The sequence below is a fragment of the Carya illinoinensis genome, chromosome 9 (assembly GCF_018687715.1).
Source record: "Carya illinoinensis cultivar Pawnee chromosome 9, C.illinoinensisPawnee_v1, whole genome shotgun sequence".
Classification (NCBI taxonomy): Eukaryota; Viridiplantae; Streptophyta; class Magnoliopsida; order Fagales; family Juglandaceae; genus Carya; species Carya illinoinensis.
Window position 1 is genome coordinate 36,369,065 of NC_056760.1, and position 70,087 is coordinate 36,439,151.

The 70,087-nt window shown below is 36.3% G+C and overlaps 2 long non-coding RNA genes and 1 pseudogene across 2 annotated transcripts; all 3 read left to right on the top strand.

Moving 5' to 3' along the window:
- Window positions 1-20,489: 20,489 nt before the first annotated feature.
- Window positions 20,490-40,221, top strand: LOC122277055 (annotated as a pseudogene).
- Window positions 40,222-42,789: 2,568 nt separating this feature from the next.
- Window positions 42,790-49,546, top strand: LOC122276214. The gene is made up of 3 exons (XR_006228798.1): window positions 42,790-48,017; window positions 48,094-48,284; window positions 48,535-49,546. It is a non-coding gene; the product is annotated as an uncharacterized LOC122276214 (long non-coding RNA).
- An 8,221-nt stretch (window positions 49,547-57,767) lies between these two features.
- LOC122276217 lies at window positions 57,768-60,479 on the top strand. The gene is made up of 2 exons (XR_006228805.1): window positions 57,768-57,938; window positions 60,142-60,479. It is a non-coding gene; the product is annotated as an uncharacterized LOC122276217 (long non-coding RNA).
- The last annotated feature ends 9,608 nt before the right edge of the window (window positions 60,480-70,087 follow it).

Genomic DNA, 70,087 nt, shown 5'->3' on the forward strand with positions numbered 1-70,087 from the left:
ATAGGTTATGATGAGGCACTTAATTACCTTGTGAACGTATGAGATGCTAGCCTTGCTAGGACCTACTACTATAATTCCACCTTGCAGCGTTAGAAACAACAAACTTATTGAAGGCAAACAACGCATATTTGACAAGCTTAGCCAAAATAGATTAAGATCATTAAACCAACTGTCTTATTGAATGTAGGCCTTATAATCTATACACTTCTATATTTTCGTTTTTCAATTCACCCATTAGTGTAGAGTCAATTGTATTTCTTTGGTGGCTCCCCTGGGATCTTGTTTAAGCCACCAAGGGGGTTTAGTTGTGATGGATCTAGGTTCTGTTGATAATACTGTTAAGTCAAGTCAGGATGCAGGGTTTTTGATAGTTGCTAGGAGTTCAAGAAAAGTACATTAATGGATACTTTGATCTCATCAATAAAAGAAATGGACACAATAGTTGCAACAAGATGTTTTGCGTACCAACCACCTCTAGTCATAGTGTCCTTTTCAAATGAAAGCTTCCAGTCTTGTCAATAACCTTCCATGTATAACTGTATTATTGTGAAACCTGCCTGCAGTGTCACAGAAACAACTAGACTAAGAATTCCTAGATGCAATCACAAAGTGCTAAATTTCACAAATACCTTATGTAAGCAACAGGTACTAGTAACAAAAAGGGATTTTCACATACTTTAGGAGTAAATGTAGTTGAAACCCCTAAGACAAATTGTAAAGCCTCATATAATGAGTGGGTCAGGTCCGCATAAACTTCTGAAACAAACAAGTTTTATTAGCTGGCTACAGAATTAAGACACATTGCAATTTTTGTTGTTGGGAAGTATAGACTCCACAGCATAAAATTGAAAAGATTTCTCTGTCATTCTTTTACACCCTTGCTTTGATGAGTAGTAAGGTCCTTTCCACAATGCAGGCTGGTTTACAACAACATGAATGACACCGTCATTGTTGCCATCACCGAACCTTCACCACCTCATCCTCATTATTATCACATTATTGTTGTTATCATCATCATCAATTGGCAATAGAAACAATCGTTCCATATCCACACGGATTTTTACACCATAAAATTGAACAGATTTCTCATTCATTCTTTTACACCCCTACTTTGATGGGTAGTAAGGTCTTTTCGCAATACATGCTACTTTGCAACAACGAGAATGACATCGTCGATGATGTCATCACCAAACCTTCACCATCTCATCCTTGTCATTACCACATTATTGCATTATCGCCATCATCAATTGCCAACAGAAACAATGGTTCCATATCCACACAGACCCCTTTATTATAGAGTAATTGAAATTTCAACATATAAAAACTGTGAGAACTTAATTAATATAAACAAGAAATTTCAAACATAAAACAAAATGGCACCAGAAGTGCACATGTAATTGACCCATAGACACCATTTAATCTCCATATTTCCATTTCACTCCATTGACAGTAAAACCAAAGTAGAACTAGACGTTCGACTACTGATACAATAGAATTCATGTAGCATACAAATTCTTCAAAAAATACCTCCTTTGAATTTTGTTTGCTCAGTAAATGCTCTTACCTGCATAAAAATACTGATACCAATTACTTCAAAATTTATGTAATTTCCTTGATAAACAATTGGGACAAAGGGTGAGAAATGATTTCAGTGAAGCATAACATTGCTAGTCACATATTTATCCTTAAAAAACACGTGAAGAGTGCCACTGTTTTCCTCATGAAACTCCCATACATATTACAATCACCCTTATTCCAAGGATGGCATATTGACACCGAACAAATACACGAGCACCTTAGTATTGTATTCTTAATTCATCTATTAAGTCTTACTGAAGCAAGTATCAACAGTTCAACTAATCATCAGTACATACCTGATCAATACTACCAAGTCTATTTACAACCAAAGCCACACCTTATGCATCCATTATATCCTGTCAACATATCATAAATAAAATAGTGTTGCAATATATTTTCTTAATATTATTTTTATTTTAAATTTTGAAAAAGTTGAATTATTTGTTTTATTTTGTGTAGAAATTTGAAAAAGTTATAATGATTAGATGAGATAAGATGAGAATAGTTGTAAAAACAAAAGAGTTTATAATTTACTATGAAGAAACGAAACAAGTTTCAGGACATATTATGCTTTCATGCATCTTTAATTTATAATTTGTTTGCAAAATGACATTCCCAAAACATACTGGAAGAAGCTGTGTTGACAGCAAGTTTCACTTTCATGATATTGTTGGGGTTTTTAGTGTTAGCTAAATTCGGTTTTAAAACAAAGGGTTCGTATGTTAATATTTGAGTTGGGTTTAGATTTGAAAATTACATGACATTTTATTTGCAACGATTAGGAATTTGTCACAAAAACTTTTTGCAGCGAAAATTATATCGCCGCAATTAATTTAGACAAAAAAAAACAATTTCCACATCTTTGGTATCTTTTACTGCGATATTATTTAGCCACTAATTATATTGGATGATATTTAGCTATTTGTGACGATTATTTAACTATTTATGGCAACCTTAAATCGTGATAAAAAGATCACAATTAAAAATCAGAACCGCACGTAAAGTTAGAATCTAAAAGCATTCATATCTGATTTTTTAGAATTTTCTTTAAATTTTAACTAGAAATCATACGTCCTATAAATTTCTATTAAATTTTATTTATTTTCAAAAAACTTCCTATATCCAATTTCATATGCTTTCTTTATTTTATTAAAAAAATATTTTTTTATTATTATTTTTACTATTTTATTCGTATATCTTTAACTATTTCCTATAATATATATATATATATATAAACTAATTTAGAGGATGAATAATGACTTCTCAAATATAGGAGTCAGTGATTAGGCCGTGATTATTGTAGAGTTTTTTGGTTTATTGTTTAATTGTTTAGTTGATTGTATAGGTGGATTTATTAAAGTTTTTCTTGATGCAAGGGATGATTTTATTTTGATTATTTGTAAATCCTAAGTGTCCTGCTTGTTACCACAATTTTCCTCTACCATAAGTGAGAGTAATCAATAAAATTAGGGTGCTGTCCTCTTCTAAAAAAAAAAAACAAACGAGGACGTTCAGATTTCTCATTTGTTATATGCTGATGATGTTTTGATTTTTGCAAATGGTGGGAAAGCTTCTATTCAGAATTTGATGCGAGCGATTCGTAAGTATGAAAGCTTACCGGGATAGCTTGTGAGTCCAAATAAGTCTTCTACTTTTTTCTACTCAAATATTTCTTTTTGATCGGAAGGCACAACTGAAGCATATTTCGGGTTTTGTGTTACGGGTAGGGAGCATGCAAGAATGGACAAGATCATGGATCGAGGCCAACATGAACAAGCTAAAGTAATTAGTATTGCAGAGGAAAGGATTAATACGCAGCGTTTTGTTTAAGTGTTGGTTGTTTTGAGTATAACTGATTGTGATTGTGTCGTTTAGTGTAAGTAAATGTAAATAGAATGGTACCGTTTCATGGCTGTCGTTTAAGTCATTAAATGAGTGAATTGTTGATAAGTCGGTTGTAGTTTTCATATACAATTAATCTAGCAGAGACAATCGTGAGTTGGGAAGGAGGCCAACTTTGGTATATAGTGTCATTCATCTCTCTCTCTCTCTCTCTCTCTCTCTCTCTCTCTCTCTCTCTCTCTAATTCTTGGAGACTTCTTAGAGGGTGATGTCCTCAAACTACATCCATTCCTTGTTACTGTGAAGGGGCTCATTACATTTTGGTATCAGTAGTCAGTAATGGTAGAAGGGACAAGATCATATGCACAGATTCTTGATTCTGTGAATAATTTGCGTGTACATCAGGAGCGTCAGCAAAAGCAGATTGAAGATGCTATTTTCGTTCTAGTTCAACAGCAAGAAATAGCTAGGGTGGAAAGGGAGAGTCAGGATAGGAGGTTTGAGGAATTATTACAGCAAATTTCAAAGACTTCTTGTAATAATCAGTCTGAGGTTAATGCACAAAATGTAAGAAATGTGCATAATCATCTTGGAGGTGATGGCAATGGCCAAGAAGGTATGGGAGAGGTTTATTGTAGAAATATGGGTGAAAGGCCCAATATGTGGGGAATAAAGTTAGATTTTCCAAGATTTGGTGGGAATGAGCCTTTGGCATGGATTTATAAAGTTAATCAGTATTTTTTGTATCATCAAGTGCCTCCTAGTCAGAGAATTTTCTTGGCTTCTTTTCATATGGATGATGTGGCTTTGGTATGGTTCTAGGATGCTAGTGAATATGGAATTTTTCATTCGTGGGAGGAATTTACTCAGGCGTTGCAAGTTAGATTTGGTTCAACAGCTTATGATGATCCTATGGAAGCATGACATGTCTTAAATAGGTTCATTCTGTTACTTCATATAAGACTAAGTTTGAATTGCTTTCCAACCTCATTAAAGGCTTTTCTGAAAAGAATAAATTGAGCTATTTTTTAAGTGGCTTGAAAGATGAGGTTAGGCTGCCAATAAAAATGTTGAATCCCTCTACTTTGAATGAGGCTTTTGGATTGGTAAAAATTCAAGAGCAATATGTTTGGAGTACAAAGAAGTTTTGGAGGAATAATTTTGTTGATTCACGCTAGTCAAATGGTGGTGGATCTATCTTAGGGACTCCTAAGGTGCCTTCTGTTAAGATGCCTTACTAGAAAATTAATAAGACACAGATGCAAGATAGAAGGAAGAAGGGCTTATGTTACTTCTATGATGAGAAGTGGCAGCCAGGCCATAAGTGCACTAAACCTAGAGTTTATGTGATGGAAGGAATGGACATGGAATCCACTAGTGAGCCTACAAAGGAGAAAGAATTGATTAAAGAGGAGATACATGAAGAGCCTGAGTCTGCAGACATAGCCTCTATCTCGTTGCAAGCTATGGTGGGAACCCCAAGTACAAAAACTATGATAGTAGGAGGGCAAATTAATAAAAGGAAGGTGGTCATATTGATTGATTCGAGCAGCACCCACAATTTTGTGGACACTGCACTAGTTGGAAGGTGTGGGTTGGTGGTACAGCAAGGGCAATCTATGCAAATAAAGGTTGCTAATGCATGGGGACATTTTGAGCAGTGGTGGCAGGACTACTGCAGTAGGCATACAAATACAAGGCAAGAGATTTGTTGTTAAATATTTTACTTTGACTTTAGGAGGGTGTGATATGGTGTTGGGGGTTAGTTGGCTTTCATCACTTGGGCCTATACTTTGGGCTTTGCAAACCTACAAATGTAGTTTGATTATAAAGGGAAGAAGGTTTCTCTCAAAGGCCTTAAATCACCTGCTTCTACCTTGGTAGATGACAAAGAAATTTCCATGATTTCTAAAGTGGGCTCCAAAGGAGTATGGTTACAGCTTATGTCTATGAAGCCTGTGAAGAATCAAGAAAGTTCTCCTTCGGAAGTTATTCAATTGTTGCATAAATTTGGAAAGGTTTTTGATGAACCTACCACCTTGCCTCCTCATAGAGCTCGAGATCACCAAATACTTCCTAAGAAGGATTCTGTACCTGTGAGTGTCAGACCATATAGGTATATATCCTTATTTTCAAAAAACAGAAATAGAAAAGATTGTTGCTGAATTACTTAAGTCTGGTGTAATTAGACCCAGTCAATCCCCATTTTCATCTCTTGTATTGTTAGTGAGAAAATTTGATGGGTCTTGGAGAATGTGTATCGACTATAGTGTGCTTAATAAGGCCACTATTAAAGACAAATATCCAATACCAGTTGTTGATGAGCTATTGGATGAGCTTTTTGGCTCAACAGTTTTTTCAAAGTTGGATTTGAGATATGGATATCACCAGATTCGAATGAGAGATGAAGATGTGCCTAAAACTGCATTCAAAACTCATGAGGGACATTATGAGTTCCTTGTCATGCCATTTGGCCTTACGAATGCTCCCTCAACATTTCAAGCACTTATGAATGAGGTTTTTAAACATTTTCTTAAACAGTTTGTCATAGTATTTTTTTCATGACATCCTCGTCTATAGTAAGGATCTGTCATCCCAATTAATTCATTTGGCCATTGTGTCGAATAAACTTGAGAAGAATCAGTTGTTTGCAAGGAGATCAAAGTGTCACTTTGCATGCTCAGAAATTGAGTATCTTGGTCATTTAATTTCAAAAGATGGTATAAGAGTTGACCCAAGGAAGTTGGATGCAATGATGTCTTGGCCAATTCCAAAAACTCTTAAGTCATTGAGGGGTTTCTTGGGATTGACAGGATACTATAGGAAGTTTATTTGAGGATATGGTCAAATAGCTACACATTTGACTGTTTTGTTGAAAAAGATGCATTTCAATGGTCTGAGACAGCAACTAAGGCTTTTGAAGAACTGAAAAAAACAGTAACCAGCCCTCCAGTTTTATGTTTGTCTAACTTTAATAAGCAGTTTGTGGTGGAATGTGATGCAAGTGGAGTGGGTGTAGGAGCTGTCTTGATGCAAGATCGTAGACCATTAGCATTTCTGAGTCAAGCTCTCAAGGGTAAGAATTTGATGCTTTCTACCTATGAGAAGGAGCTACTAGCACTTGTTATTGTTGTCAAGAAATAGAGGCCTTATCTATTAGGGGCTGCTTTTGTTGTGAGAACTGATCATCACAGCCTCAAGTACTTGTTAGAACAAAAGGTGGGGACATTTGCTCAACAGAGGTGGATTTCCAAGTTGCTAGGCTATGAATTCACTATTGAGTACAAAAAAGGTGTTGAAAACAAGGCAGCAAATGCTTTGTCAAGGAATGAAGTCTCGGATGCTAACACCTTGATGACTGCTATTTCATTTCCTACACCAATTTGGTTGGAGGAGTTGAAGTAAGCTTATGCTTCAGACACAAGAACAGTTGGCAGTTTTGCAGGGAGGTTCTTCTTCTACTTATGTATTTTCTATTAAACATAGTCTGTTGTTTAGAAAAAGGCAGAATTTACATTCCTACTAATCTTGAGTTGAAATTGAAAATTTTGAATTTTGTCCATGCTAATCCATCTGCTGGACACACTGGTTTTCACAAGTCCTTGCATAGAGCTTGACAAGATTTTTATTAGCCTGGTCTTAAACGTGAAGTGAAGCAGTACATCAGAGAGTGTGATTTGTGTCAAAGAAATAAGGTAGAACATGTCTACCCTGCTGGTCTTTTACAGCCCTTACATGTGCCTGCACATATATGGACAGATTTGTCCATGGATTTCATCGAAGGCTTGCCAATCTCAAAAGGATTTTTTGTCATCATGGTTGGTGTTGACAGATTATCAAAATATTCACGTTTTATGGCCTTAAAGCATCCATTTACAGCATCCAAAGTGGCAACATTATTTTTTGACAATGTTTTAAGTTGCATGGTATGCCTCAGAATATTGTTTCAGATAGAGGTGCAACTTTTACTAGTTCTTTTTGGAAAGAACTCTTTAAGTTGCAAGGTGTGACACTTTCTTAGTCATCTGCTTACCATCCTCAAAGTGATGGTCAAACTGAGGCAGTTAACAAGTGTATTGAGCATTTCTTGAGAAGTTTTACTGGGAATAGGCCAAAGTTGTGGTTTGATTGGTTGACTCTGGTTGAATGGTAGTATAATTCCACTCCTCACACTTCAACTAAGATGACTCCATATGAGGTAGTATATGGTAGACCTCCAACTAAGCTGCAGTCTTATATACCTGGTTTAACTGCTAATCAAGTAGTTGATGAGATCTTGAAGACTCGAGAACAAATTCTTTCTACTCTTAAGCTTAACTTGGTTGTTGCTTAGGAAAGAATGAAGTTTCAAGCAGACAAGAAGAGAACTAAGAGGGAGTTAGATGTTGGAGATTGGGTTTATTCGAGGTTGCAGCCTTATAGGCAACACTCATTGGTGGCCAGAAGAAATTTCAAGCTATCTCCTTGTTTCTTTGGACCTTTTCAAGTTGTTCAAAGAGTGGGACAAATTGCTTATAAGTTAGTGTTAACACCAAACAGCTCTATTCACCTAGTTTTCCACATTTCTTGTCTCAAGAAGAAATTGGGTCATCATCATTCTCCACTATCTTCTATACCTCCAGTGGATTTCAAGGTGAATTGACACCTGAGCCTGAAGCCATTTTGCAGCGTCAAAGTAGACAGGTTCACAATAGAGCAGTAGTCGATGTGTTGGTTCAATGGAAGGGGGCTAGTGTTGATGATGCGACTTGGGAGCCTTATTGGTCTTTGCATAATAGATTTCCTCACCTTGTGGACAAGGTGCTTTGATGGGGAAGAGTATGGTATGGGTTGGGAACATGCAAGGATGGACAAGATCATGGATCGAGGCCAACATGAACAAGCTGAAGTAATTATTTTTTTATTTTTTTATTTTTTTTATTTTTTATTTTTTAGAAAGAGACGAGGTCACCTGTCCATGAGTGACCCCTTCCCAATTTTATTAAAACAAACCCTCACTTATGGCGGAGGAAAAATGTGGTTACAACCCGATGCCTGGGGGGGTTACAAAAAAGCCCAAAACCCAGGAATCAAAAAACCAAAACCAACTAAAGAAACCAACAACTGACAAGACCAAAAAACAACCAAAATAAACCAACCTGCAAAAGAGCTCACACATAAGAATCAAAAGGGAAAACACAATTACAAGAACATACCTCATTTCGAAAGCCTCAGATATGGTAAGCCAATTCTATCCATTCGAAGGAGACCGCGCAACTAGCTAGGCAAGTCTTCCTTCTCATCAAACCAATCCCGAGTAAGGCCTCCAGCTCCCTGCTTAGCCAGAAAATCAGCCACAGCATTACCTTCACGAAAAACATGAGTTAGTCTATAATCCAAGCATGCAAGGCATGCACGAAGTTCATCCCAAAAATCCTCAAGATACCAAATATTACAAGCACCCTTAGTAACCCAGTTGACCAGAATTTGAGAATCAACCTCGATATAAACCTGTAAAAAACCATATCGACAGCACCTCCTCACACCTTCCAATAAACCTTTCAATTCAGCATAATTATTGGAACCCTGACCTAAATCCATGGAGTAAGCTATACACAAATGACCACTGGTATCTCGAATAACACCCCCAGCACCAGACTGACCCGGGTTACCCAAGTTACTACCATCAGTATTAAGCTTCACCCAACCCTGCTGAGGCTTAATCCATTTCACCATAGTCACCTTCTCAGGTGGAGAAGGAGGAAAGGATCAATACGCATCGTTTTGTTTAAGTGTTGGTTGTTTTGAGTATAACTGATTGTGATTGTGTCGTTCAGTGTAAGTAAATGTAAATAGAACGATACCGTTTCATGGCTGTCGTTTAAGTCATTAAATGGGTGAACTGTTGATAAGTCGGTTGTAGTTTTCATATACAATTCGTCTATAAGAGACAACCGTGAGTTCGGAAGGAGTGTTGGTGACCTCGGTCAAGTCCTCACACGCTAAGGGTTCTATCATCTTCTTGTTGCTCCTCAAGTGTGTGCTACCCTGTTTTTACATGTATTTTTATTGAATGAGTATTTTAATTTAATTAAAATATTGGTTCTTTTATTTTAAATTATCGAATTTTAATTGAATTTATTTAGTTGTGAAATTTATTTGTAGAGCTTTCTTAATATTAATTATTGTTTTAAGTTTAAATTGCTGTTTAATTTATTTTAATTTTTTTTTTGGATTTAAAATTTTAGTGTTAGTTTTTACTAGTTATTTATTATATTTTAGCTAGATATTGTGTTTAAATTATTTTATTCGATTTGTAGCTTTTAAAATTGCTTTCGTTGGATCAATTTTTGAATCTCATATGTGAAGATTGGACCTCATTTTTTCCTTCCTTTTTCTTTTTCCCTTTTTCTTTTCCTCCTCTCTTTCTTTTCTTCTTCTTCCCCTGCACTCCTCTCTTCCAGCGCGACCAGCCCCCCTCCCCCACCACGTCATTTTCCTTCATCGGCCCAGACCCGCCGCCGTGCGATGCACCACCCCCATCGTTCGACTCCCCTCCGCTGGTGATCACCTCCCTCAATTTTCAGACCACCTAGAGCCGCCATTAGCCATCGTGGGCTCCTCCAAGCCACACTGTTTTTCCCCATTTCACCATCGTCGTTCCACCTCCGGCCACTACCTTTTCACCACTTCATCACCGACCTCTTGCCATCTTAAACCACCAATTTCTGGCTCCGATCCATCGCTGGAGCAGCCCCCACGACCTCACTTTCTATTTTGAGATTTTTGGCCTTCTGCTGCCGTTTTCGCCATCACCCACGGCCAACCCTCACTTCCACTAGCTTCATACGCACCTCTAAGCTATTCTCTATCAATCTCAAGCCTTCGTTGGTCCCCATTCAAAAGTGGGTATTTTACAACCCACGGCCATAGTACTTTTGCACTGTTACGTTGCTTTTCTTCTGCCTTTTGCAGCTTGTTGATTTTTTCAAGCTTTCTTTTAGATAAAAATATATTTTTGCTTTAACAATAAATTGTGACTGGTTGATTATTCCGGATTGAGTCTGAGGAGTCGGGGTCGGATGAATTTGAGTATGAAGTTAATTATGTTTGGTTGATGTTGAGATTTATCGGATATTTTGTGTCTTGATGTTTGTATTGCATAGTGCATGCATGTTTATGTTTGAAAAGGAAAACTGAATTTTCGTGTAATTGCATGCATGCATGTGTTGGAACTTGAAAAATTGGGCTTTCAAGCGAGAAATGATTTTTTGTATATGTGAACAATTGGATTGATTGGTTTGAGTTAGAGGTACGTATAGGGATGGTAGTGAGCAGGGATGGTGGTAGAGTCTCGCTTGCGATTCTCGCCTACAGTGCACGCAGCGTAAGGATGGTGGTAAGCAGGGACGGTGGTAGAGTCTCGCCTGTGATTCCTGCCTACGATGCACCCGTAAGGATAGTGGTGAGCAGGGATGGGGGTAGAGTCCCTCCTGCGATTCCCGCATACAGTGCTCTGATGGTTTGGTTAATGGGCCATTTTCTGGAAAAATTGCGAGATTTGATTTTTGGGCCATTATCTGGGATAATGGCGAGTAATGTTTTAAAAGAAATGTTTTGGGCCAAAAATGGGATATTGGCGTGCATGGAAAATGTGGATTTTGGGACATATGCATATGGCATCATGTTCATGCATTTGGTTATGGCATAAATGTATTTTTATCTTGAGTTTTGTTTGGATTATTACTTACCTACGGTACCGTCTTGGGTACCGTAGACTTTGTTGTAGATTAGGAGGAGGAGGCTGAGCCTAAGGAGGCAGCTTTGCCAGAGTACTGACTTTGAAGTTGTTTTATTTTCAAAAATTATTTTACTTGCTTTTATGTTATGAAATTTTGATGTTAAACTTGTAATATTTTATTACACTTGATTTAAGCAAGTTTATATTTAAACAAAATTCTGGTACTTAGTTGAAGACTTTTATTATCTGCTGTGTGGTTTCTATGTACATGTGTTGCACGTACACACGCTTGGCACTTGGTGATAGGATGTGTGACCCATGTTGTCATCATCCCGACGCCTCAATTTCCTTGTGTCCTTACGTGAGAGTTGGGGGCGTCACAGGTGGTATTAGAGCGGTTTGACTCTGGGTAAAACTACATGCCCCGTAGGTGTAGTACCAGAAAGTTTTTAAAGTTGTGATTTAAAATTTATTTTATTTAAACTTTGCTATTTGAATTGTTTTATTTAATTTGAATTTATTTGAGTTAGCCTGATTTTAATTTATTTATTTACTTATTTTATTGTATGGTGTTTTATTTTATTGTTATTAGGTTTTGGTTTTATGTTGTTTATTTTGTCCGATATTTAAATGGGGTCGAAGGTTTTGTTATGATAGGAAGATGGTAAGACCAAGAAGGCTACCGAAGAGCTTCAGGATGCTTTGTCGAGAGACGATGGAAATTACACCATAGCTCGAGTGTTAAATCGAATGACAGAATTTCTACAGCAAAATTTTTGGCCACTGCAAGTGGAGCAAAGTAGAGCGGTGCAAGCTGGATGCACCTATAAGCGCTTTTTAGCATATAGAACCCCGACTTTCAAGGGAGAAGATGATCCACTTCGGGCTAGAAAGTGGATTAAAGATTTGGAAAGTACATTTGAAGTCTATGGTTGCACTAAGGCGCAACAAGTGTTGTATGCAAGTTATTTGTTGCAAGGTATTGCTGCTGAATGGTGGGAGACAAAAAGGGAAATGTTAGTGTCAGAGTTGGGGTCCTTTGCCACTGTGTCTTAGCAGTGCTTCAAAAAGGAATTTAATGATCATTTCTTTCCTGCTTCTGTGAGGTGGCAAAAGGCAAGAGAATTTAGTAGCTTGGTCCAAGGAAGCATGACCGTGGAACAGTATGCCTGGAGATTTATAGAGCTTGGGCGATTTGCTACTCATCTCATCGCCATTGAGGAGATGCAGGCCGAGGGTTTCCAGGAAGGTCTGCGACCAAATATACGCAGAATGGTAGTTTGCCACCGAATTACAACTTTTCAGGAATTAGTTGATTTGGCCACTCTGGCAGAGCGTGAGATTAGTTTGAGCGTGGGTACCCTTCCAGGTCAGAAGAGGCTGAACATTGATGGTGAAGGAAGTAGTTCTGAGTCACCACAAAATTTTATACAGAGGATAGGAATCCGATCGTTGGCAGCCCCCGGTGTGTGTATGGGAGGCTGAGTTCCAGTTTGTGGCAGATGTAATAGAGCTCACGGATGCGAGTGTTGTCTGGGTAGGAACCAATGTTTTGAATGAGGTCAGACGGGGCACTTTGCTCGTGTCGAGTTCAAGGAAGCCATGGAGCTCGTCGCGGTGGTAGAACTAACCAAAGGCAATTAGTTCGGGCTCGAATGTACGCAGTGACTCCTGGTACCATTGGAGGCGAGGTTCCAGAGACTCAGGATGCTGGAGTCATGGCAGGTATGGGTCTAATCTAATCTTTCGAGATGAATGCCTTGTGTGGTTTGTTTTAATATTATCGAGGCTTGAAGGGAATGGCATGATCTGGGTGATCTCTTAGGAAAGTAGGATAATTCAGTTCTTTGGTTTCGTGGAGTTTATGAAATGGTCTATAACGTAGTAGATTGTAAGTTCAACAAATTTCAAGGATAGATTTTATGGAATTTCAACAAAGTTTTTAGGTTTTGCAGATTGAGAAATGATTTGTGCAGTCGGCAAATGCAGTCGGCGTGCAGTCGGCTTGAAAAAAATGAATTAATATGGGACCTATATGAAAAAAAAAATTATTTTTATAACTTTTTTTTAATTCATTCTGTACAACTATTAAAAAAGAAATATTTTTATATATTTTTTTTATTTATTCCGTACAGCCGACTGCATTTGCCAACTGCGTCTAGCAAAGCCCTTGCAGATTTTAGGAAATGATTGGTTATTATTTAAGAATTTAGATTTTGAAAGTTTCGGGAGTCGATTGTTTTGTTATTAGATATAAGTTCATCGACCTAACGGATTTTGAAAAAGGAATTTTGCATAATTTAAGGTTATAGGATTGCAAATTTGAAGGACTGATTTATAATGAGATTGAAGTTTTTAGTTTCACAGGATTGGTGTACTAGTATGAATTATTTTGGAGATTGATTAGGCTGTAACCATTAAAGTGGGGTTGAACATAGTTGAATGATGGATATAGGAATTTTCAAGGAGAATATTTCTTTGAGGATTAAAGGTAATGACCTAGTTTGTGTATTTTTAGGATTGAAGATGTTGATCTAGTTCGTGTGTTTGTCTAAGGATTGAAAATATCGATCTATTTTGAAAAATAATTGTTGTAGCTCGAGGTTATAATGACAGGTTTTAGAATTGATCTATACCAAGTTTGAAGATATTAGATGGTGCGAATTTAAGATATGATTTTTTTTTGTTAATTTCGGAGATATAGATCTAGATGATGAATATGATATGAATGAATCACTTGTAAGTTGGAGAAGTATTGGCTTTGTCTAAGGACGTGTAATAGTTGTGAGTGTATGGACTTGGAAAATACAAGTCCTTGTTTTATTTTTGGCTTGGAAGAAGCGGTTTGATAGGTGTTAATTTATGAGGACATAGTCTTTTTGCATTTTGGCCAGTTATTAAAGTGCACGCGGAAGCATGATTTTTGGAGATAATTAGGTCTTCAATTTTTGTGCTAATTTTGAGGAATTAGTGGTGACTTGAAGTTTTAGTAAGAAATTAATCATTTGGTTATACAAATTATGCTTATTGATGGTTTATTTTGGAAGTGACTATTAGGTTACCAAGATATAGTATACAATGAAGGTTTTAATGATATAGCATAAGAGTTGATTGACGTTAATACAATTCATTCTAAGAAGTAATAATTATTGGAATTTACTTGGGTGTGGTATTGAGGTTCTTGTGGATACGGTGATTTCGGTTTATGTGGCCGCTTTAGGAGTTCTAGACATGATGTGTCGCTGGGAGACTAGTGCGAATATGATGGAATTGTCTATAGGAGTAGATTTGGAGAGAGCATTACTCATGCTTGTTTGGGAATGGTTGATGGTATGATTTTCTCAAGTATATTTTGAATTCACAAGTATATTTTGAATTGTATCTTGTATCTTGCTTGGCGCTGATGTTTAACCTTACAAATTTCGAAAACGAAATTTATTTTAAGGGGGGAGGATGTGATACCCCTTTTTACGTGTGTTTTTATTGAATGAGTGTTTTAATTTAATTAAAATATTAGTTTCTTTTATTTTAAATTATCGAATTTTAATTGAATTTATTAGTTGTGAAATTTATTTGTAGAGCTTTCTTAATATTAATTATTATTTTAAGTTTAAATTGCTGTTTAATTTTTTTTTTTTTGGATTTAAAATTTTAGTGTTAGTTTTTACTAGTTATTTATTATATTTTAGCTAGATATTGTGTTTAAATTATTTTATTCGATTTGTAGCTTTTAAAATTGTTTTCGTTGGATAAGTTTTTAGACCCCAGAGGTGAAGATTGGACCTCATTTCTTTTCCTTCTTTTTTCTTTTTCCCTCTTTCTTTTCTTTTTCTTCTTTCTTTTCTTTTTCTTCTTTCTTTTTCTTTTTCTTCTTCTTCCCTGGCACTCCTCTCTTCCCGCGCGACCATCCCCCCCTTCTCCAAGTCATTTTCCTTCATCGGCCCAGACCTTCTGCCGATTGCCGCCGTGCGGTGCACCACCCCCACCGTTCGACTCCCCTTCGGCAGGTGATCACCTCCCTCAATTTTCAGACCACCTAGAGCCACCGTTAGCCATCGTGGGCTCCTCCAAGCCGCACTGTTTTTTCCCAATTTCGTCGTCGTTATTCCACCTCCAGCCACCACCTCTTCACCACTTCATCACCGACCACTTGCCATCCTAAACCACCTATTTCTAGCTCCGATCTGTTGCTGGAGCAGCCCCCACGACCTCACTTTCTGTTTTGAAATTTTTGGCCTTCTACTGCCTTTTTTGCCGCCACCCACAGCCAACCCTCACTTTCACTAGTTTCATAAACACCTCTAAGCTATTCCCTACCAATCCCAAGCCTTCGTTCGTCCCCATTCAAAAGTGGGTATTTTACAACCCACGGCCACAGTGCTTTTGCACTGTTACGTTGCTTTTCTTCCGCCTTTTGCAGCTTGTTGATCCTCCAAAAATTATTATATAAACAAACTTCTGGTACTTAGTCGAAGACTTTTATTATCCGCTATGTGGTTTCTATGTACACACACTTGGCACTTGGCGATAGGATGTGTGACCCATGTTGTCATCATCCTGACGCCTCGATTTCCTCGTGTCCATATGTGGGAGTTGGTGGCATCACAAAGTGACCGATAGGACTCCTTTGCTTTGGTGTAGATCTTGTGTAGCCCAAAATGGAGCTTGGGTGAATTGAGGCTAGGGTTCAATGGTGGGAAGTATGGATGGTGTATGGGCTAGGTGATCTCGACCACAAGAGATAAATGCTTAACTCGCACATATTTTCCTCTGAAAAAGTCCGCCCATAAAGAGTTTCCCAAAAGTAATTTCCAGGCAAATTTCATATGTAGAGCTTTCTGAATATCCCCAAAATCACGGAGACCAATCCCACCTTCCTAAATGGGTTTACAAATATGTCTCCAAGCAACCCATTTACGCTTACCTTTACCGGCAGTATCACCCCAGAAGAAAGAACTCAGAAGTCTATTCAACGCCACCAAGACCACATTAGGAACATGTAGAACCGCAAGCAAATGAGTAGCCATACTCGACAAAACATGCCTCAAGAGAATAGTTCTACCACCAGCCGAAAGCAGTTTCATTTTCCACCCAGCAATTTTCCTTTTAACTTTCCCAAGTAAATCATCTAAGTCAAAAGCCTTCAACCTACCAGTCACAATAGGGACCCCCAAGTACTTAAAAGGAAAAAACCCTCTGAAAAACCAGTCATCTGAAGAATCCATCTCTTACGGGGAGCCGGAATGCGCTTAGAGAAATAGATCGCACTTTTTTCCTTACTAAGGGCTTGGCCCGACCAATTCTCATAAAGCTTTAACAGTTGAGTCAATCCTCTCATAGACCTTTTACCACCATTTGCAAATATAACAATATCATCAGCATACATGAGATGCGAAACAAGCGGAGTACCCCTAGCTTGAGAAAACTGCTCAATTTTACCATGATCAAAATAGCGTCTAAGAAGACGCGAAAGCACCTCCTTCATAATGATAAACAAATAAGGAGATAAAGGATCTCCTTGCCGAAGGCCACGAGAACCTTTAAAAAACCCCAAAGGAGCGCCATTCATCATGATCGAGTACCAAGGCAGAGAAATACAAGCCTTAATCAAATCACAAACCTGCGGAGAAAACCCAAAAGCATCCATAACATGAAGTAAGAAATTCCAATCCACTCTATCATATGCCTTGGACATATCCAATTTGATAACCACATTACCCCCGTTAATTTTTTTATTAATAGAATGGACCATCTCCTGGGTTAAATTAATATTATCAAAAATACTACGACCAGGAATAAAAGCCCCTTGCTCTTGAGAAATCATTTTTGTAAGAAGACTCGTCAAACGGGCCACAATAATTTTGGAGCAGACCTTATAAATAACCAAGCAGAGACTGATGGGCCAAAATTTATCAAAACCAGAAGGCTTATCCACCTTAGGAATGAGAACAATATATGAAGCCGTGTAAAACCTGGGAAAAGATTTAGTATGAAAGAACTCGGTAACAACTTCCAATAAATCATCCTTAATGAAGTCCCAACAAACACGATAAAAACCAGAACCAAAACCATCAGGGCTAGGACTACTATCAATAGGGATACTGAAGAGGGCATTTTTAATCTCCTCCAACGAGGGATCCTGACAAAGAGAAGAATTATCACCATCATCAATCACAGGAGAGATAAGATCACTCAAATCAGGTAAATCGATTCTGCAACTGTCGCCCAAAAATTTTTGGAAATAATCAACAGCAGCCTTATGGATCTCAAAGGGAGATTGTAAACGAGTACCATCCGCAAGACACATATCACTAATCCTCCTATGATAATTAGACTTTAAAATAGCATGAAAAAATTTAGAATTTTGGTCCCCATCTTTCAACCAGGTCTTTTTAGCCATATGAGCAAGCCTAATCCCCTCTCGCTTCTTCCAAGTCGAAAGTTCCAAATTAGAGACCAGGAGATCATAAGCATCCTCATCATTAAAACAATCTTGAAGACAGTTATCTAACCTCTCAATGCGAGATTCTAGATCTTTTATGATAACCGTAGTTCTCCTAAACACACGCTGATTCCACTCCCTTAAGGCCACCTTGACCCTTTTCAATTTATAAGAAAAATTTTGTAGCCCAAAACCAAACCCAACTTGATTCCAAACCCCTTTAATAAAACTCAGAAAATCCTCATGATCCGTCCACATATGTTGAAAACAAAAAGGATTCGGGCCATACTTAAAAGGGTCTTCCCCCATATCAATCACCAGAAGGGAATGATCTGAAGTGGAACAACCCAAAACATGATAATAAACATTCGAAAAAAGGTTCATAAAATTAGAATCAATGAAGCACCTATCTAATCTAGCCCAACTCCGAGCTAAGCCACCTTGGCCATTGCACCAAGTCATAAGAGGACCCTTAAAACACATATCCATCAGACCACAATTATGAAGACAAAGGTTAAAGTCCTCCATAGCAGAGAAATTTCGAGGATGCCCACCTCTCCTCTCCGAATCCTCTTTAATAATATTAAAGTCCCCACATAGAACCCACGGAAGAGTACCACTACTAGTAACCTCCAAATCCTCCCAAAGGATCTGCCTCTCAGCATGACTACATTTAGCATACACAACTGTAAGAACAAACTCATGATCATTATCCTTCACCTGCATAGACACATATTGACTGGAACCAACCAACAAGTTAACAGAAACAACAGAATTCCACAAAACCCAAATTTTTCCATCATACATAGCATTTGTAAGATAAGAATCACATCTAAACCTATTTAAAAAACTAGGAATTCTACTATCCGGCAAAAAAGGTTCAGCAAGAGCAATAATATTAGGCTTATAACTATGAATAATATTTTTTAAACGCATTTGAGAAGTACCAATACCCCTTATATTCCAAAAAAGAATATGACTAATCATAGATTAAATTTAGAGGGTCGTATTACCTGCCTGACGGAACTTCGTGTCTTAACCTTACCGACATTACCTCGAGGGATATCTGTATCAGTGCAATACTCTTTTTGCATATCCTCCCTCAACATGTCTCTATCATCTTCATTTTCCGATTGAGTGTCCTCCAACCTGAAATCCATCTCAGAATCCTTACCGTCGGCGACCCAAGAATTATTGGGTATATGTTGAACTTGCCGTAATTCCAGCGTCTCCTCCAAAGCATCAGTATCCTCAACCGAATGGCCTTCACCACTTTCAACATTAACACTATCCATTCCATAATTAACTTTCAACGTGGGACTCACTTCCAAGCCATTTATATTAGAAGTACATGTCATAGGATGCTCCAAATTAGCCCCATTGAGAGCCACGGTTGTCTCAACTGGATTCAAGCAGGACTCCATCTCATGCACGTTGCATGGGTCTTCAAATCCCAACTGCACATCAACCACAATCTCCACGTGAGGATCTTGATTCTCGGCCTCCACATTCTCAATGACTATGGCATTACGTTCTGGAGGTTCCAAAACAACCTCAACAATATCATTTAAATTATTGGTTCCCCTCTCCCGTCCAGCATTTTCTATCAAAGTTTTCGGCTCCTTCGGTACCACGGGCTCCCCTGTTTGAGTGTCCCCGACAACTTGCACGTCCATTTTCAATGTCTCAGACTTCGGAACCCAGACTTTGCCTCCATTAGTTTGTTTAGTCTTATTCTCAATACCCACACGGCAGTTTTTTTGGATATGGCCCTGTCTTCTATAGCTTCTACAATATGCCGGCAACGTTTCATATATTATACTCTGTTTTCGGCTACTTGGCATACCAGGTTTTCCGATCCAAAAATATGGGATGGGTTCCTTAGATGCATCTATTTCAACGCATACTCTAGCCCCATCGGTTCTTGTAGCACATCGGGTAGGATTGTCTCTACGAATCATTCTTCCAATCAGTGCCGTAAGAGACTTCAACACAGACGTATGATAAAGATTAGGAGGAAGCCCAGGCAAGAAGATCCATACCAATACGCATGAGGGCTCACTTTCTTCATCAAACTCAGGAGTCCAGGCAAAGTGCCTATAATATACCCCATTAATATCACAAGATTCTCTGGAAAGAGCCTTGAAAAAATCTGCTTCGTTAGACATACGGACGAAAATGTTCCGTGCTCGCTGCATGGACGACACTACAGGGACGTGATTCAACCCCCATCTGCTTCGGATATAACCTCGTATGATATCAAGAGAGGGTCTCTTCTTCAGGAATTTCATCACCAACGAGAAGCGAAATGGCTGTGTCGTGCGATCGATCTCTTCAGGTGAGAAAATAAAACAAAGCTCACCGTCTATAATCTTGGGAGGATGCACTGCAATGTCCATCTCCGGAAGAGGTTGCGGCACTGCTGAAACAGCCTCCAAGAACGACCGTTGATGGCCTGCCGGTGGAGGCAAGTCCTCCACGGCCGCCATGCAAAAAGGCCTGGCAAGAACCCTAGCAGAGTTTTTACGAAGTTTCCTTATCGAGCGTTAGTTTCCTTACGTCGTGAGCCTTTCTACAATATATATTTTTCATATATAGCAGGAGGTCCAAGGCACAGATCTCTTTCATGAAAATAACTAAACTTCATCACTTGAGAAAAAAATGTCTCACAAAATCCCTTTCACATTCCGCACCACTGCACGCCAATCCGCAGATACATCTTCCATTCTCGTTGCACAGCGTGAACACCACAGCGCACTTGTAATTAATATTGGCAAAATACCTCAACACATCCCTGCTTGTGATGTCGAAGATGCTCTAGCCCACCAAATATTTAAATAACCCTACCACGAACGTACTTGAGGAAGCCTAATCCCAACATAGCCGCAAAATAGTCCCATACTCTAGATGCCACATTACCTTCAAACTATTAAGAGCATATATGCAAGAGCATCGGTTAAAGGGAAGCACGTTCAAACTATCATTGAGGCCAAAAATCATGCAATTGACATGTCAGATGCTAACCGCGTGGATGCTATTGTTAGAGGATTGGCTTTTGATTTCTTTCAGGTCTCTGTGGCTACATCTCTAATAATGCAGTTTAAAAGAATATTACCAGGAAGCACTAAAAAAATGGGCTCTGCAAATAAGGATGCTATGAAGGAGCTTGAAAGCATAAGCTTGTCTCAGCTACAACAGAAAGGATTAAAAGATAACCACACCTTGTGGGGCAAGGTGCTTTGGAGGGAGAGGGTTCGTCACACTTCAACACCTCTACAAGCGTGGGCCGAAGTCATTATGGGCTTTGGTTTGGGGTAATAAGGATTTAGAGGTTTGGGCTCATAGGCTTTTATGGGCTTGGATGACTGTCTTTTACTTAGTTTATTGTATTTTTCTATAAGGCTAGATTTCTGTTAGTAAGCCCAGTCATTTTATCTCCATTTATGTTTATTTTGCTGTACGACTTAAAAAACCAATGGCCTCTACTTGGTTCTATGTAGGATTTGTAGGATTTTAATGGGAGCATATATACACTCAGATGCTGGATATTGTAAGACATTGTGAAATGTTAGAAGAAACTTCTTTATTTTTCTCTCGTTTTCCCTCGAAGAAACTCTCATTTTCTTCGAGGAGCTCCCCTCGAAGAGAGCAAATAAGTGCTTTATTACATTAATTTGTGAGGTTTGTTACATGCCTCAAAAGTAGCCTAGTATGTGTGTGGGTGTCACGCACTGTTGCACAGCCATGCCTCTGATGGCGAACTGTGTCGTACCGGCAGATTCGATATCTTCCTATCTGACCCACTCCACCCCAATAGCCCTTGTGCATGGTTCTCACACATTGACAAAGTCATGGAGAAACATTTCTTGTCACTGTCGATATGGACCACTTGTAGCTATATAACTAGTTATGTCAGTGCTTTTCCTAAACGAAAGTCTCGAGGGCAAGAATAAGAGACTCTGCATCAGTTAATCCAATGCAACGAAACACAGTGGCACACAAATTTTAGATTCCTCCAATTGAATTGAAAAAAGTAACCATTTAAGGCATCTCCCACTTGGTTTTGCCAAGAAAGATGGGGATGGGCATGAACCAATCTTTTGATCCCAAAGCCCTTTCTTAGTTTTCTTTAAGTACTATGTTTTTTTAGAGATATATTTGGGGAGGGGGGTTTCAAAACCAAGACCTCCATTTTGGAGGCTTGAGGCAGGGCCAGCTCAATGGTAAGGCCATGTAGGCTCTTGCCTAAGGCCCCCACTCCAAGTAAAGCCCCCAAAATTAAAAATAAGGTATTTTTTTCATTTTAAAAAAAACTATTTCATTAAATAAAATTTTAAATAACTTTTATATTTTTCAATATGTGTAAGGCCCCATAATACTAAATTTAATATTTAATACAATGAATTATTTATATTTTAAATAATTTTTTAAGATATTGCTAAATTGAGGTACAAAATTTGCATTGAGACATCATTTTAAGTTGTTGTATTAAATATAAATTCAAAAAAAATTATTTAAAGATTTTAAATAAAATCTCATTTTATTGAAAATTTAAAAAATATTATATATAATAATTTATATTTTATTGTATTATAATTATGAATGACTAATTTAAATTTCGTCTCAAGCCTCAATTTGTATTGAGCCGCCCTTGGCTTGAGGTTATGTCAATCGGGCTACAAAACTTTAGCTTAAGTGCTATGTTAGCAGTGATGGAGTGATTGTAGGGGACCCTACCCCTCTTAATATATCTTACTTTGCTTTTTATCAGATGAAATGCTTGCTTGCTTAGACAAGAATAAAAAAATGTTGAGGAAAAGGTTGAAAGCAGTTCAAGAAAAAGCAAAAGGAAGCATCACTACCACTTGTTCTTGACTTCTTCCAAAACGTAGGGTTGGGTGAGAAATAAGAAAAGTCTCCACATCCATCGAAGTCTTTGATGGGGTTAGCACAAGAAAGTCTTTTCAACTTGCTAGCTTGGAACAAAAGTTCATGGACAAGTGATCAGAAATAAAAAGTAAAGAGTAAAGACTACGTTACCTTGACACAAAAATATTAACAAAATAATATTAGTACGACTTAATCAATTTAATTGGTGTTAAATTTGAAATTTGATTTAGATCCATTGGACGAGCTATATAAAAAAGAATAAAATTGTTAAGGAGGAAAATGCTAAAAACAGTTCAAAGGAAAAGCGAAAGGAAGCATATATCACTACCACCTGTTATAGACCTTTCATTTCTTTCTCTTCATCTTTTTTTCCAGTTTCTATTTAATTGTAGGGTTGGGTGAGAAAAGTCTCCATGTCCATCGAATTAGTAATTGATCATCATTGGGTTAGTGTGGAAGGCTTTTCTATTTTAAATTCAGTAGTGTGTTGAAACGATATTAAGAGCAATGGAAAATATGCCACCTGAGTTTGTCTCTCATTTTGATTGCTCATGTATTTAATTTAATTTTTTACTTAATGATTAAGAAAGTAACTTTTAATATATTGGTGTATTTTTTTATTTTTTAAAAATATATGAAAAGAAGTATAAAAATTAAAAATTAAAAATTAAATTTGTGCTAGGCAGCATGCCAGTCATTGCTTGATGGAAGCCTAGCATCACTCAAGAGAAATTTCCCAAATGGGCCATTATGATTGCACCTTCATACATATGCATGGGACATATATATATATATATATATATATAAAATTAATACATGAACATATATATATATATATATATATACACTAGTAAACGGGCTATGTGCAAGGCACGTATGCCTTGTGAAAATGATTATTATAATAGCATTTTTTGTACAGAAATATTTGAGGTTTAAAATTATTTAGATGCAAAGTTTGATAATGAAAAATTTAAGTCATTATTATAATAGTCATTTGCAGTTCTTCCTTGTCCAAAAAATCTATGAGTGGGAAATTAGTAGTGGTGTTGTCTGCCAACCATCAAAGAGTTTGAAAAGTAACAAAAAATTTGGATTAAAATCCGAAACACGGAAAGCATAGTTAAAAAAAGGGAAAAATTTTTGAACCTAAAAACACTTTATTTTTAATAATTTAATAATCTAACTTCACCCTATGTATGTTCTAGCTTGGCCCTAATTAAATAAATTAAATATATAGGTTTAGACAAAGTTCACCTAGAGGCTGTACATGCACTGACACTTCATCTTTTATCTTCTAGATATCTCTCCTCTTTTCTCAAAAGACTCAGATTAGACAACACTCTGTGCTTCGTCTTCCCGTTTCTCCTTCTCCACTGCGCCGTCCTTCTTTGTCTCTCCGATTCTCACGCATTTCTCACAAACTTTTCTCTCTCCTAAGTCTTCATATTGAAGGTCTCTCACTCTCTCTCTCTATTTTTCTTTCCATTACTGAAGCAGCCTACATCTTTTTCATTGTTTATTTCTCTGTTTAATTTTTTTATGTGGTTAATTATGTTTTCCTGGATGTAGATCTCGGTGTTTCACATGTCGTTGTTCCATTTGGTAAAAATGTTGGGTATTGCTACGTCTATTTTGGGATTTTTTTTTGTTTCATTTTTGGAAGAAAATGTATGCGACTCATTTTTTTTTCTTGGTTTTGTTTTTTTGCCTCTTCATTTGGGTCGTGGAGTGCAGATGTATGTTCATCATTTATGCTGTATGTTGCCGTGAGTAGATTTGTGGAAAAAAAATCTGGATTTTGATTTTTTCATCATGCATATCAGCATCTTCTATTTTATTTGATCATATTGTCGAAATTGAAGCGCCGAGAAATCTCCATCCTCCCGAAAATTTCACATAAATCGTTTGAGGGAAATCATTTGTCCTATGTTTTTAGGGTTTTTTTTTTCCTGTCATATACATTTGTATGGTTTTTTTTTTTATTTTATTTTTTTTTTATTTTTTTTATTCTGATGTGGTTGTTCATGCATGAGGATGGTGCAGAGTTGGTGTTGATGGCTTTTGGGATCCTTGGATGCGTTGGTGATGGCTTCTCTACATCTCTGGTGTTGCATATCAGTAGCCAGTTGATGAACAATATTGGCAGTGTGTCAATTTTGTTACGAAAAAGTTTTCAACGATAGATGAAGAAGGAATGCATCTGTCTCTTGTCTCTCATACTTGCACATACTTACGCGTGCATATGCAGAGCATACAAAAAAAGGTAATTGGGTTTGGTTTTGTTGGGAGACAAAATGTTGTGGTCATTCCCTGGTTTTGATCTTCAAAATATTTTTCTCTGCAAAGTCCTTATTTTTTTATTTTTCTTCATTGGGCAGTTAGGGTATATATAGTGGATTAGGCAGTGGATTCGTCTAAGTAGAAGAAGCTGGGAAGAGGAAGAAGTGAGTAGAAGACACTGGAAAAAGATAATAGTCACTAAGGCAGTGGATTTAAACAGAAGGAACTCAGTAAGCGGTGAACTGATCTTCTAGAATTTACATCATTTTAAAAAAATCTAGTAAGCGGTGGATTCATCTTTAAGAAGATACTGTTGAATTTTGGATTGAGGCTTCTAAGGGAGGGAACGGGGATTTGGAAATGCATGTAGGGAAAAATGGGAACAAAGAGTGACAATAAAAATACTGTTTATTTCAGGATTGACGCTTTTATATAGAAGAAGATATAGTCAATGAGTCGTCGCATGCATATTGCAGGACAAGTCAATGAGTCGTCGATTTCTCTGCAAGATGATCCATTCTATGGAAATTTCCAGGATGTTTGATCCTAAAGCCCTTTTTCAGTTTTCTTTTGAAGTGCTACCACAGGTTCTTGACGGGCCTTTAGTTTCATTCTCTCTCTCTCTCTCTCTCTCTCTCTCTCTCTCTCTCTTCTCCAGTTTCTATTTAATTGAATGGATAAATTTGGAAAGTTTTTCTATTCATCATCCTCACACATTGTACAATATGATTTTTAAATTTTTTTTATTTTTTTTTTAAATTATAAAATAATAATAATATTAAAAAATATTATTTTAATATTATTTTAATCAATTTTTAACTTTTATGTCAACTCATTTCATCTTAACTCATTATCTAAGACGTGGAAATTTTGATTCCCTAGCTTCAGACCAAATAATATGTGGAGCAATAGTTTTTCCAATCGCGTCCTATTTCTTTTCAAATCTTCTCAACGAATTAAATCATATTATTATATGTATGAATATATTATTGACACAAAAATATTAACAAAATAATATTAGTACAACTTAATCAATTTAATTTGAGTTAAATTTGATTAATTGGAGTTATAAAATTACAAATCTTCCTGACAATAAAGTGTTTGCAAACAAATTTAGACCGGGGTACTCATTCATGATCTATCCTATACCGTCATCCAACGAGCTATATAAAAAAAACATTGAAAATCCCCTAATTTATAGGAAAAGGGTATAAAATATAAAAATGTTTATGCTACCGATAATTTTTCCTGAGAGTTTATGCCGATTTAATTTTTTTAATTAATAGTTAAAGAAGTGTTTTTAATGAATTTGTGTAAAGCGATTAAAAATGCGATTAAAAATGCTTGAAAAAAAGTACAAAATAAAAAAGTGCATTTTGCACTTATGGGTGGAAACTCTCAAGTAAAATTTTGAATTCCGTTTCGGTGACCAATCGTGTTGAAGTATTAGAAAGAAATATTTTGGTATCGGTATATTTTGATGTACCGTTTCGAGATATATGTTACATAGATAAATTATATATATATATATATAAAAGAGTAGTGCAACACCCACCACGAGAGAACTCACCGACAATGCTATTTGCTTTGTTTTTATCTATTTTTTAATTCTCTTAAATATTTTTTAAAAAAATTCACAAGATTATTAAAAATATATATTTAATCATTAAATATATAAGAAAAAATTCCTATGCCGCCCGGTCCTTACTGCTCCATTCGATCGCTCAATGAAATTTTATTTATTTATTTACTTAATGATTAAGGAATTGATTTTTAATGTATTAATGCATTTTTTATTATTTTTAAAAATATTTAAAAATGATAAAAAAACATGAATATAAAAATTAGATAAAAAATATTACTTTTATACTAGCGGTCACTTGCAGCGGCAAGTGGCACGCTAGCTTTAGCTTTACGTAATATATATATATATATATATATATATAAAATAAAATGGTAATGGGTAAAAATCCTCGTGTAGCATCCACCACATTTTCCTATTCTGAAACCCCTGAATATTTTCGAGGACCCAACCGTTATTCTGCACTGAACCTCGCACTTCTGCGGTTTTATCTGTCGCAAGAAGGCTTTTGTCATTCAAAACATACATAATGCCAGGCTAAACTGTTATGCATTTCCAAACACACCAAAAAACTGACATTAATTGTCAGCAAAATAAAAGTTCATTTAAATATAAACAAAAAGACTCCATTTTTCAGAAAAACATACATGAGATAAATAGAAAGTAAATGGTTATGAGAGGATATTCAAATAGTTTCTTAAGTTTTGACAAAATAAAAAAGTATATCTAAGAACAAATATGAGTCAGAGAAGAGTAATGCTAGGTACAAGTTTTAAATAGACAAACTACATACAAGCTATTTGTAAAAAAGTGCGTCCCACTAATAAATAATAGTTTTTTTAACACTTTTTTTAGGTGGGGTCCAATTTTTTATAAGGTCTTGTATGGGGCTTGTCTATTTGGGGTTTGTACAAATTATTTCTCATTTTGAAATCGTTGTTGAAAAGGAAAACAAAGAACACATTAAATTTTGCCACATCTGCATCTATTTGCATTTTAAAATTGTTAGAATATATTTTTTAATATTATTTTGGTTTTAAGATTTAAAAAAGTTGAATTCTTTATTTTATTTTATGTGAAAATTTGAAAAAGTTATAATAATTAGAGCAGATAAGATTAGTTAAGAAGAGTTATGAAAACAAACGAGATGATCAATGCTTCCTTTTTATCAGACGAAATGCATGCTTGCTTAGATGAAAATAAAATAAAATTTGAAAGCAGTACTTCAAAAAAAAAGCAAAAGGAAGCGAAAGGGTTGGGTGAGAAAAGTCTCCACGTCCATTAAAATCTTTGAAAGGATCAATTCGGAAGTCTTTCTCGTCAGCAAGAGATCGATCAGAACTAAAAAGTAAAAACCAAACAATAAGGCTCATTTCTTGCCCAATCTTTTAACTAATTAAATTTTATTATTGTCTGTATGAATAAATTATTGACACAAAAATACTAACAAAATAATATTAATCAATTTAATTGGAGTTCAATTTGGAAACTAATTTAGATCCATCCAACGAGCTAAATTTGTGTCTACAAATGTAAGGGGGGTAAGAAAAGTCTCCACGTCAATTGAATTAGTAATTGATCATCATCGGGTCAATGTAGAAGTCTTTTCTACTTTAAATTCAGTAGTGTGTTGAAACGATATTAAGAGAAATTCCCCAAATGGGCCATTATGATTGCAGCATCATACATATGCATGGGACCTATATATATAATTAATACATGAATATATATATATATACATATTTCTATATATATATATATATAGTCAATGAGTTGTCACGTGCATTAATATACACAAGTCTTGAGGGTCGATCTCTAGGAAATTAATAAATGTATTGGCTTTCAAAAGGAAATTTTCAGGATGATTCATTCAATTATTTCACAGGCAACCTAGATTTAGTATCTTTTCTTATATATAAAATTGTATGTCCGTAGTCATCATGAACATATATAGTAATAATCGGTCATTACTCATAAAAATATCAGCCTCCTTCATTTCCATTTCCATACCGATGGTAGCATGGGCTATTTGGATCTTTTTATGTGGAAAGTGTTTGGATAATGCACTTCATCAGCTTGTTTTTGGTACATTTGGATCAACATATGCCCTTCAACTTAAACAAGCCAAGGCTTTGCAGGAGATTGGGTGTTGGCCATCCAGTAGTAGTAATTCAAGTGCTTGCCACTAGGATGGTATTACTTGCAATGCTGGTGGAAGCATCGCAAGCATCGATAGATCTACTCAAGGTTTGGGAGGTCAGTTGAAACTCAAATTCTCTTTCTTCCCAAATTTAGTCAATTTAAAACTTGATTGGAACATGCTTGTCGGCAATCCTTTGATCCACAATTGGTCATTTAACTAATTTGGAATCTTTGGACCTTGGTGAAAATCAAATCAATGGATCCATTCCCCCCAAAATAGGGATGCTAAAAAACCTGACCTATTTAAACCTTGGTTGGAAAATGTTCGTTGATCCAATCCCTTCCACAATTGGTCATTTAATTAATTTGGAATATTTGGACCTTAGTCAAAATAAAATCAATGGATCAATTCCTCCCGAAATAGGGATGCTAAAAAATTTGACCTATTTAGGCCTTCATTTGAACATGCTCGTTGGTTCAATCCCTACCACTTTGGGTAATTTAACTAATTTGGATTATTTAGGCCTTAGTCAAAATAAAATCAATGGATTCATCCCCCCCGAAATAGGGATGCTCAAGACTTTGGTCATTTTAGGCATTAGTTCGAACATGCTCATTGGTTCAATCCCTTTCACCCTCAATCATTTGACTAATTTGAGACATTTGGACCTTTCTCAGAATAAAATCAATGTATCCATCTGCCCCATAATATTTGCTTAAAAATTTGAGCCATGTTAACCTTAGTAAGAATTTTATTAGTGGAGAAATACCTATCGCGCTTGGGACTATTACCCCTCTATGGACCTTGGATCTTATCTACAATAAACTTATGGGCAACATTCCCTCTTCTCTCATTGGTATACATACACTCGCCTTGTCACATAATTCTTTGAAGGGTCAAATTCGGTTATGGTCTATATCATGCCTCCCACACATTAATTGGCAACAAGGATTTATGCGGTCAGTTCAAGATTTTCCCTCCATGTCCCAAAAGCAAAAATCAATCATAACCAAAATAGAAATTTTTGCTCCCATCACCACTTTCCACACATTCCTCATTATTGTGGGTATTCTCTTGCCACGTTGTGTGTTAAAGGAAAATCAATTTGAGAATCTAAAAATGGAAACATATTGTCGGTATGGAATTATGACGGACATATTGCATATGAAGACATTATTGAAGCAACTGAGGATTTTGACATCAAACATTGCATTGGAACTGGTGGTTATGGTAGCGTTTACAAAGCAAATTTACCAAGTGGAAATGTGGTTGCCTTAAAGAAGCTTCATCAGAAAGAGGTTGAGAATCCAGTTTTCTATAGGAGTTTTATGAATGAGGTGAGGGTGTTAACAGAAATCCGACATCGAAATATTGTGAAGCTGCATGGGTTATGTGTACATAAAGGATGGAAGCCTATTTTGTGTCCTAAGAAATGTTGATGAAGCTATGGAACTAGATTGGAGCAAGAGGGTAAATTGGAACTATTATTTAAATTATTATAAATAATAGTTCCCTTGTTTTAAATTTAATGTGTTATTCGTTGGATTTATTTTATGATTTTAAGTTGTGCAATTTATTTTAAAAGCTTTCTTGTTATTATTTATTATTTTGCATTTAAATTACTCTCTAACTTGAATTATTTTATTGTTGGGCTTTAACTATTTTATTTTATTAATATTGAGTTGTAGTGTTTTTATTTAGCTTTTATTTATTTTATTGTGCTTTTTATTTTAAAGCAGTTTATTGTTGAATTTTATTATTTTATTTTATAAAGTCACTGCATTTAAATTATTTTATTTAACTTGCTATTTTAAAATTTATTTTCGTTGGATTAGTTTTGAGACTCCGAGTTGTAAAGACTGGATCTCATTTTTCTTTTCCTCTGTTTCTTTTTTCTTTTTCTTCTTTTTTGTTTCCTTCTTTTCTTTCTTCTTCCTTTTCCCCTCCTTTCCCGTGCGACCAGCCCCCCTCCCCTACTTCTCTTCATGTGACCCTCACTACCCAATCCACTCCAGCCGCCGTGACCCAGCCGGAATGCCACCACCCACCGGTGCAGCTCACGCTGGCGACCTCCCCTGCACCAGTCTCCACCCCCCACAACCTTCCTCTGCCATGATAGCCAGCCCGAAACCCACGGGTTTCTCTTCTGCCCGTTTTCTTCATCCCCACCTGTGCGCTGCCGTGAGCCAGCGTGGCCGTCACCGCTAAACCCATTCTCTTCCCCTCCGGCCGATGAGCTCCCCCACCCATTTTCAGCTCCTCCTTCGCCGCCGTTAGCCCGCACGTCCCTCTCCAAGCCACACGATTTTGTGCTCCCCGTGCTGTTGTGCCTCCATCGTTGGCCACCACTTCTTCACCACATCATCCTCGGCCTCCTAGCTACCTAACCCACCCAACCCCAGCTCCGATCTGTCACCAGTGAAGCTCAGCCAACCCACTTTCTGTTTTTGACTTTTTGGCCTTCAACCGCCGTTTGTGCCGCCACCCATGGCCAACCACCACTTCTATTAGTTTCACCAACACCTTTAAGCCATTTCCTAGCAATTCCAAATCTTACTTGTCCCCATTCAAAAGTGAGTTTTTTGTGACCCACGGCTTTAGTGCGATTTGCACTGTTACGTTGCCTTGCTGCTGCTTCTTGCACCTCCGTGATCTTTCAAAAAATATTTTATAACACTATAAGTATTTTTTGAACAACTGTTGCGATTTAAATATATTTATGCTTTAACAAATATTTTTGTGGATTGGTTTGTTGTGCCGGACTGAGTCCAAGGAGTAAGGGTCGGTTGGAATGAAGAAAGGAGTTGTTTGTTGGTTTGGTTGATGTTGGGATTTTCTGGATTATTTTTGTTTTTTGTCACATGCATTGCATGGTGCATGCATGATCGTGGTTGTAAAATAAAAATGGGATTTTTCCGCATGGTGCATGCATATTCATGGGTACGAATGGAAAATTGAATTTTCTTGTAAAAGTGGATTTTTGGGTGCTTGTGTATCACGACCCCAAGTTGAGATGGGGCATCATCTAGGTGGAGCTCCTCTGGTCACTCGGGAGCGCAATATATTAAGTGACGTCCCCTGGGTTGTCGCTGGGTGACAACAGGAGTGGACGGGATGGTAACGCTCTAATGTCGACTTTGTGGCCCCTCTGCTGGTGGGGTCTAGAGGATGCTTGGCTACGAATGCGCTGGGCCCGAAACTGGGCATCACTCATTACGAAGTCACACACATGGTCGTTATCCATGGTATGGCGAAGGGAGCCAGGGTATGCAGATGGTTCCTAGAGGAGACTGTGGTGCATACGGTTAAGAAAATTGGATATTGGTTTTGATAATAGATATTGGGCCATTTTCTGGGAAAATGGCGTGATTGGACTAATGGATTTTATGTTGGGCCATTTTCTAGAAAAAATGGCAAGGAAATGTTTTGGGCCAAATGAGATTTTTGGCATGTGTGGAAAATTAGTCTTTTTCAAGGAGATGATAATTTTTGGAATCTCATGCATATGGGTATTATGTTCATGCATTTTGCTTGGCATGAATGTATTTTTATCTCAGTGTTTATTTGGATGATTACTTATCTGTAGTACCGTTATTTGGTGCCGTAGATTTTGTTACAGATGTGGAGGCTAAGCCCGAGGAGGCTGGTCTACCGGAGGAGTGACTTGATGCTTTAGTTTATGTATTGGGACGTGTTCTCCCACCTTTTAATTATGTATTTGATTTACATTATATTTTTCTGAACTAGTGTAATATTTATTAGTATGTTTATGTTTAAGCGAATTTGTATTTTGAACAAATTCTGGTACTTAGTCAACTGACTTTATTATTCCGCTATGTTATTTTTGTTGTACACTTTCGCTTGCACATACTCTTGGCACTTAGCGATGGGATGTGTGACCTGTGTTGTCATAATCTCGATGCCTCGATTTCCAAGTGTCCGTACGTGGGAGTTGGGGGCGTCACAGATGGTATCAGAGCAGTTCGGCTCTAGGTAAAACCATATGTCCCATAGGTGGAGTACCATAAATTTTTAAAGGCTGGATTTAAAATTATTTTATTTATTTAATTTGAATTGTTTTTATTTAATTTGATTTAATTTTATCTGATTTGAAATTATTTTAGTAAATTTGAATTTATTTTATTTGAATTGAAATTATCTTATTTTATTGACTTGATCTGATTTGATTTGATTTTTATTTTGTTTTTATTTTGTTTAGTTTATTTTGTTTGTTTTGTCCAGAGTTGAAAGGTGGGTTAAGGGTTACTCTATGGTAGGAAGATGGTACAACCGAGAATGCCGTTGTTAGGTATGAATATTTAGTGTATTAAGCTTGAGTTTTATCAATGTGATTTGGTTTTATAATATCAAGGCTTGAAGGGAACGTCATGGTTGAGGCAATCTTTGTGGCGTAGGAACTAAAGTCGCACTGAGGGAAATAGCTTTAAATTGTTTAGGGTACTTGAGGTCTTGAATTCCGTAGAATTTATTAAATGGGTTCTTAGGATTGGAGGTTGTAAGTTCAACGGACTCAAGGATAGATTTATGAGAAGTTCACCTAAGGTATGAGGCCCTACAGATTTTATGAAATAAGTTTATGGGATGGAAGGTGGTAGGTTCAACAAGCATTTGAGGGATTACTTAAATTAGATGTTTTAGATCTTGTCAACTCTGATGAGTAATTTGATAACATTTGGGACTTTGGAATCTATGAGCTTTAAGGGTGATTGTTTTTAGATCTAAGTTCATAAGTCTTGAGGATTTTGGAAAATGATTTATTATCCATTGATGTATTAGATTTTGAAAGCTTTGAGAGTTGATTGTTTTATTATGATGTCTAGTTCATTGATCTTAGAAATTCTGAAAGATGATTCTTATTCGATTTAAGGTTTTAGAACTGCGAAGTTGAAGAGTTGATTTATAATAAGATTTGAGTTTTTAGTTCCACAGACTTTGTGCACTAGCGTGACCTATTTTGGTGATTGAATAGTTTGTAACCTTTAAAATGGGGTTGATCAGAGTGAGTTATTGATATAAAAAATTTTCAAGAGTGTATTTCTTTAAGGATTGAAGGTAATGATCTAGTTCATGTATTTTTCTAAGGATTGAAGATATCGACCTAGTTTAGAAAATGATTATTGTTAACTCGAGGTTGTAGTAATAGATTTTAGGAAATTATTTTTATTGATTCGGAAGAAATAGAAACATCGAGGTGTTGGAGACAATAGTTTATTTGTTGGTATTGAATGCGATTGAATTTGAGGATTTATGATCCGAAGACTTTTGGGAATGGATTATTAGCAGGTTTAAGGTCATTGTCGGTACAAAACTTTAAGTGATAGCTGGTTGCTGATTTAAGGATGTAAGTTGAGTAGATTCAGGAATGATTCTTGTTGATTGGAGGATATAAGTCCAAATGGTGGAAATGGTAGTAATAGATCACTTGTACATTTGAATGATTATTTGTTTTCACTAAGGGTGCATGGAATCGATTCGTAGTGATGGTGAGTGTGTATGGGCTTTGGAGAGTACAGGTCTTTGTTTGATTTTTTTTGTTTGAAAGAAGTGGTTTTGTTAGGAATTGAAATGGATTCGATACGACAGTCTTAAATTCAAGAGATCTTAGCTTGGGGTTTTTGGCAAGTCGATCGGAGTGTTCAGTCAAAGCGTGATACCCAATGAAGTGATGGTGGGCAATAATTGATGTAATTATCTTCAAGAATTAGTTGTGAATTGAGGTCGTATAGGAATTTAAATTTTAGGAGGCTATGCTTTACTTTGGAGATCGAGCGTCAAGTTGGGAAAATTATGGACATTGTTATTTAATTTAAAGGGAGATTGTTGGGTCACCTTGTGTGGTGTATGATAAAATTTTGGAAGTCGAAGATTTGGCATCAATGGTGGGTAACATAAACGGATTTATGAGGTAATATGGCTTTAGAATCAAGAGTGTTGTGCAATAGTTATGATGGATTAGAGATTGGAACAACATGGCTTGCTTTAAGGTTTAATTGTGATATACTATTGAGGAATTAATCGTGCTAATACTAGACCTTATGAGAGTAGGAGCAGGTGCGAGAGTTACCAGGAATGTTTCAATAATGTTTTGGTAAATTCAAATGGTGGTTCGTATTGAGTTTAGCGACTTTAGTCACCGCTAGATTAGATGGTATTTAGAATTTAGGTGATGAGCTTTTAAGTATAGATTGTCTAATAGAAGTTTATAGTTGCTCTTCTTGGTTGGTCGAAATGGATTTAAGCCTTTTAGGTTATGTTCCTTATCTTAGATGTAGCAACTATATTTTGATAGGATGATACTTGTTTTCATTTTGGGATAATGAGGTTGATTGGTATTGATTTTTGTCAACAATCATGGATGTATTTTGTGGGATGTCGATTTTTTATTAAGGCAGTAAGAGCCAAATGAGGAATGTGTGATAATTTATGGTTTTTGGAGGTATATTATATTCTATCGAAATGTGGTAAAGGATTTTCTTGTTTATAGGTGTTGAGCTAGCTTGTATTCAATGATGTTAATTTATGAGGACATAGTCTTTTTGCATTTTGGCGAGTTATCAGAGTGCGCATGAAAGCGTGATTCTTGGAAATAATTAGGTGTTCAAATTTTGTGGTGATTTTGAGGAATTAGTGGTGACTCCAAATTTTGAGAAGATGCTTGTAATTGGAGATTGATCATTTGGTTGTGCAAATTTGTTTATGGATGGTTAACTTTGGGAGTAGCTATTAGGTTTCCAAGGTGTAGTTTACAATGAAGGTTTTGAGGTTATAGTATTGGAGTCGACCAAGGTTAGTACAGTTTATCGTATGAAGATATTAATATTCATTGGGTGTTGTATTCAGGTTTTTGTGGAAAATGGAGATTTCGGATTACATAACCACCCTAGGAGTAGTAGGAGCGATATACCATTGGGAGACTAGTGCAAGTATGATGGAATTGCCTATAGGAGTGGATTTAGGAGAGCATTACACGTGCTTGTATGGGAATAGTTGAGGGTATATTTTCTCAAGTGTGTTTTGAGTTGTATCTTGTATTCTGCTTGGTGCTGATGTTTGACCTCACAAATTCGAGGACGAAATTTTATTTTAAGGGGGGAAAGATGTGATACCCCGTTTTTACGTGTATTTTGATTGAATGATTATTTAAATTATTATAAATAATAGTTCTCTTGTTTTAAATTTAATGTGTTATTCGTTAGATTTATTTTATGATTTTAAGTTGCACAATTTATTTTAAAAGGCTTTCTAGTTATTATTTATTATTTTGCATTTAAATTACTCTCTAGCTTGAATTATTTTATTGTTGAGCTTTAACTATTTTATTTTATTAATATTGAGTTGTAGTTTTTTTATTTGGCTTTTATTTATTTTATTGTGCTTTTTATTTTAAAGCAGTTTATTGTTGAATTTTATATTTTAGTTTATAAAGTCACTGCTTTTAAATTATTTTATTTAACTTGTTGTTTTAAAATTCAACTGCCATTTGTGCTGCCATCCACTGCCAGCCACCACTTCCATTTGCTTCATCAAAACCTCTAAGCCCTTTCCTAGCAATTCCAAGTCGTAGTTTGTCCCCATTCAAAAGTTGGTTTTTTGTGACCCACGGCCTTAGTGCGATTTGCACTGTTACATTGCCTTAACGCTGCTTCTTGCACATCCGTGATCCTTCAAAAAATATTTTATAGCGCTGTAAGTATTTTCCGAACAACTCTTGTGATTTAAATATATTTATGATTTAACAAATATTTTTGTGGATTGGTTTGTTGTGTCGGATTGAGTCCGAGGAGTTTGGGGATCGATTGGAATGGAAGAAGTTTGTTGGTTTGGTTGATGTTGGGATTTGCTGGATTATTTTTGTGACTTGTCGCATGCATTGCATGGTGCACGCATGATCATGGTTGTAAAATAAAAATGGGGTTTTTCCGCATGGTGCATGCATATTCATGGTTACGAATGGAAAATTGGATTTTCTTTGTAAAAGTTTATTTTTGGGTGCGTGTGTATCACGACCCCAAGCTGAGATGGGGCATTATCTCGATGGAGCTCCTCTGGTTACTCGAGAGTGCAATATACTAAGTGACGTCCCCTAGGTTGTCTCTAGGCGACAATAGGAGGGGACAGGATGGTAACGCTTTTGTGCTGACTCTGTGGCCCCTCTATTGGCGAGGGCTAGAGGATGCTTAGCTACGAACACGCTGGGCGCAGAACTGGGCATCGCTAGTTATGAAGTCACACGCATGGTCGTTATTCATGATGTGGCAAAGGGAGTCAGGGTGTACGGATGGTCCCTAGGGGAGATCATAGTGCATACGATTAAGAAACTTGGATATTGGTTTTGATAATGGATATTGGGCCATTTTCCTGAAAAATGGCGTGATTGGACTAATGGATTTTATGTTTTCAAGGAAATGATAATTTTTGGAGTCACATGCATATGGTATCATGTTCATGCATTTTGTTTGGTATGAATGTATTTTTATCTCAATGTTTATTTGGATGATTACTTACCTGCGATACCCTTATTTGGTGCCGTAGATTTTGTTGCAGATGTAGAGGCTAAGCTCGAGAAGGCGGCTTCGCCGGAGGAGTGACTTGATGCTTTAGTTTGTGTATTGGGAAGTGTTCTCCCACCTTTTAATTATGTATTTGATTTACATTATATGTTCTGGACTAGTGTAATATTTATTAGTACGTTTATGTTTAAGTGAATTTATATTTTAAACAAATTCTAGTACCTAGTCGACTGACTTTATTATTTCTCTACATTATTTTTGTTGTACACTTTCGCTTGCACACACACTTGGTACTTAGCGATAGGATGTGTGATCCGTATTGTCATCATCTCGACACCTCGATTTCTACGTGTCTGTACGTGGGAGTTGAGGGCGTCACAACATGGATCATGAATGCTTCCTATCAATTGTTCATAGAGATATATCATCAAACAACATTTTGCTGAACTCCGAGTTCTAAGCTTTTATCTATGACTTTGGAACTGCTAAACTTCTTGATCCTAACTCCTCCAATCAAACATTGGTTGCTGACACTAATGGTTATATTGCCCTAGGTAACATGTTAATTGGTTATTTTTACTCCAACAATGTCATTTAAATTATTTAATTAAAAATATTGAATATAATTATTCTATTAATCATGTATCTAAACATTTTTTAAGATTATTTTTCTTTACTATTGTTTTCTTTGTCAAATTTACAATTTATGAATCGCTATCACCAATTAAGCTAAAAGGATATTAAGTTGATAAAACTAAAAAGACATGAAATATAATCTAAAATCGTAATAATCTTAAATTATAAATTTAATTAGATATATTTGTTCTTCATTTAAATGTTTAGCATAATGGAGGAGATGAAGCATGTACCTTATGTTTTGGAGCAATCACGCTGGAAAGTGCGTGGGGGATGGCATAAACTTCTAGTTGGACTCTTGGATGGGAGATGGACCCATGGCCGATGCTTTAGAAAAAACAGAGTTCCCTGGGCTCAAGATATGTGAATGTAAAATAGACAATATATGGGACGTGTAGCTTATAGAGCGTCTAGTGGGAGAGAAAAAAATGGAGGAGATACTCGAAGTCTTGGGAAATCCTTGAGAGTGGCCCGATTTGCTCATATGGACTCCTTCCAAAGATGACATGTTTACGGTTCAAAATACTTGGGAGTGCCTGCGAGTGAAGTCCCCTAAAACTCCACGGTCAGCGTGGGTTTAGCATTAATTTCTACCAAAAAAAAAAATCTCAATTATGGTATGGAAAGCATGGAATAATAGCTTTAGTGTGGATGATAGATTGAGAATGATAGGGATCCCAGTGGTATCAAAAGGTAACTGTTGCCGTGCAAGGGGATATGAGGACATTAATCACATGCTCTATGCTGGTGACTTTGCTCAACAAAATGGAGGAGATGCGCTCATCACTTGGGAATTCCTTTTCGGGAGGAAATAACGTGGAAGGAAAATATGTTACTATGGTTTAGGTGTGCATCTCGGTCATCTCAAATAGGAGTAAGCTAAAGTGTACTCCCCTCCATTGTTACATCGAGACTATGGCTGAGGAGATGCAAGGCATGTATGGGAGAAAATACGGATTCAATAGAAGAAGTGTGGCAAGCGGTTAGACTTTGGATGGCCTGGTTGAGGAAGGACTCCTCAAGGTTTCGGAAGCATGACATGGGGATAAAGAAATGCTGAAGGGTCTGAACATTGATGTAATACCAGTGAGGTTAAAACGTGCACAAGTGGTCAGATGGATAAAGCCTCAGCAAGGGAGATATAAGTTCAATACAAACGGAAGCAATAGTCCAGGTGCTTCAGGCACATGAGGTCTCCTTCGAGATGCCAACGATAATTTAATTTTTGCTTTCTCCGTAGACTTTGGTGTTGGTAGTAATAACACGACTGAATTAAGGGCTATCCTATATGGACTAAAGATCTGTCAAGAACAGAGGATTAACAGGGTGGAGGTTGAAACTGACTCACTGCTAGTGGTTAAGTGGATTTGCAGTGCTAAATGCGGAGTGTGGTATCTTGAAGACTATTGGGATGAAGTCTTGAAAATTTTCAAAGAAGGTGATCACTCGATTGTGTCACGAGAATTTCTCTCTTGCAACAAGCTAAATGTCATACCCTTGACTACGGTTTCACTCCCGCAACTAAGGAAACATATAGGCTAGATCAGGATTTGCTTATTGTTAAGGTGTTTTGTGTGTTGTCAATGCGTTTACATTTCTCAGTCTTTTTTCAAGAAAAATATTATTTGTAAGCATTCCAAATCACCTCATAAATCTGAAGTACTCACTTTTTAAGGTTGGAAGCAGTTGAAACAGAATGGGGTTAGTGTGTTTGTATGAGATAAGTGTGCAAATATAAACTAGAAGTGAATTAAGTAAAATCATAAAGAGAATTTCAGTAGATTCATCATTTCTTCTTCATGAACAACAAGCTTTCAGAATATCTTTCATATCATGATCATCCCCAGCTTCTTTGTCCTACTCAAAAAGAAATAAACAAATTTTACATCTAGTTAGAGTAGTATCTAGCATAAGAGCTCAAAACTTTAAAGCCTTGAGTAGAGTCTTTCGATACTCCTCTTCGATCTTAATTGTATTAGATTTAGACAAGGTTACAGAAAGTGTAAAAATATACACGTTAACTTTTCTGTATGTTAGGAAAAAAAGGAAACCATTGATCAATAACAAATATATGACAATGGTCACATTGATGATTAATGGTGTTTTGGGCATGAGGTCAGAGAAAGGGGATAGGCTATGATGCGGAACTTAATTACTTTGTGAACGTATGAGATGTTAGTTTTGCAAGGACCTACAACTATAATTCCACCTTGCTGCCTGAGAAACAACAAACTTCCACTTGTTAATTTTAAAAATAGGGAAAAAATCATCAGTAAGAAAAAAGTAAATTCTACCCTTGCAGCAAACAACTCATATTTGAAAAGCTTAGCCAAAATAGATAAAGATCATTAAACCAATTGTCTTATTGAAGGCAGGCCTTATAATCTATACACTTCTATACTTTTTTTTTTTTTTTTAATTTACCCATTAGTGTAGAGTCAACTGTTGCCAGATTCTTTGGTGGCTTCTCCAGGATCTTGTTTAAGCCACCAAGGGGATTTAGTTGTAATGGATCTAGGTTATGTTGATAATACCATTAAGTCAAGTCAGGATGCAAGTTTTGTTGATAATTGCTAGGAGTTCAAGAAAAGTACATAAGTGGATAGATACTTTGATCTCATCTTTAAAAAAAATGGACACGGTAGTTGCAACAAGATATTTTGCATACCAGCCACCTCTAGTCACGGTGTCCCTTTCAAATGAAAGCTTCCAGTCTTGTCGATAACCTTCCATGTATAATTGTATTATCTTGAGACTTGCCTATAGTGTCACAAAAACAGCTAAACTAAGAATTCCTAGATGCAATCACAAAGTGCTAATTTTCACAAATATCTAATGTAAGCCAAAAGTACTAGTAGAGTTACCAACAAGGGATTTTCACATACTTTAGGAGTGAATGTAGTTGAAACCCCTTAGACAAATTGTAAAGCCTCATACGATGAGTGAGTCGGGTTGGCATAAACTTCTGAAACAAACAACATGTTTTATTAGCAGGCTGTAAAATTAAGACACATTACAATTTTTTCTATTGGGAAGTATAGACTCCACAACATAAAATTGAAAAGATTTCTTTTTCATTCTTTTACACCCATGCTTTGATGAGTAGTAAGGTCTTTCCACAATGCAGGTTGCTTTCCAACAACATGCATGACACCGACATTACTACCATTACCAAACCTTCACCATCTCGTCCTCATTATTACTACATTATTCTTGTTATCATCATCATCAATTGGCAACAGAAACAATGGTTCCATATCAACACAGACCCCTTTATTATAGAGTAATTGAAATTTCAAGATATAAAAACAGTAAGAACTTAAATATAAACAAGAAATTTAAAACAGAAAACAAAATGGAAGCAGAAGTGCACATTTAATTGACCCAAAGACACCATCTCATCTTCATGTTTCCATTTTACTCCATTGACAGTAAAACCAAAGTAGAACTTGATGTACCACTGCTGATATAATAGAATTCGCGTAGTATACAAATTCTTCAGAAACATACCTCCTATGAATTTTGTTTGCTCAGTAAATGCTCTTGGCTGCATAAAATACTGCCACCAATTACTTCAAAAATTTATGTTATTTCCTTGATAAAAAATTGGGACAAAGGGTGAAAAATGATTTTGGTGAAGCATAATGTTGTTAGTCACATATTTATCCTTAAAAGACATGTGAAGAGTGCCATTGGTTTCCTCATGAAACTTATATTTACAGTCACCCTTATTCCAAGGATGGCACATTGACACCCAACAAATACACGAGCACCTTATTATTGTATCCTCAATTCATCTATTAAGTCTTACTGAAGCAAGTATTAACAGTTCAGTTAATCATCAGTACATACCTGATCAATGCTACCAGGTCCAATTACAACCAAAGCCACACCTGATGCATCTATTATATCTTGTCAACATATCATATATATTAGTACTATGTTGATATAAGCACTTCCTACTTATCATTTTAAACCAACAAAAATTAAGGGGGAAGATGCCAATAAGTTATTAAGTGTTTTTTTTAGCTACCTGTAAGGATATGAGGGGTTCCCCACCTAGATGTGAACATAGTAGCACCCTACCTGCTGGGAACTAGACGAAGATAAGCCTCATGCGCTCCTTCAAGTCGAGTTTGAACCACTACTTAGATTCTTGCCCTAATAATAGGAGATTGAATGAATCGTTTAGTAGTTAATACTAATATTCTAAGGTGAATCCATATTTGGATTTGAGCTCATGATTTAGTACATGTCAAATCACTTAGGCGTAACCCAAGAACTACTAAGCCACCAACCTTGGTAGTAGGTCATTAAGTCTTCTATAGGCTATAGGAACTCATCCAAAAGATAAGTTAGATAACTATGTATTGCCCTTCCTTGGAAACATCCACTCAATTGATTTGAAGCTGGCAGTGATATAAAATAAAAGTTTTTCCTTTTCACAGATCCAACAATTTCTAATTAGCATCAACGTTTTCATCTATTTTCTGCTCCTCAACAATCTTTCTTTGTTGTTGATATTAGGGGGTAGCAAATATTTTGTTTCTTTTCGCAGGTAAAAATTATGTTATAGCAAAATGAATGAACGCAAGGCATCTATAGTCCATCGACACACTTACCTTTTTGGTGGCAAGATAATCAGCTCGTTTGCGGCAAAAGACACTTGCAAAATAAAAGACAAGTACCATACGCAAAATGAATGATCGGTGTGCACTCCTTAAGTGAAAATATTACCTCCATTAGCCTTTACTATCAATTTTCTGTTCATTGTGACATAAATCCGCACAAAATAATCATAAATATATAATCTTTGACACGAAATGGCAAGCGAATGCCATGACAGCTTTCCTATCTTTCCACAAATCAGAAATCGGGATCGCATTTTCATTCAAATCCAACACTTTCACCGTGTCAAGCACACTTGCCATATCTTCATTTTCCACTTAAGTTTCGGCAACTATTGACATCCGTACATGTCATAATTCAAAATAATTACATTTGATTGTCGAGAAAATGAGGAAATATAAACATCATCATATTTAAGATTTTCAGTGCAAAACGACGGAAATTAATAAAAGGACACGTATTATTCTTTACTCTCTTTTTATTTTTTTTTCCTCTTTTCTGTTTATAGAAACTAAAGATATATGATGAGCGCAAGAAATTTAAGCAGACCTACCAGGAGAGCCCGATATTGTAGAAGTCATGACAAGAGTTTGCCGTGGCGAGAAACTGGTTGTATACCTGAGGTGTTTGGGAATCGTAGAAAGTTTGAGAGTGCGATTGGGTGATAGGCCAGGAAGCACATGTGTTGAAGTAGGGTTGGTGATCTTATTGGAGTAGAGATTATTGGTCGAAAGTGTGATAGATAGAGAAGTCGCCATGGATGGATGCTCGAAGGATAAGCTGAAACTATGCCCAAGGACTCTGGTTGTTGAACTTTTTGGCCGGAATCGTGACCGTTGGTCGTAATTGTTGGAAACGTAGTTACACGTGGCAACACTCTGGTTGGTCAAAATGCTTCAATATTAGAAATTTGCGTGGTTATGCTTTGGCAATTAAAACTGCATGTCGCTCCAGAATTTGAACCAAATTCGATTTCCTTTCTCCCCTCCCCCTCCAATGGTGGCCATTACCCTCGTGTCACAGCCCTACTCCATTTCTTTCTTTGAGGAGATGCTTTTATCACCGGCCATTGTATTCTATGCCAATCCTGTCCCTCCAGAAGCCTGACCATAATCTCATTTGCCGCAATGATCTCACGAATAGAAATGTCCAGTGGCTACTATTGGGCTCCCCAGCTTGGGAATGGGAACCTTCGCCAGCCGCCTCTCTAACATTCTCGGCATACCCCGCATTGCTAACGGCGATCTCGTCTCCTCCGGCCCCCTCTCTCAACTGGTTTTTCTGTCTAATCCCTGATTTGTTCGTTGGAGCTCATATTACTTTGGATTCTTATTATTTTTCACACAGGCTAACTTTCGAAGTGCGCTAATTTTATCCCTTTTTTTTTTATGATTTTTTTTTTCCTGTTCTGAAATCTCTGATTCTTGCTTACTATTTAGCGAAATGGTTTTTATTTTTTCTGTTCTGAAATCTCTGCTGATTCTTGCTGACTATTTTCTAAAAAAAACAAAAGAAAAAAAAATCTCTGTCCGCCAATGTTTCAATATTATCAGTTCATAATTAAGTTACGTCTATCATGTACAATCCTGCTAATGTATCATTTGTTGATATATTTGGGAGTTCTTGCCAATTAATATCCATGACTCTGCTAGAATATTCCTGAAGTAGATCGAGTTTTAACTCAAAATTATGGAGTCCCCCATCATATATGTGTCTATTCGATATTTGTGATGATTTAATTGTTTGATTTGTCACAAGTAGCTAAGAATCACTCTATTTGAACTATGAGCTGTCGGGCTTGCCATGAATTAGTGTTGTTTGTGTTTTACTGTTATTGTGTTAAAGACTCTGTTTGTTTGGTTCTAAAGTTATTTTTGTAGAACTGTGTTTCTCGTTTTCTGGTGTTTGATTGGGTTTTGAGATGGCTGGTCATCTGAAATTGATATGGTGCGCAAAAATTCAAGCTTTTTTTAAAGCTGGTTTCAAACTCAAAAAATGTTGAAAACCAACTCAAAAATCTTAAAACCAACTTATGCCATCGCCTGCCGTCTATCCACCACCAAAATCTCCCAATATTAGCCATTGAATTAGGGACAAAGGCACTGGGAACATATATAGATACACACTATACCCCTAATGTCCCGATGCCCCTTTTTTAATCTCTTCACTATAATGTGTAACTATGTTGGGTATTGCTCATTACCCAAAAAAAAAAAAAAAAAAAAACGTCCATAGCAAAACTTTGACCATAATTAGCTACCCAAATTTTCTGTAAAGGGCGAAGTTTTCTTTTTCCATCCCATTGCAGATAGATGAAACTTTCAATGGTATATGAAGTAAGTGTTTTGGATTTCTTCCTTTCTCTTTTATGGTGACTCTGAACTGGTTTATATATATATATATATATATAAACTTCTCGGATAGTATCAAAATCAATTGAAACTTCTTTGAATTTTCCCAGAAAACTGAAAAAGGTTATTATTTAAAGATTTGAGACTATCACAAAAATCACGTTACATTTCCAAATGGTTTATAGTTTTTTAACTATGAAAATTATTATCTCAGGTACATCTTTTCATATGAAAAGTGTTATTATAGAAGTATAATGTGATGCATTAATACCAACTCTATGATTAAAAACAACATTTTTTATAAAACATTTATGCTAACCGAACAACAAAAAGAAAAAAACAACTATTTTCAAGTGAGCCAAATTCCAAAAAAACAGTTGTTTTCTTGCAAAGAATTTTGCTGGAAACACTATCCGTAACATAAATGTTATACTTCAAAACAAATGGAGCCTGGCTGTTTTTATGCCTTACTTACACCTTATTTTGGAGGGGGAATGAGATTTAAAAAGAGAAAAGTAAAATATGTAATATCTCATTCATCCCCTTGATTGGGAGTTTAACAAGCTAGGAGGGATGATTCCCTCATTTGAAAGTTTGTGAACGTAATGGGTAGGTGAGAATATACATTCCTTTTGTTTTCCCCTCAAAGACTCCATTGTTCATTCGCACAAACTTGGAAGGAATCTAAGAAATAGAAGTCATAAAATCTTGACCAAGATTATTATGATACCCCTTTTATTTTGTGAGAAGCCTGTACCACCCCTCTTCATGCCATGAAACACACATCTAGACACCTCTTCACCTTATTGCTATTTAGCCCTTTGTTATAAACATTGTAATTTATGTTTCATCAAATGAGAAATTGTGAAATTTCATTTCATGGAACGTTTGCTATATTTATTGGGTGTCCTTTTTCACTACTCTGTGTGTGTGTGTGCGCGCGTGCGCATGTGTATTATGATAATGTAGTGTAGAAGTTAATTGCTAAAATTCCCAAGGACATAAAAAAGAATAAGATGAAAAATAAATAGAAGACTTTGAAAAGAATTGGTGAATGCCGTGACATGGTTAAGGAAAATTTTAGTGGATTTGGTTGGAAGGATTCTTTAACATGTGACAAGTTGAAACTGGAGTTTTGGAGCCGTGATAAATTGCTATATTTTCGTGAGTTTATTTTTATTAGAAAGATTTATATTTGTTTACATAGTGCTAAGAATGCTTTTTTAGTGTCTAAATTTGTAGTCAAGAAATGGTTGAAAATACATATTTTGACACATTACTATGGTACAACTTTGAGCCAAATTCATAGCAACAGTTGATCTTGCTGAGATTGAAAAGGAAAAACGCGTAAGGTATGTTACCTTGATTACTACTAATGACATCAATATGATGATTTTATAAAATGAAGTTTTTTGTAAAGCTTTAAAATGGATGAAATTGATCAAATTATGTCACTTGAATTTAAGGCTTTTCAAATGATCAAGTGAAGAATGAGAAAACCTTTTCATAAAAGCAAAAAAATACTAGATTATGGTCAAAAGAACACAATACAATTGCTCATTATTTGATAATATGGCTATGACAATTGATAAGGCAACTAATGTTACTAGTGTTATTGAAAAGTCTTAATAAAAAATATCTAGAGTAGAAACCGGCTTTGCAGGTATTGGACAGTAGACAACTTGTGTTATTGACTTCATATTTTTTTGTGGACAATCCTATTTATAATGAGATTTTATTTGGTTTTAAAGTTGAATTCACAAATGGCTCTTTTTGTAGTCACTAGTGACAGAAGTTGGATGCCATTCCAATTGCTGTAGAGTTGTAACGATTTCCGTTGAAGTCTTTTTGATAAAGACTTTGCAATAACACTCTTAATATCGGTTGGCTCATTACTTATCAAAAACATATCAGTTGGCTTATTTGTTTTCATCATATCATAAATGAATGGTTAATTGTATTATATTTTTCATCATATTCTGGTATTTTTGTCGCTTTTAGAAGACTGTTTCTGGTGAAGGTGCTTGGAAAGGATAAGCATCAATCTCAAATAACATCGTTTGTTTGCTTTCATCAACTTCAAGTTGTCAAAATAAATTTTAATCTGGAAGACCAACATATATATCGATGTTATCAATAGTGTTTGATATTGTATACCTTACATGTTTCTCCTTTGCAGCCTTAGCGTGATCACCTGCTGCTCTATCTTTGGCCCAAATTTGGGATGTCTAAAACAATGTTATCGAGTCTTGATGTTTATTCTTTGAGGAAAGTCATTGTTTAGTGAGCATTTATTCTTGTGGAGAAAGAGTCTCAACGTTATCAGTTCATGTCACTACTTGTCTTGAAAAGTTTAAGTTAAATGTAATTGTGCAGCTGCACATAACTGTGTGTATAGGGTTTTATACAATCTGTTTCAAATATAAAAGTGCGGCCAAGAATATGGATGATTCAAATTAACACACTTTATATTAATGCACACATTGAAGTTTGAAGTAATTTTCTTTTGCGTCAAGCATCTATCATAGCAACGTTATGTTTCTTTTGTAAAATGTCTCCTGTTTTGTCTGGATTCTGTTTTCCTGTCCAATTTTTTTTTTTTTAATTAGATTGTTGTGTCCCTTTTATTAAATATAATGATTTCTGATTTTGGGGTATTTTTTCTCGAGTTCTTAAAGTGGATTATTTTCTATGCATGCCATTCTAGTTTTTCAAATTATGGGATTTAGTTATTATTGTAGAAAATGAGATTATTATTGCCGTCCTCCACTTTGCAAAAGTAGAGATGGTTAGTTTCTTGGATTTGGGTGGGACATTTTGATTATAGTGAATGCCAATAATTGTTTTGAATTAAAGGTTTTGGACAGGAAAGAAAAAACATCTTTTTGAATGGTTTTTGCAGTTGAATTTTATACAATGCCATGGACTAAGCTCACTAGTAGGATATCAGACCATGTTCTTAAGCATTTTTATCATGTCATTACAATCTCTTCATCCATCTTGTTAATTAACCCATTGGTTCTCAATTCAACCAATTTCTATATTTACTGTTTAGACATGTTATTTCCACAATTTTTTTCACAACTGGGAAAACATGCCTTGCACGTTACACTACTGCTAGTATGTATGTATATATATATATGTATGGTAACCTTGTATGTGATGCTGGATATATATGTATAGTAACTTGTATGTGATGCTACGCTGCCTCTCTCTTGCTTTTCACTATATAGTGACCTTGTATGTGATGCTACACTGAAGGCAAAAAGGTAATGCTAGATATGGACTTTCATTTTTTCCCTTTGGCTTTATAGAGATTATGTCTATTAATTTTTTTTCTGCATCAACTGCTGCCTCATTTCTCCGACGAGCAGACAAATTTCCATAACAAAGGTACTATCAGTTGTTTTTTTATTCTATATGTTGTTTCACTTATTCAATCTAAATCCTTAATTATAACTCTTTGCAGATGCCTTCACACTGCCTTCACAATGCCTTCACCTGATTTTAACAATGAGGTTTTACAAACAGGTCTAGACATCAGAAGTTGCTTTATGAAGTTTTTTAGCATATTAAATGTACAAGGGAGGGTTTGGCATCTGATTCACTTCAAGAATGACTGGATTTATTTGGGGATACAACAAACTTGAGGAGAAAAAGGTTAGAAAAGCAATATTTTGGGTTTTAATCTTTCCCGTCAATTTTTATTTTTCCATTATTTCTTGCTGTGTCTCCCTCATTGATTGGTTCTTCTACTCTTCCATCCTGTTCTAGGAAAGCAAGCTACTGAACCTATGACCTGAAAAAAATTAATCAGCAAATATTTTATATTTCTTGGAACATGCTTATTATCTTTTTTGGGTTTTAATTATAGAATATTTGACTAATATTATTTTTCTGTTGCATGTAGATCTACATTTCGGGTGGCAGAGAATCTCTGCTCAATGTAAGCCAAACTCTTAACTCACCCATGGCTCTTGCTTTTACATGTTAATTTTGTAGCAACCCTTCCCCATAGGGTTAGAAATGTTACTTCCATTACTTCACCTCAGGTGTTGAGAAATGCCATAATTCTTATTAAACTAGTTTTCTTAATGTATCATATGTTACAAAACCAAAATAATTAATACAATGTCCTTATATAGTCATAACAGCAGGAAGCATATCCTAAATACTGTGTAGGATTCTTATTAAGGTATGCTTCAGTCAAGGTCTCTAAAACTAGTTTTTGCTCTATAACTTGTTCTAGCCTGCTGACCCATCCTCATCACCAGCAATACATGGGATGTCTAAAACACCCTATGTATGGACTGGTCATTATTTTACTATTGTGTCTATTTCGTAATCATATAACTTGTTTTCTCACCTCTTTGGTTTCACTTTCAGCTCGAACTTATAGGTATCGCAAGGTATGCATTATTTGGATCTTCTCTTCTTTTGTTGTGTTTGGAAGATTGGGAGCTTGTGTTTATTGCCTTGACTTTACACTAATGAGCTAAAAAAGAATGCAAAGTAAACTAGTAATGAACATCGATTTGGATTTCTATTATAACTTGACTTTTCCATTGGTTTGGAAATCCACTTTGAACATATGGTATGTTTTCTTTATATAGGAGAGATATAAATGCACCTTTGGATTCATTTGATTTTGACAAATTGAATAGTGTTCTCCCTCTCTTTCAATTTGGTGGGTTGCGGAAAACTTATGGCATGACTATTGTGCCGGTTCTCTCCTTTTGTGAAAACTGAGGTGATGCTCCATGCCATTTTACAAATTTAAAGGCACTGTAAATAGCTTTAAAATTATGTCAAACAATGGAATTGAATTGGAGACCTTTGTTTCATGGTGGTTGCAAGTTCATTTGGACTTGTGATTAGTTTTAAGTTGGTACTTTCATGCTCCATTTGTAATAGCTAGAGAACAAAAACCATAAAAGAAAACTCGCATGAATTATAGATTATATGATCATAATTGAGTAACATAACTACATAAGGACTTCGCCTAAAGTTTACAAAGTCGATTGAAGTGCACAAGCTATTTTCATTACACAGGTTGATTTAACTACGTACAATTTACATACATGGTTTTCATCAAATCATGTGCAGAAGCTGTTTCCATTCAAAAACTATATAATCCATACAACATGATTTTTAAATGGAATTTATCCGAACCAAGCAAATACTATTACAAATGTGATAATCCAGTACAAATACAATAATTTTCACTTTTCTTTTTGAAGATTTATCGTTATTTCTTTCACTTTATCTTCCCTTTTTCAAACTTTATACTCGTATTGCAATATATCATCCCATATCTTCCAAGCCTTATTCTCTCTTACACGAGCGTTCTTCTCTAGCAAATAAAATATATCCACCCATACAAAGAATTCACACATCACATCTCCTTGTATATAGTACGAACTTCCAATTAACATGAAGTAGATACAATATACGTAAAAGAAAATGATACTCATACAACCTTTTTCATAATCATGTTTTAAATGAACATAATTTTTATAAAATAATTTATTAAAGTAACATCATTTTATAAAAATATCCACAATTTAAAATATGGATGTACGAAGAGTTGTAAAATAGTTGTATGTGTATTATTAGTCAAATTTGCCACCATAAATTTGTCAAAAGTAATTCGTCTCAAAAACCCGTTGAGACAAAAGAGAACACCATCAGAAAAGTTTACTTGTGCGCTTAATTTCTTTTATCTCTTTGTAATCTTAATGAAAATATCCTGTTAAGACAAATGTATTTTCATGAAAGCACTATTTAATTATGAAGGTGAAATCCCACTTGTTCTAGAACAAGTTCAACAGAAGTTTCAAACATAAAAGCTTCTTTACAATTATCTTTAAGGCTTGCAAACTCAACTAAAATATTTCAAATATATATATTAATTTCTGAATTGCATATCTCAATTTCTAAATTATCTACGAACTTTGTTTGTTTTTACAGATAAGATGAGATAAGTTGAGAAAAAAATTAAAAGTTGAATAAAATCTTGTTAGAAGATATTTTTTTAATATTATTTTTATTTTAGAATTTGAAAAACTTGAATTGTTTATTTTATTTTGTTTGAAAATTTGAGAAAATTATAATGATTAAATGAGATGAGATGAAAATGATTTTGAAAACAAAAGAGTTTATAATTTACTATAAGGAAACGAAACAAGTTTCAGGACATATTATGCTTTCATGCATCTTTAATTTATAATTTACTTGCAAAATGACAGCAAGTTTCACTTTCATGATATTATTGGGGTTTTTATTGTTAGCTAAATTCGGTTTTAAAGCGTATGTTAATATTTGAGTTGGGTTGATATTTGGGAAATTCAAGTCATTTTATCTAAGAATTTGTCACAAAAACTTTTTGCAGTGAACATTATATCGCCGCAATTAATTTAGACAACAGAAATCAATTTCAACATCTTTGGTATCTTTTATGGAGATATTATTTTGTCGCTAATTATTTTGGATGATATTTTTTTATTTGCGACGATTATTTAACAATTTATGACAACCTAAAATCGTGATAAAAAGATCACAATTAAAAATTTGAATCGAAGGTCAAGTTAGAATCTAAAAGCATTCATATTGGATTTTCTATAATTTTTTTAAAATTTTAGTTAGAAATTATACTTCCTACAAATTTTTCTCAACTTTTATTTATCTTTAAAAAGCATCCTACATCCAATTCTCTATTTTTTCATTCAATTAAAATAATCTTTTTTTATTATTTCTTTATTATTATTTATATTATTTTATTACTATATCTTTAACTATTTTTGATAAAATATAAATAAAAATTAATTTAGGGATAAGAATAGAATGGTTATTTTGTTAAAAAATTAAGTTGATTTTTTAAATTTTAGATATTTTAAAAATATAGAAAACAGATAAGAATGCTCTAATTTTCCAAAAAGCTAAAATGCTTGATTTTTTTCATAAATCATCTTAACTCAAATCATCTCAATACAAAATAAAATAAATAATTTTTCTTTTTTAAATTTCAAAATAAATATAATATGAAAAATTATATTATAACTTACATATTAATCTAAATCCATCTCTTGCGACGTATGAAAACAAACGAGGCTAATTTTCCTCGCTCCCGCTCTTCTCTCTCCCCCTAACCCACGCCGTCCCATTCCCTCCCCGATCTCTACCTCTCTCACCCTCGCCTGTGGCCAGCCACCAACCACCACGAGCCACCGTGAGCAGAACAGCTGCAGGCCCCCGACCAACCAACTCCCTCCTCTCCCTCGGCCCCTCACTCCCTCGATGTTGCCTATCTCCTTCTCTTCCCGATTTCTACCCCTGACAGCCCTTGCTGCCACCAGTAACCAAACAGGCCGCCATCATTCAATCTCCGTGAGCCATCGGTAAGTCCTCTCCTCCGCCTCTTTTTCTCACTGTCACTCTCTCTCTCTCTTCGACTTCTCCCTCTCCCTCACGTTCTCCTCTACTCGCAGCACCTCTAGTTGCACAAAAAGTGCCGACCACCACACAGGGTGGCTCCTCCGTGTTCAACCAAGACAGCAAAGTGTCACCACCTAGATTTTTTTAGAGAATTTCCTAACCTTCTAGAAGCCTCCTAGTCCTTGTAATCTTATGGAATTGTGTAGAGTGATCTAGAAGGGGCGTTATAGACAATTCTAGAGTAGTGTTCTAGAAAGGGGTTTATAGACAATTCTAGAGTAGTGATTTAGAAAGTTCTTTACCCTTGGATTGGTGACAAGTGTCACAATCCTAACCATTCTTTGTACCAAGAGCTCCCTATAAATAGAGGGGCTCTTATTTGTGTAAATCACCAAGCAATAAGAGAAACAAGTTCTCTAGAGCATCTCTCTCTATCTTCTCTCTCCAGTTTTTTCTCTATTGTCTTGAGTCCTTTAGAAGGCTTATTTAGGAGATTTGGGGAGAGAAAGCCTCCTAAGGCCGCACGGGTCGAGTGAAGAAATTCTAAGTCTGTGACAGTTGGTATCAGAGCTATCCAGGTTGGGATGGCAGATCCAAGTGAGATCACCATGGAGGTCCAGGAGACAAGAAAGAGCATGAGGTCGAAGGACTCAAGCTCATCTATGGAGTCTCATCTTGATGGCATCAAGAGGGCCATGGCCAAGATATTGGCCAAGATCGAGGAATGGGATCAGTCTCACAGGGAGGTGAGTACCCTTGACAACACGGTGACTAGGATGGAGGTGGCGGTAGCGGATGTCAGGGACCGACTTGACATCGTGGAGAAAGGTTTGGAGGAGCTAGGATTGGAGGGACAATCCGAATCGCTCAAGGAGTCCATTCTGAGCACCATCAACCCCACCATCGAGGCACAACGTGTTGAGAACGTTGCTTTCCAAGACCGGGTCTTGGGGGAGCTAACAAAACTCCAAGGGCAAATGGAGGAATACCGCGTCGGTCTGGACGAGACCAAGGCGGATTGGGCCATATGCAAGCGGGCAGTGGCCAATGGGGGCGCCGTCGGAGCTGGAATGATGGCGACACCAAGGGTGGATACCCCCAAACCAAAAGAGTTCGATGGCAAGCGGGATGCTAAAGAACTTGACAACTACATGTGGCACATGGAGCGCTACTTCGAAGCTTTGAACATGCAAGATGAGCATGTCAAGGTACGTACTGCCTCTCTCTATCTTACTAATCTTGCTGGTACTTGGTGGCGTCGTAAGCATAGTGAGATAGAGAAGGGTACTTGCACTATTGATTCTTGGGAAGAGTTCAAGCGTGAACTCAAGAAGCAATTCTATCCCGAGAATGTGGCTATCTATGCGCGGAAGAGAATGAAGGAGTTGAAGCACACTTCTTCTATCCGCAACTATGTTGAGGAATTTTCTGCCCTCATGCTTCAAATTACAAACATGAGTGAAGAAGATCTCCTCTTCAACTTCACCGATGGTCTCAAGTCTTGGGTGGCTTAAGAACTCAAGCGTCGTGGAGTCAACGACATCTCCATCGCCCTGACCGTGGCGGAAACCTTAGAAGAATTTGAGTATCACAAGAGTGACAACTCTTCAAAACCCAAGTCTTCAAAGGATAATCACACTAAGGGTGGGGGAGCGAAGGGGTTCAAGCCTCCACAGTATAAAGATCGAGGTGACAAGCCTTCAACATCAAAGGAGGGCAAGAAGGACTACTCTAAGGACAAGAAGCCAAAGGATGCTTGCTTCCTTTGTAACGGACCACATTGGGCTAGAGATTGTCCCAAGAGGAAGGCCCTCAACGCTATGTTGGAGGAGAAGGAAGTTCAAGAGAAGTCGCACCTGGGGTGTCTACAACTTCTCAACTCCCTAAAAGCAAGCACAAAGCCAACCACTAAGGATGGGTCTTTGATGTTTGTAGAGGTGTTCGTTAATGGGAAGAAGAGTCACGCCATGGTCGACTCAGGAGCTTCTCATAACTTCATTAAGAAGGAAGATGCCACACGGCTAGGAATTCCTCTTAGGAAGGGTCAAGGATGGCTGAAGACCGTGAATTCTGAGGCCAAACCCCTTGATGGTGTAGCTCACGGGGTAGAGCTACAACTTGGCACTTGGAGAGGCACGGTGGATTTCTCCGTCGCTCCTATGGATGACTTCAACATCGTGTTGGGGATGGAATTTTTGAGACAATTCAATGTAGTGTCTCTTCCCCATTATAACTCGGTGTGCATCTTAGAAGGCGGTCCATGTATGATACCCACCGTGTCCAAGCCAAACACCACCCAGCTTCTATCTGCCATGCAATTCAAGAAAGGATGGAAGAAGGGCGAGGTGTCTTATTTGGCTTCGATGGAGGAAGGTGAAGTGAAGATTTCCTCCCCTCCACCCAAGGAGATCCAAAAGGTCCTCAGGGACTATGAGGATGTCATGCCGCCAGAGTTGCCCAAGCAACTACCACCTAGGAGAGAGGTGGATCATCAGATCGAGATGGAACCCAGCGCTAAACCACCCGCCAAAGCCCCTTATCGCATGTCGCCTCCAGAGCTTGAAGAACTAAGAAGGCAACTTAAGGAGCTACTTGATGCCGGATTCATCCAACCCTCCAAGGCACCATATGGGGCACCTGTGTTGTTCCAAAAGAAACATGATGGGTCGTTGCGGCTGTGCATCGACTACCGAGCTCTAAACAAGGTAACCACAAAAAACAAGTACCCTATTCCTTTAATTGCTGATTTGTTTGATCAATTGGGCCATGCAAAGTACTTCTACAAGCTTGATCTAAGATCGGGATATTATCAAGTGAGGATTGCGGAAGGGGATGAAGCAAAGACAACTTGTGTAACTCGCTATGGAGCATACGAGTTCCTAGTGATGCCATTTGGCCTCACAAATGCTCCAGCCACCTTCTGTACGCTCATGAACAAGATCTTCCATCTCTATCTTGATCAGTTTGTGGTAGTCTATCTAGATGATATTGTCATCTATAGTTCTACCCTTGAAGAACATGTGGAGCATCTAAGGGTTGTTTTCCGTGTCTTAAGGGAAAATCAACTCTATGTCAAGAAGGAGAAGTGCTCATTTGCACTAAACGAAGTCCATTTCCTTGGCCACAAAACCCAAGGTGGAAAACTCAGCATGGAAGAGGGGAAAATTGAGGCAATCAAGAAGTGGGAGCCTCCCACTAAGGTTACCGAGCTCCGATCCTTCCTTGGGCTTGTCAACTATTATAGGAGATTTATAAAGGGATACTCCACAAGAGCATCCCCCTCATCGACTTGCTCAAGAAGAACAGGGCCTGGGAGTGGTCATCAAGGTGTCAGGAAGCCTTTGATGATCTGAAGACAGCCATCACGGAGGAACCGGTCATGGCCCTACCAAATTGTACCAAGCCTTTTGAAGTACAATCCGATGCATCAGACTTTGCCATAGGGGGAGTTCTCATGCAAGAGGGACATCCCATTGCATATGAGAGTCGCAAACTCAATGAGACTGAGAGGCGATACACTGTGCAAGAGAAGGAGATGACAGCTATCATTCACTACCTCAGAGTTTGGCGACACTATCTGCTTGGCTCCCATTTTGTGGTCAAGACAGACAACATTGCCACTAGTTACTTCCAGAGTCAGAAGAAACTAAGTTCAAAACAAGCTAGGTGGCAAGACTTCTTGGCAGAATTTGACTTTGTCTTGGAGTACAAACCAGGCAAGGCCAACCTCGTTGCTGATGCACTAAGTAGGAAGGGGGAACTTTCTGCTATCACTCAAGCTCAAGGGGAGCTACTTGATATGATCTGTGAAGGCATGGAGCATGATCCCTTAGCCAAAAACTTGGTAAACATGGCTAAGGAAGGCAAAACCAAGAGATTCTAGGTAGAGGACGGTCTTCTCTACACCATCAGGCGGCGAATCTATGTTCCAAAGTGGAGAAACCTACGGAGGAACCTTATCAAGGAATGCCATGATTCCTTGTGGGGTGGACATCCGGGCCAACGACGTACTCGAGCTTTGCTGGAAGCTTCCTACTATTGGCCTCAATTGAGAGATGAGGTGGAACTCTACGTGAAGACTTGTCTTGTGTGTCAACAAGATAAGGTGGAGAATCAAAGTCCTGCGGGATTACTAGAACCACTACCCATTCCTTCTCACCCATGGGAAAGTGTGAGCATGGATTTTATAGTGGCTCTACCCAAATCTGAGGGGTGCGGTACCCTCATTGTGGTGGTGGATCGATTCTCCAAGTATGCCACCTTCATCGCGGCTCCTAAGGATTGCTCAGCTGAAGAAACTGCAAAATTATTCTTCAAGCATGTGGTGAAGTATTGGAGCTTACCACGGAGCATCATTAGTGATCGGGACCCTCGCTTCACAGGAAAGTTCTGGTCAGGACTATTCAAGCTTATGGGGTCTGCCCTACATTTCTCTACCAGCTTTCACCCACAGACAGATGGGCAAACTGAGAGGGTGAACGCCTTGTTAGAGTTATACTTGAGGCACTTTGTAAGTGCCAACCAATCCGATTGGGCTAAGTTATTGGATGTCGCTCAATTCTTCTATAATTTACAAAGGAGCGAGTCTACAAACAAAAGCCCATTTGAGATTGTAATGGGACAGTAGCCACTTACTCCCTAGTCATTGGAGACAAGCTACGCGGGGAATTGTCCGTCAGCATTCAAGGTTGCTAAGTCTTGGAACGAACAATTGGATGTGACCCGTTCCTACTTAGACAAAGCAACCAAGAAGATGAAGAAGTGGGCTGATCAGAAAAGGAGGCACGCGGAATATCGTATAGGCGACTTGGTGTTAGTAAAGATCTTGTCGAGCCAACACAAGTTCACAAGAAAGCTACACAAGGGGCTTGTACGACGTTATGAGGGACCATTCCCAATCATCAAGAAAATAGGGAAGGTCTCCTACAAGCTAGACTTACCCTCCAAGTTCAAACTTCATCCAGTCTTCCATGTTAGCTGCTTGAAGCCTTACCATGGTGATGAAGAGGAGCCAACACGAGGAGAGTCCAAGTGTGCACCATTGGGCATAACTACCACTTTCGACAAAGAAATAGAAGAAATCTTGGCGGACCGTGTCATCAGGCGAAAGAGTCATATGCCACGCCAAGAATACTTGATCAAGTGGAAGGGATTGCCTGAAAGTGAGACAACTTGGGAACCAAAGGAGTCATTGTGGCAGTTTGAAGATCACATCCGAAGGTTCCATGAAGACACCGCGTCGAGGACGTCGCGAAGCTTGGTGGGGGAGAATGTCACCACCTAGATTTTTTTAGAGAATTTCCTAACCTTCTAGAAGCCTCCTAGTCCTTGTAATCTTGTGGAATTGTGTAGAGTGATCTAGAAGGGGCGTTATAGACAATTTTAGAGTAGTGTTCTAGAAAGGGCTTTATAGATAATTCTAGAGTAGTGATCTAGAAAGTTCTTTACCCTTGGATTGGTGACAAGTGTCACAATCCTAACCATTCTTTGTACCAAGAGCTCCCTATAAATAGAGGGACTCTCATTTGTGTAAATCACCAAGCAATAAGAGAAACAAGTTCTCTAGAGCATCTCTCTCTATCTTCTCTCTCTAGTTTGTTCTCTATTGTCTTGAGTCCTTTAGAAGGCTTACTTAGGAGCTTTAGGGAGAGAAAGCCTCCTAAGGCCGCATGGGTCGAGTGAAGAAATTCTAAGTCCGTGACAAAAGGCAAAGCCACAGATTTATGATTATTTCCTCCACGCCATTGTAGTCACAAAGAGCCTCCATGACCCAGACAGTCCCTCCATCCCGCACGGTAGCAGCTGTTTTTCTTGTCTCAAGCCTACTGGCAGCTTCACCATCAACAACCACCCGAGACATTCTCAGCCCCTAGATTTTTGGTATTACCCCTATTTCTCTATCTCTTAGATTAATAAGCACACTTTATTAAATTGTATTGAGCCATGAATGAAGCTTATAAATCTTTATGATTGTGTTTGGGGTTGGTGCATAAACGATATGAGCAGATTTATATATTGAATGTGTTGGTTTCAATGAACTAAGAAAGGGATGTAAAGGTTGGGATATTGTGGAGCCATATGATTGTGTTGGCTTAGTGTATGTTGAGTTAAGTGATAAAGGGGTATGGTACAAATGTATGCTTGGTTGGGATTGTGGAGGTTGGGAAATTGTGAAGCATGATTATAGTATCGATTGAGATTTGTGAAGGTACGTGATTATTTGGCTTTGTGTACATTGAGTTTAAATGGATGACGAATTGAATATGTGTGTTCTATTTATTGTTAATTGGCATATTGATTGAATATAATGATTGTGGGGGTTGGGATTGAAATGGAGTTGTAAGTGAAGCATAGAGATTGTGAAGTATGGGGTTGTGTTGATTGTTCTATGTGGAGTTTAGTTGGACTTTGTATTGAGTATGTGTGTTGTATGTATTGCCAAGAGGCTCTTTTACTTCTCTCAAAAAAAAAAAAAAATGTATTGCCAAGAGGCTTATAAATTGAGTAAAGTATTTGTAAGTGTTGGATGGACAGATTTTATGCATTTTGAAAGTAATATGAGGTTTATATGATTATAATTTGTGTAATGGGTTTAGTTTATGGGTGCATATTTATTTTGTTGAAGAGTTGGTAAGATTTTATTTAAATGCAATGGTTTATGAATTTGAATGTACATGAGGACCATGAAGTCCAAGAATTGGACAGATTTGATTATGTTGGGTGTGCTATGCATGAAGAATGGATTGTTTGATGGATTGAGGTTGGGCTCAAGTGAATAGTGTGTATATTGGTCTTTGTAGTATTCATTGGACAGATTTTTGTATAAATATGTCGGTTACGATAAATTATTTGGAAGTGATGTATGGATTGAGAATTTGTTATGGAGTATGCGTGTTTGTGTGAAAGAAGCTTATTAGTGTGTTTGTGTGAAAGAAGCTGATTAGTCTTTGTGAATTGTAATTGTGTTGGATTGATGTATATGCACAACAAGTATGTTAGTATCTTTTATGAATTTAAGTTGTGTATATGGAAGATTGGAGTGGAATGATACGAATTGGTACTAAATAATGAAGTGAAGTTGGTTGGGATTTACTTGTAGGCTTGTGAGTAATGGTCGGAGATTAAAGTGAAGCATAGAAGCTCACTTTATTGGTTAGAAATGATGCTAGGCCTTTACGTTCATAGTCTAGGCTTGGGGTTTAAGAAAATGGTTATGCTTCAAGGATTGAACGATGACTTGCACATGTAAAATGAAATGGATATTATTAATACCTAGAAGGGTAAGTTTGTACAATTAGAGATGTCATGAAGAAGCATGCAGGTAAATAATTGAAGGAGATTAATTGGACAATGACTAGTCTAAGTGGAGGAAGTTTAAATAAGGAACCAATTGGAGGTTAAGGCCATGTGGAAGAGAATGCACTAAGAGTTAGTAGTTTTATTATGCTAGTTCTAAGCTAAGTTTAAGTTTGTTTTATTATGCTATTTCTAAGCTAAGTTTAAGTTTCATATGTAAATGAAAAGGAAATATAGGTATGCATGTAGCTATGTATCTCAGAGCTATTAGATACTGTTAGTATCAGTAATATTACTATTGTTAATCCAGAAATGTTTTGAAGAAAATTAGGTATTAAGCAGTTTATTTTCTTTTTTCTAGGAAAATAAAGGTTTAAATGTTAAAGAACTATGCGAGATCAGTTCTGGCTTCTCTGCTTCCATAGTTACCAGTGGGTGAGTTCCTTGATTTTTTGTGCCCTGTTTCTGTCTATTGCATGTGTGTACTACAAACCATAAATATGCATAATGTTTTATTTTAGTATTGTGTCATGCTTGATTGTTGATTTTCCCTTATGTGAATCACAGTCTGGGGATGGAATTCATATCTAATCCATTCATACAACATTTTTTAATCATTACTTTCATCAGTTTGATTTTCTTATAACTAAAGCTTGACTCCTTCCCCTTCACTCCCCCCTTTTCTTAATTTTCTTTTCTCGTAATATCATTGTCAATATTAATTAAGTCTTCAAAACTCCTCTATTGACTTTATTCTTGTGTTTTCCTTCTCTCGATTTGCCTGCAGGTATTTCTCAAGTTGAGATATGAGATCACCCAGGTTGAACAGATCTTTGTGGTGGGGAACTCTGGCAAACATTTTGAGATAATTCTAGTTAAGTGGATTACTTGTTTAATTCCAGCATGTTTAGAGCTGATTTTAGGAAACCACACATATACACACAAGTGCACATCTTCCACTTGATCATATCTGGAATAGATAAAAGGTGTTGGATGTATGCCCTTGAAGCATTATGGGCTCTGGCACTGGTGGACCATGCTAAAAGGTGTGGTCTTACTCATGATAAATTTTGTGGCTTGGGATTGTATTTGGATTAATGAGAGAGCTGTACATGTGTTCTCGTATTTTACAATTTTTTTTTTTAATTTTTAAAAGGACATTTTGCGGTGATATCCTTCCGTCACAAATATCTATTTCCCACAATACATATTGACGGTAATAATATTTTCCCACATAAATCAATCGCCGTAAATAATATTTCCTGTGAGAAATATTGTCGCAATGAGCAATTATTTTCAAAATTTTTAAAAAATCTCTACAACAACAATTGTTTGGAAACTTTTACAGCGGCTATGTCGTGACACATAAAATTTTCTGGAAATATTTATTTGCGGCGATTTTTAAACATTTTCCTGCGATTTTATGTCATGACAATAGCCCCCTTTTCTTGTTCTAAGATTTATCTTAGAATTCGAATAAGAAGTCAAATTTATCAACAAATGTGCTATTTGAGCATATAAATGGAAGTAATATTTGAAGAACCTGAAAATTTGAAGATCTTAGAATTCGAATATCGGATGAAGACCACGTTATTTGGAATTTTGAAGTAGAAATCACGCCTCGGCTGCAACTTGTATTGATGCCCTATTTGCAGAAAATTAGTTTATATAGTTACTCGTTTAGAGATTGTGACCAAGTTGAGTATGCAAAAGGAGAAAAAGATTTATGATAAAGTAGTGTAAAATCGCCAATGACATTAAAATGAATAAGATGAAAAATAAATAGAAGACATGGAAAAGAATTGGTGAATGCCATGACATGGTTAAGGAAGTTTTAAGTGGATGATTTTTTAACATGTGACATGTTGAAACTGCAGTTTGGGAGCCATGATAAATTGCTATGTTTTCGTGAGTTTATTTTTTATTACAAGGATTTATATTTGTTTAATTAAGGCTGAGGATTTTCGCGAGATTTTCTATTGGTTCCATAGTTGAATTTTGCAAATGGCTCTTTTGTAGTCATTATTAACATAAGTTGGATATCATTTCAATTCATGTAAAGCTATAATGATTTCCGTTGAAGTCTTTTTGATAAAGATCCACCACAAGAAAAACTGCCAAAATAATGCCCAAAATTGTCGGAAATGACTTATTTCAGCGATTTCCTGTCACTAGGATGTATCCACTAATGTCGAGCCAAGTAAAAGACATTTTTGGAAAATTAATGAATAGCTGTAAAGAATTGTCTATTTTTATCGCCGAAAAACTGGCAAAAATGCTGAAACCAGATGGAATAACATGGTTAATTGTCGTTAGATAATTAATTATTGCGACTTTCCGTTGCGGGAAAAGTATTCCAGCAGTAAAAGCTTGCCTCGTGTAATCCAACATGGCTAATGGGGTCGTTTCCGGCCCCTTACACAAGTCGGAAAAGGATATTTACGGCTATTATTTCTTGCTGGAAATTGCATTATATGATAAAAGTTTATTGCGGCAATGATTGGTCGCCCGAAAAGGTTTTTCACAAATTAAAAAAAAAAAAAAATTTACACTAAAACAGAATACATAAAAAAATATAATACACATCCATTGAAACAAACAAGAGATTGAAACAAATTGACTTCTAACTACAACCATCAATTACAAATTAGGTGCCATATGCTGGCCTGCATGTTGCAAAAAATGAACTATTATGAGAATTAAAGAGACAATGCACTATATGTTCAAAGAGGATTTCCAAACCACTGGAAAAGTTAAGTTCTAATAGAAATCCAAATTGATGCTCATTACTAGTCTCCTTTGCATTTCTTTTCAAGTTCATTAGTAGAAAGTCAAGGCTATAAACAAAAGCTCCCAATTTTCAAAACACAACAAAAGAAGAGAAGATCCAAATACTGCACACCATGCGATACCTATAGGTTCTAGCTCTATAAACAAATTGTCTCAATGCAGTATGATCATGGTTATTGATTGGCATCTCAATGGATGGCATTAAATACATTAAAACCCAACCAAGAGAAGCTATACTTTAAATACAAGCAGGGAAGAGAGGCAAGCTCAAAGACATGTCAGTACTAGATGAAATTACCAGAAGAAACTCTGATACGTGGCAGAGTTACAGGGAAATTATGAGACTTTCCTCCATAAAAAAATTATGAAGACACAAAAAAATAAACCAAGTATATGTAAATACAACATCTTCTCAATTCTCACAAATCCATAGAGTAACATAGCCAACAAAATACTTGAATCAGATGTAACATACATGGCAGCCAACATCTTCCATTTCTAGAGACAAGCTTGAGTTTCCAGTGGGCGGACTTCATTGTCAGAGATAACTGTCTTCTTGCAGTGTAGAAGGCAATTAAGATACAAAGGTTCGAGTAAAATACAAACTTTGTTATAAAGAAAAAAAAGTTATCTTCAATAATACCAGTTTGGAGCTCAAGGTATAAAAAATCTGTCACAGCTTGAACTGTGTCGTGTCATGTGCTACTTGTATAAGTATAAAGTTTGAAAGATTTTGCAATAATATAATAATAGTGACTGAGAACATGCCTCTTATATATCATAAAAATATGACACATAGGTACATGCAAAAAAAATATTACTTTTTTTATATGCTAGTCACATACCTACAGAGCCATTTATAGTAAACAAAATAACAAGGAAGTTTCTATGTTTTGGACGTGTTTCACATGCCCAGCTGGATCTCCTTGGACACCTAGGGGATTAGGGCTCCTCTAGATTACCCTATTTTCAACCACAATTTACTGTTTATACATGTTATTTACACAATTTTGTTTTCACGACTAGGAAGACCTGTCTTGCACGTTACATGGAGTCATTGAAGAAGAAGCACTTGGAGTGAAGACAAAGGCAACATGCATACTTTATAGTCATTATTCTTGATCAGCATATCCATCTTGTGCAAAGAAAGCCAAAATCAAGTTTCCTAAAACTGCTCCAAAGTTCTATTAATCGAACAACTAAATACAAGTCCTAACTGTGTCTGCTATAAGTTGCAGTTATGTTCTTTGACATGTTGAACAAGATTTCAATTATCCCCTGCATGAGAACATAAATTTTTACAACTTATGGCACAAAAGAAAGCTATGAAAATCAAATCAACTAAGATGAACTTCTCAAATAACAAACGTTTCGACGTGGTTTGTATTAAAAAATTCTGGCAGCATGTAAGTTTCTAACACTAGCAACTACAACTAACAAAAAAGGAACACTAGATTGTTAAAATATGATAAAAGATAAAGCTGGTGACATCATTTAAGAGTAAAAATGATGAAAGATATGCTTTCTATGAGACTAATGTGAAGACTGCCTCCCTATTTTATTCAATTGGGTGATTTAGTGTTTAAAGCTCCGGTATTTCTACATCACACAACACCCAATGTTCAAGGTACAATTAGAACTGAAACATGAAAAAAAAAAAAATTGTCTAGGGTAACCATAACAACCAAGCCTTTTAAGTGATAAGCAACTAAAAAAAGGACATCTAACTATCACTTTTGAGGCCACACTAAAGCTAAAGTTTCATGGTGAGTATCAGTCCAAGATCTAAACACTATATTAAATATAATACCATAAATCAATTAGTTGAATTTACATAAATATATACATATATATATATATATATAAAGCAATTAGGCCATAAAAAGAAAAGAAAGAGAAGACAAACAGAGCATCACAACGATTTAGTAGTCCCACTAAAAATAAAATAATGGTGCTCAAAAGTTTTCTTTCTCATGCTCAAAAGTTTTCTTTCTCCACAAGCAAGAATCCCAAACCCCCTTGAGCCAACCCCTAGGGGTTCAAAGGTGGATTCTAGTCTATCATGACCATTAATTCAGCAGGAGAGGAGCCAATTATGGCAATCCTTCATTCTGAACAACCAAGGAGATATCAATATAGGCAAAAGTGCACAAATCCTAGGATCTTCGCTTTGAGATAACTCAACTTGATGCTGATTATTCATGTTAACTAATGGCCCACACAACAAAGCTCAACAGATACTAAAAAACAAAATATTAGCAGATATACTGAAGTGATTCAAGAGCAACATCATCTTATTCATAAGTGAAAAGTTATAAGAATTTGCAAATAGAGCTGTTGCTATCTGTTTTATTTGTAGTACTAGTAAGTTGCCAAACATTAGATGATAGAGCTTTTGATATCATAAAACCATGTAAAGCAACTGCAATTGAATTCGAGAGTTAATACAGATAGAAAGCTGATGAATGCACACCTCCTCAGTAGAGATCCATAACCACCCCCAAAACAAAATTTTCCACACAGGGAGAGCTGTACCAGTGGTTAAAAAAGGCATGTTACAAGTACATTTATGCAGCTATATCGAGAAAAAGATTTCTGAACAATATGCAACAATAACGTATCCAACATCAAGAAATTATAAGTGTAAAGGCAAAAATATTGGTTAGGATTAGATGAGTAAATGATAAGGTTTATCTTATCATATTATTTATTATTGTTGGATGAATGTAAAAATAATTATTGATTTGTATCTAAACAATGCTGAGTCTATCTAGAAGTTTTAGGAGTTGTTTAGATAAGTCCCTGAAGTCAAAATTGAGTTCTGGTAGTTTTGCAATTATCTAGAAGAAATCTAAAACAGAGTTGAGTATATATCAGAAGAAGTTATCACAAAATGTTAGCAGTCCGTCGGGACGCGTTTTCGCGTTTGATGCTAACCGTCAGCAGAGTCCTATTGTAACTAGAACTCTGTTCAGACTTTCTATTTAAAGGAATTCGGTTTTGTATCTTCTCAAGGACTTCAAGCCACAAATTTTACAGAGGAGATTCTGAGCGTTTATGAGAGAAAATTCACTTGAGAATTTTCATGGGATTTTTCATATCTTCTTGAGTGTGAAGCAACATCGATTGGATTTCAGCCTCTGGAGTTCCAGAAGGGAAGTCAACATTTGAAGATCACCAGAGGTTCTGGCTGCTACTACGGTAGAAGACAAACGGGTCGTTTGTCTAGGCAAGTAAGAGAGTCGAATTGCAAAGGTTTTGTAATTGATTATTGCTTGTAATTGTTCTTCAAATAATAAAATTGACTTTCCTGGGTTTGGCTGCCCCGTAGGGTTTTACCTTTAACCAATCGTTGTGTTTTGCAAGTTTGATTATTTATTTTAAAGTATTTGATTCGTTTCATAATCTTAATAATTGAGATCTAACTTATTTGTTCAAGGAAATTGGTAGACAATTTCGTGGTTTTACAGGGGTACGTTAGGAATTTCAATTGGCATCAGAGTGTGGTTCACTCATTCGAGTGTGATCCGTGCCCTTGTAGATCATGTCGACGTCATTATACGTTCCACCATATTTCGATGGGGAAAACTATGCTTATTGGAAAGTTCGTATGAGGGCTTTTCTCAAGTCTTTGGATGAATGTGTATGGCATTTTGTTGAACGAGGATGGAATAAACCCGAGACATCTATAGATGCTTGGACAAAAGATGAAATTAGCAATTGCAATTTGAATAGCAAAGGACTTAACGCTATTTTCATGGCAGTATCCTCTGAAAAATTTAAAAGAATCTCCATGTGTGAGATTGCTAAAGAAGCTTGGGATATTTTGGAGGTTACACATGAAGGCACAAGAATAGTAAAAAATTCAAAATTGCAAATGCTAACCTCAAAATTTGAAGAGATTAAAATGTTGGAAGATGAAAATTTTAATGATTTTTATGCTAGACTGAATGATATTGTGAATTTCAGGTTTAATCTCGGCGAGAAGGTGGAGGATTCAAAGATCGTGAGGAAAATTTTAAGGTCTTTACCTGAAAGATTTTGACCCAAAGTTACCGCTATTGAAAAAAGTAAAAATCTTGATGCAATAAGGGTAGAAGAATTGCTAGGTTCTTTACAAACGTATGAATCTTCGATTCCTCAAGCAAGAAAAGGTAAGTCTATTGCCTTAAAAACTATAGAAGAAAATCAAAATGATTTTTCTGATGAAGAAAATCTTAACAATGAGGATATAGATCTCATAGTAAGAAAGTTCAGAAAATTCATGTTTAATAAAAAGGATAATGGAAAGAAAAAAAGAGGTAAAGAATTTTCTGCGAAGAAAAATTATTTTAAAAAATGGAATAAAGAAAAATCTTATAAAATAAAGTGTCATGAATGTTCTGGTTATGGTTATATAAAAATTGAATGTCCAAATTTCAAGAAAAGTAAAGGAAAAGTATTGAATGTCACACTTAGTGATAGTTCAAAATCTGAAACTTCAAGTTCATCATCTGATCATGACAATACTTTTGTGGCTTTTTCTACTGTTGTTAATGATTTTTCTGATACTGAGCTAACAAAATCTGAAAGTGATGATGACAATAGTGATTCGGAGGTTGCTCTAGTTGTGGATGATCATGAGTTGAGTTTACAAGAAGCTTACAATGATGTGTGTGAAGAAGTGATCAAATTAAAGAAACTCAACAAGAAGCTGTATAAGAAATTAACTAATATAGAGAGTGAGAAAAATAACTTGTCTGAGGCATTCAAAATTTCTGATATTGAAATAGCAAGATTAAGGGATCAAAAAATTGCATCAAAAAAGGAATTGGAAAAGGTTCAAGAAAAAACAGCAACACAGAAATTAGAAGAGATGTTGAGTTTTCAAAAATCTAGTTGTGATCGCACGGGTTTGGGGTATATGACTTCCCAAGGTATGGAACTTAAAGACCCATCATCCGCTGCCACCTCATCAAAAGATATCATTTTTGTTAAAGGAAGTCAAGATGAGGAAACTCCAAAGAAGGTCGTGTCTACAACTCATGTTCCAAGAGCCTCACATGATAGATCAATGACAAAGAAACTCAACCAAGGTAAGTTTATTCTTATTTGTCATTATTGTGGTGTTGTTGGCCATATAAGACCAAATTACTTTAACTTGAATAAAGTGAAGAAAAATGGATGTGAAAGAAATCCAAAAAGGAAAGGAAATAGTCTAGAGAATCAAGTTTGTGATATAAGTCAACAAATCAATTTTTTAAGTCTCAAAATTGGTGAAATAGCAGATTTTTGCTTTCAAAATAAAGAAAAGATCATACAAAGTGATGTTGATAAAAAGAATAGGCCAAAATTTAAAGCAAAGTGGGTGGTCAAAGAGGATGCCATGTCACATTAATGGATAGGACTACTTGCATGTTCTTGCATCCTTTATATTATTGCATTAGCCTAGGACATGCATTTTATTTTTCTGTTTTGTTTTATGTTTCTGTTTTTCAGTTTTAAATAAGAAAAATATAATATAAAAAAAAGAAAAAAATTCTCGTTTGGTTCAAATATTTTCTTTAAGGAAAGTGCATCCTTGATATGTCAAAGTTTGAGCATTTGTGTTCTCACATAATAAATTCCTGAACCTATACATCTTTTTATTTTGTGCGATTCACTTTGTGCATACTAACCCTATAAATTGTCTTGGCAAAGTTCATTTTCAATGCACAGTGAGAAACTTATATGTATGTCTTTTATAATTAAAGTTCACATCTTTTAACGAGATGCTCATCAAAAAGAGAGTTCATACCTTGAATTGACTAATACTAGTTGAACCTAGTACATCAATAAAGAGCTCTCCTCTTGCCAAACACAAAGAGTTGATCCATATAGAAAAAGTCGGTGTTAATTCATTGCGGAAAAAGACAAACACCCTACACAAATCTATCTCCTTAAGTCCTTATAGAAAGAATCGTTACTCTAATCATTGTGGAAAAAGATTGGCAGCAAAAATGGACATAAAAAAAAAGGATTGTGCAAACTAGTGTTTGGAGGAGATGCTCATGTATCTAGGCCCTAGCATAAAGTTTGACTTTTAAGGTGAAGCAACAAACTCTTGTGAGCATCTATAAGAAGCAATCTTTCATGAACAAATGTATCAAAAAAAAATAAATTGAAGAAAGGAGTTCATAAAAATGCTATGTTATAAGTATACTCACTTACACACTCACATGAACTTTGACATTGATAATCTTATGAGGAGTGGACATCCATAATGATTGTTGCAAATAAAAGGGTGTACTTTATTGAATTTGTTTTGTAAGTTACACTATGTTTGAACTAAGATGCATTTAGGCATGTTACTTGCCCTATTGCTTTATATAAAAAAAAAAAAAAATTTGCTATTTTTATTTTTTCTAATCTCTATTTATTTTAGTTTCTATAAAATAAATACAAAAATATAAATATAATTTTTTTTTTTGGTTTGTTTGAGATATGAGCCTAAATTTTTATTTTTGGTCACTTATGCTGGTGTTGCAGTAGTCCCAGTGGGACTCTTTTTCCTCGGGCACGTGCCTAGGCACACGGCACTTATGTGCCTTATATTTTTTTCTTTCTTGTGTCTCATACATGCGCCAACCTCCCAGCCCCTTTCTCTCTTATTTTGCACGACATCCAGCTCTCTCACACATTTCCTCCTCTTTTGAGACCCAACCGAATCCTTCATTCACTCATATCATTAGTTAGACTTTTGAAATTCTGAAGATCATCCAGTTCTACTCATCTTTGCATCCTAATCAAGGTAAGACTTATGTGATTTTCGGACTTCTAAAATTTCTAGGGTTGATATGTTTTTCAGCCGATTTATGAGGGGCTATTCATTATATGTGATTTATTTGATTGGGTTGCGTTGAAATCACTATAATTGCTCAGTTGAGTATTTTGTTTGCATGTATTGAGGATGGTTTTTGAGTGAGTCCTTAGCCTTTGTCATTCGGTTTTCATGGAATGCCCACCAAGTGTTTTTTTTTTTTGTCTCAACTAAGTTGTCTCAATCATTTGCTCATTGTTTAAACATACATTCATGCTCATACATCATGTCCATTTAATCCATGAAAAATTGAGACACATGTGAGTTGTTCATCATGTCTTTCTTAGTATCTTCATCTTGGCTCACATAAGTGATATTTATTCTATTTTGTGTCTTGTCAGATTAGTGACAAAAAGGGGGACATAAACAAATTGGAATATCTTGATTTTGTGAAATTTAGGAGGAGTTTGAGCAAGTGGGAGTTTAATGCATTTGCTGAAAATATAAAAAGGGGAGCAACAAAATATTGAGGGGGAGAACTATATACTTTAGGGGAAGCAGTAGAATATTGAGGGGGAGAACTAAGTATTGCCCATGGTTATTGATGATGATTAGAACACTTTCTTTTTGTAGGTTTACATTACATCTAACTTTTGATTATTATTAGGACTAGTTTCAAAGAATGTTCTATGTCATTTCTTATCATTACTGTATTAAGATATTTTTCACGAGATCTTGGTCTGTTGGTTGTTTTTGTCTTAGGTACACACTACATTCATCAAGTTGGTTTTGTGATCGATCCGCCAAAGGGAAGATTGTATATGCAAAACATTCATTAAGTTGGAGCAACAATTGGTTGTAGTACGCTCTGATTGTGTACAGGCAAATGATCGACTGGTTCAACTTTCCTTGGATGTCTAACACATTATGGCAAGTGTAGCTGATTTTGACGATGAAATATAGACCTCCATGGCTGATTGTTGACAAAAAGGGGGAGAAAAGTTTGAGGGGGAGCAGCAGCATCAAAGGGGGAGTACAATGACACAACTGGAAAAAAAAAATATTTGAAAAACTTTATCGTGTCACTCTTATTTTTTCTGTTTTCCAGTTTAGTTTTTTTTTTTTTTGAGGTTGTAATACAGATACAATTTGGCATGTGTTTTGA